The sequence below is a fragment of the Pungitius pungitius genome, chromosome 8 (genome assembly GCF_949316345.1).
Source record: "Pungitius pungitius chromosome 8, fPunPun2.1, whole genome shotgun sequence".
NCBI classification, from domain to species: Eukaryota; Metazoa; Chordata; class Actinopteri; order Perciformes; family Gasterosteidae; genus Pungitius; species Pungitius pungitius.
Genome location: NC_084907.1, coordinates 16,241,733 through 16,295,580, shown reverse-complemented (window position 1 = coordinate 16,295,580; position 53,848 = coordinate 16,241,733). Strand labels below are relative to the sequence as shown.

At 42.2% G+C, this 53,848-nt stretch overlaps 6 protein-coding genes and 3 non-coding genes across 13 annotated transcripts in view; 6 read left to right on the top strand and 3 right to left on the bottom strand.

Moving 5' to 3' along the window:
* Window positions 1-6,124: 6,124 nt before the first annotated feature.
* Window positions 6,125-13,855, bottom strand: ccdc3b (coiled-coil domain containing 3b). Of its 2 annotated transcripts, XM_037490685.2 has the most exons (4): window positions 13,620-13,855; window positions 13,012-13,345; window positions 9,956-10,130; window positions 6,125-7,334 (listed from the first exon to the last, which is right to left on the bottom strand). In XM_037490685.2, exons 1-4 carry the CDS (start codon window positions 13,654-13,656, stop codon window positions 7,029-7,031), a joined length of 852 nt encoding a protein of 283 aa, XP_037346582.1. In that variant the 5' UTR covers window positions 13,657-13,855; the 3' UTR covers window positions 6,125-7,028. The 2 variants fall into 2 exon arrangements, with proteins under 2 accessions (XP_037346582.1, XP_037346580.1); XM_037490683.2 differs by having other exon boundaries at window positions 6,126-7,334; window positions 13,012-13,854.
* Window positions 13,856-14,089: 234 nt separating this feature from the next.
* Window positions 14,090-14,162, top strand: trnar-acg (transfer RNA arginine (anticodon ACG)). Its single transcript has one exon. It is a non-coding gene; the product is annotated as a tRNA-Arg (tRNA).
* A 743-nt stretch (window positions 14,163-14,905) lies between these two features.
* On the top strand, window positions 14,906-14,978 carry trnar-acg (transfer RNA arginine (anticodon ACG)). Its single transcript has one exon. It is a non-coding gene; the product is annotated as a tRNA-Arg (tRNA).
* Window positions 14,979-18,024: 3,046 nt separating this feature from the next.
* vamp3 (vesicle-associated membrane protein 3 (cellubrevin)) lies at window positions 18,025-22,800 on the top strand. The gene is made up of 5 exons (XM_037490686.2): window positions 18,025-18,176; window positions 21,065-21,143; window positions 21,998-22,156; window positions 22,265-22,316; window positions 22,535-22,800. Coding segments are annotated over exons 1-5 (309 nt in total). The 5' UTR covers window positions 18,025-18,174; the 3' UTR covers window positions 22,552-22,800.
* Window positions 22,801-25,519: 2,719 nt separating this feature from the next.
* per3 (period circadian clock 3) lies at window positions 25,520-36,478 on the top strand. Of its 4 annotated transcripts, XM_037490849.2 has the most exons (22): window positions 25,520-25,690; window positions 27,734-28,121; window positions 29,084-29,244; window positions 29,396-29,514; window positions 29,734-29,932; window positions 30,231-30,282; window positions 30,532-30,680; window positions 30,825-30,903; window positions 31,002-31,108; window positions 31,231-31,387; window positions 31,564-31,672; window positions 32,309-32,431; window positions 32,537-32,630; window positions 32,732-32,825; window positions 32,940-33,082; window positions 33,205-33,348; window positions 33,542-33,793; window positions 33,902-34,749; window positions 34,822-34,996; window positions 35,113-35,293; window positions 35,630-35,774; window positions 35,879-36,478. In XM_037490849.2, exons 2-22 carry the CDS (start codon window positions 27,874-27,876, stop codon window positions 35,897-35,899), a joined length of 3,600 nt encoding a protein of 1,199 aa, XP_037346746.2. In that variant the 5' UTR covers window positions 25,520-25,690; window positions 27,734-27,873; the 3' UTR covers window positions 35,900-36,478. The 4 variants fall into 4 exon arrangements, with proteins under 4 accessions (XP_037346746.2, XP_062419839.1, XP_062419838.1 ...); XM_062563855.1 differs by having other exon boundaries at window positions 34,897-34,996; window positions 35,630-36,478; XM_062563854.1 differs by having other exon boundaries at window positions 35,630-36,478.
* Window positions 36,479-36,907: 429 nt separating this feature from the next.
* On the bottom strand, window positions 36,908-43,774 carry LOC119229968 (matrix remodeling-associated protein 8-like). The gene is made up of 11 exons (XM_037490855.2): window positions 43,459-43,774; window positions 43,028-43,054; window positions 42,640-42,942; window positions 42,249-42,350; window positions 42,009-42,142; window positions 41,725-41,904; window positions 40,933-41,074; window positions 37,882-38,040; window positions 37,748-37,789; window positions 37,603-37,674; window positions 36,908-37,515 (listed from the first exon to the last, which is right to left on the bottom strand). Exons 1-11 carry the CDS (start codon window positions 43,508-43,510, stop codon window positions 37,493-37,495), a joined length of 1,236 nt encoding a protein of 411 aa, XP_037346752.2. The 5' UTR covers window positions 43,511-43,774; the 3' UTR covers window positions 36,908-37,492.
* A 358-nt stretch (window positions 43,775-44,132) lies between these two features.
* On the bottom strand, window positions 44,133-44,204 carry trnae-uuc (transfer RNA glutamic acid (anticodon UUC)). Its single transcript has one exon. It is a non-coding gene; the product is annotated as a tRNA-Glu (tRNA).
* A 1,027-nt stretch (window positions 44,205-45,231) lies between these two features.
* On the top strand, window positions 45,232-48,425 carry psma5 (proteasome 20S subunit alpha 5). The gene is made up of 10 exons (XM_037490668.2): window positions 45,232-45,367; window positions 45,666-45,716; window positions 46,186-46,252; window positions 46,386-46,512; window positions 46,905-46,972; window positions 47,056-47,163; window positions 47,323-47,381; window positions 47,495-47,597; window positions 47,782-47,868; window positions 48,038-48,425. Exons 2-10 carry the CDS (start codon window positions 45,688-45,690, stop codon window positions 48,113-48,115), a joined length of 726 nt encoding a protein of 241 aa, XP_037346565.1. The 5' UTR covers window positions 45,232-45,367; window positions 45,666-45,687; the 3' UTR covers window positions 48,116-48,425.
* A 795-nt stretch (window positions 48,426-49,220) lies between these two features.
* LOC119229870 (sortilin-like) overlaps window positions 49,221-53,848 on the top strand; it is a 12,843-nt gene continuing 8,215 nt past the window's right edge. Inside the window, exons 1-4 of the mRNA XM_037490667.2 lie at window positions 49,221-49,571; window positions 53,271-53,333; window positions 53,452-53,525; window positions 53,615-53,717. Coding sequence (XP_037346564.2) covers window positions 49,263-49,571; window positions 53,271-53,333; window positions 53,452-53,525; window positions 53,615-53,717 — 549 coding nt within the window. The 5' untranslated portion in view covers window positions 49,221-49,262. The remainder of the gene's footprint in view (window positions 49,572-53,270; window positions 53,334-53,451; window positions 53,526-53,614; window positions 53,718-53,848) is intronic.

Genomic DNA, 53,848 nt, shown 5'->3' with positions numbered 1-53,848 from the left:
CACTGACTTTAACACTTTTACTGATCTGTATAAATACTTGTGGGCAGCCATTGTTGTAGAGTTCGCTGGTGGAGGTAACAGAGGGGCACTAGGGACGGTCAAAGGACTCACTGTGGCCTGTTGGTTCCAGAGACCAGCGGCTCCTCAGCTGAGATGTTCATTTTAGCACATCACCTTTTCCTTTGTTAAATACTTTTGATTTTAACTGTTCATTCCAAGATGCCTTCCGTCCGTATGGTGTTTCTTCATTTTTTGAACATAACACTCTCATGAAATAGTTTTGTGGCTCGTGAGGTTTGTCATGAATGCTCATTTCATAGTTTGCTGCATGAGGACCCTCTAGTCTCCCAGGAACACTGGGTAATTTGAGGCTAGTGGTTTGGCTCTCTGAAGCGTTTGCGATGGAGTAAACCAGAGAGCTGATGGCCAACCTCATTCAGGAGAAAGTAGACAGAGGAAAATTGATGCGGTCAAACCGGTAACATGGGATTGATTCAAAATAATGGGAGAGAAATTGTACGGATCACAATGTGCTGAAAAGATGCAGGCGCTGTTTTTATGTGCAATGTGGGGGGGGGGGGAAATGTTGGGAAACGTGGCAAGAGGGAAACTTGGCACCATGCAGAGACAAAATTAAAGATAGGACGAGAAAACATTTCTGAAACTAAAACACATATTCTTCATGTCTGGGTTTAATTTCCTTTGCAAGGCGAGTGGAGCAACATATTGATGAAGACTGTAGCTCCACCACATCCTCACCCATCATGGAGCGCTGTTGCCCATGCTCGCATGGAATGTGAAATAGAGACTCCAGAGAAACAAGCTGAAAGGGCCTATGACTTATTCACAGCATAATCATTTACATAGTTGATACATCTGAGGGGTGTCGGCACTTTGAACCTTCTGCTAACGAGCGCTGCGAGCAAATTCCTGTTTTTGGCTGCTAAAAATGAAAAAGTCACAAATTTCTTGCATAATGTAGGATGTTTCTGGTGGGTAAACAGGTAATGTCTTTTTCATTTTTGTATAATTAGACAACCTTTAGCTAGCAATTTAAACCTGAATAAACCACACTTAAAAACTAAATGCTAACATCAACATGCTAACATTTTAAGAAGGTCAATGCGAACATGCTGATGCTAAGCAGGTCACCCTCATCCAACATGACCAACTATGCTGATCATACTCTCTTTAAGGTTAAGCCGGCTTTACTCAACGTTACTTGTTTCACCTTAAGTGTGGACCTAAGGTTTGAAATGAAATGTGTTGTGTTCACAGTTAAAGAACGAGCGCACATTCTGCCCTCCTGTCGGTCACCAGGAACCATTTGTTAGGAGATGAGAGTTGTCATAGTTGTTCTTTTCCCGCTTTTCATGGTCAGAAGATATTTACTTAAATATATGGTAAACCAGTACTCCACTGGTCTTCTATGAGGACCAGTCTAAATAACCAAAATCCAATGAACTGTCATTTGGCCCATGACTTAACTCAAAAGCAACTACAAGTTAAAACAGAAACAAATGAAAATCTAACCTTCCTTGTGGAGGTAACAATAAATTCAATGACGCATCACGTCTATTCCGATGTACGGTTTATTTTCCTGTGCCATGCACAGTTTCACATTATGTAAACACTGTGCAGTGTACGCTGACATAGAGCCAAGACTGAGACTAATATGTGTGTTTTGATTCTAAACCAAAAAGTTGATGTAATGAAGGGTTAAACAATGATAATGTTAAAGTTTGATTGGCTCAAAATGTCTTTGGATATTTCTCACACACTGAAAATAATACACACATCATTCAGACTGTTTGTTGAGCAAGCCAACACACACACACACACACACACACAAAACACACCTACACAACCACCAACGCACATATTTTCTTCCATACCTAATCACTGAAATCTTTTCCTTTTATCAAATTTGTACATTTTCTTTGGATGCAGCGTCAGATAGCTCACAGCATCTGGGCCAAATATTTTCTTTGGACCAAAACACAAAAAAGAAGACAAATATCATTAATGTAAAAATAGTTTCCAGAACCATTTGTCCTCGGTCCTTTGGCCTTGCATTGTTTCGAAGTAGAAGCAGGCTGTTTTGAGTTTGAGAAAGACAGAGTCCCTGAGGTGCTGGAGCACAGCGGAGGGAAAGAGACTGAACTACACAGTGAGATCACCCTACCTCTTTTCACCCTGATGAGTGACGTGCAGTTTTGGAACAGTTCACATGCAGAATGACTAATTTTAGCCGATCTGAGTGGGAAAGATGATGTAAAAGTATTTCATAGGCCCGCTCTTCCACGTTTGTTCCAATCCAAAAAGATGTTCAGGGATCTCTGTCTTTAAAATGTGGACTGAACTTTTCAAGGAATCAACCCGAATGCAGCCGCTCCTGAAGCAAAAAGCCCAGAGGTTTATGAAAATTTGCAGAACCTCAAAGTCCTGCATCACTGTGCAAACCACAGCTGGTAATAAGAAAGAGGGTGGAGAGCAGAATGGAGGCGATCTGGCAGTATGTGGAGAGCCACTAATTTTCCACTTTTGGAAAATCCTGCCTGCAATTAGGGTCAAACATCGCCTGAAACTTGACATCCATCTTACTTGCATTAGTCATAGATTTGATACTGACCCGTGCTGAGAGTTAACCCCAACGCTGTCCATCAGATGACGCAGTCTCCAACCACAGCAGATGAAAAGGAAACACAACGTCGGAAAAGAAACATGAAAAGAGCAGGATGGATGGAAAGGAGAAATCATGAAATAGTGTTGTTTCCAAACCGTTGACCATCTAGAATGGGATTTGACTGATTTTGAGGGGGGCAAAAGATCAAAGCAAACATCATGCAGGATGCAGAGTGGAATTCTGAGTCATCTCAATTGGGGGCAACGTTGCTGAGGGCGTCAGGAAAGAATGGGTGCATTGTGCGTGTCCATGTCAACACATTTTTGATCATTTTGTTTTCATTTATTTGTTCATGCACTCCAATCCTGTCTCTAGTCCAACACAGCAGCCAATTTCTGTATCACATTTTTATTAAGCCTAAAATGACCACTTCTAAATGTCTTGGCCCCTAAACCCTCTATTTAAACTAAGATATTTTACCACTTAACAAATTCTGCTCCAGTATTGTCCTTCCCGAATATTTTGTATTTAAGTTGTATCTATCAATCCTTCACACGCAAAACACACAGCTCACACGCTGTGCATGTGCAGACTGCAGGACTGCGCTTTTAGAAACTTTACCTCAGGCTGTAATTTATGCTCAAATTAAATTGTACGAAGGTTCAAACATTGCTGTTGCTGTCGACCGACCTGCAAACAAAATCTGCTGTAACCTGCAGAGTGACTCATGTCGAATGGATCGATTTCAAATACCAACACGAAAAATATGAATAATACTTTCCACAGGATACTTGATACAGTCCAAAGTCGTGCAGGTGAGTTTCATTTAGGAGATCGTCTGCATGTGTGAACCCTTACTGCCCCCCAATACAGGATAGAACCCTTAATTGAAAAATGAGGAGAAGGCCTTATAAGGGAATCATTTAGGTGTCTTGTTTGTATTGAATGAATGGAAATTTTTTATTTTACTGGAAGCTTGAAAAATCTTTGTATCTATCTGGCTTTCCAATACGGGGTTTTCATTTTGTTTCCCTTTTTTTTCCTCAATCTGCTTCACATGCAGTATTTGCTTTGGCTTATGCGTCCACTGACAACTGAATCTGTAACTCAAAACAGCAAGAAGACTTTCTCTAAATGTTACAAATTGAATTTGACTAATACTCTGCCACACTTAAGTCTCCATAAGCGGTGGAGCTTTCTCAGATTTATTTGTCTGACTCCAACATGTCACACTAAAATCTTCCGATCTGAGGCTGTAGTCTTCTGGTTCCACCATCAGCTTTGACTCAGTTAATAATAATATTAATAAGAATAATAATGATCTGATTTGTGACACTGACACATGCAAAACTCAAATCTAGCACAATAACACAAAAACGGTGCAAACCTTCAGTGTGGAAAAACATCCCAGAGTCCAACCAGTAGATATAAAAACAGCTTGGCAGCACTAACAACAAACACATGAAGTGAATTCCTTCCGCTTGTCTTGTGGACTTTGTCAGCAACACAGACAAAGACAGGAATAATTGGGAGTGCAGGGAGAAATAAAGGGGGGGAGGGAGGTTAAGAGGTAGTAGGTTTGTAAAAACAGTGGTTTACCTTGATTATCAAATAATTCAACTAAACACACTTCGTGCAACTTGGAAAAAAGGTTGTACGTCAAGGCATTTATTCATGAACTATGGTCACGACACATTGTTTACTCAAATAATTCAAAAATCCAAATTCTCAGGTGTGAACCATTACTATTTTCTGCAGACCATGACTGGGCTGTGGAATTGAATCTGGTGTTATGGTCATTATTGTTGCCTTAAAGTCAACAGTGAGCTTAGTCCAATTTAGCTCTACAAGATGCTGCATTTCCCTCTTTGGGGTATAACGACCTTACAGTACGCGTCTGAGGCTAAAAGGAAATATAATTGTAGTTTGACTGGAACGGCAAAGGTTAAAGACACACACACACACACACATTGGTCATCCTTATTGATACCGACGTGGACAGGCAACAATGAAAAATCCCCTCTTCTCCAGCATGTAGCTGGTCGAGTTTGTAGAGATGCTGATGGAGTTTTTCCACTCAAATCAAAGACAGGCACTGAGGTGCGTGGTAACTTTGTGAAGCATCTGACGGAGCTTTGTGAAGGGTGCAAACTTTGCCCACCAGGGTGTGTCATGAAATTGAATTCATTTTTTTGAATGTGAATTGCAGGTTCTTGTGTTACTCCAGCCGTGTGTCCCCCCTGCTGACCTCTAGCAACATCACCAGATCAATAATTGGGGTCCCAAGTGCACTCCGAAAAAAGATTATGGGAAGAAAGATAGAAGCAAAAACCTTAGTATATCGCTCAAGCACTGTGCAGAGCCACTTGCATGGCTGTAATGTCTTGATCTGTGTTTTTTTAACAGGTAACAGGAATGACAAACTTCATGTGAAGTGAAGAGTAATGCAGTTTTATATTCAGAAACAATGGAAAGCTCTCTGGTGGATTTGTTCTGCAGTGTGATGAATTAATGTTTAATGTAACCGTTTGAGAAAACATGAATAGGAAATGGGGTTAAAATGGAAAGAGATATACTGTATTAACCAGTCATATGTTATGCCATTATCAATACAAAAATAAAATGAAACCAGATCGGCCAGGGAAAGTCACAGCATTTAAAAACCCGAAACATAGCTAAACAAATAAAGCATGTCCAGAGATAGCCAGGTCCTCTGGAAGGGACCACCGCTCGGCCGATGCTTGCCCGACATCTGTTTTGCAGCTTGGCTCTGCACGGTGGTTTATGTTGAGAAAGCAGTGTGTGTATATCATCATTGGCCCAGGTCCATGGGATTTTGACAGATGGCTGCAGGCAAGCTTGTGCGATGAAAAGTTTTCACCGGGAGAAGACGGAGCTAACGCGGAGACGGGACAAGAAGCTGTTCTCCGCTGCGCTCTTTGTCTCAAGAGGTCAAGTGATGCGCCCGAGGAACGCCTCTCAACGTTTGCTTTACAATCAACGAGAGATCCTGACGTAAAACGTGGTTTTGTTTCTCCTCCTGCCATTCCAGCCCCGCTTGTCCTCCCCTCTGCTTCATACAGCACCTCCATAAGGAAGAAATTTAGTTTGGCTTTTGTTGAACATTTCATCCACAAGGCTGATTGTACGTCTCAAATGGTCTTGTGTTTTCTATGAATGCGCTCCGGATGTAAAAAATGGACCAAAGCTTAAGAATGGGTCAAAAAAGGTCAAATTCATGTTCAGGATTTATTTTGCTTTTAAATCTTCAGCAGTTCTTTAAAAATTTGTCTTGGATGAAAAGAGAAAATAATCAGGTCTAGAAAAGTCATTGAGGGAAGTCTTTAATGCACCTGGTTGGCTAGATGGCAACAAATAGAACTGTGTTTTGACTGGATGGGGCTCCAATCTTCAAACTGGACTTCCAACTACGAAGACAAACTACGATCAACTGGGATGACTGAAAGCAACCACATGATACGTTTTGTAACAGCTAATTTATTCACAATTGAAAAATATACAGTAGCTGTTAAACAAAAAAGTATGCCATTGGCAGAGCAAACCATATGTAGCTCAGAGAAAGCAACAATTACAATTACAATAAAAGAAAACACATAACAAATGCAAACCTTTCATTTCTGACACAGAAAAAGTCAATCCTGCACCACGCCAGGTACACTGGCTCGACCTAATGAATGCTCAGCACTCTGTTCTCAAATACAAAAAACACACTTTCATTCAGTACCATGTGCTAAACATTTGTGCATAAAGGTAGAGAAAAAAGGCACTCTTGGAAAAATATTCCCTTATTTTAAAGAATAGTAGCTTTTGTGTATACACAAGTAAATGAAGAGGAGGCAAAACTAGAAAATGATTATTTGACATTAGGTTAAGTCTCATCGCTTTGTAAACTTTGGCTAATTTACACAGTATGAGCAACATGAGAAATTTTAATATCCCATCAATGCACACGCTGATTTTGAGAACTTTGATGATATTTCTGAAGAAAAAAAGAAGTTATAAGATTCACATAATGCACAATGTGTCCAGCACAAAAAAGAAACAAGATATTAAATGTTCAATGACATTGTCCAAATTGTTTTCCATAGTGCATCCATCTGCCAGCTGAGAGCTATTTCAAGGTTTGCAAAATGTCTGTTCTGCAACTGAATTACACTAATTAAAAACAAAGCTAAAAGGTATTCAGAGAAAGCATTATAGCAATCATAATATGAAGATGTGAAGAAGAGTGTGAAACCATTTAAATCCTTTATCTCCATTCATCTTTTGCTTTATTTCATCTGGAACAACTGTGTAAAATACATCCTAAACTTTGTCTTTGATTGGGTTGAAGACGTGGAGAATGCAGTTAAATTGTATTACTCTCAATTGAGCAGCCCTGTTATTTGTAGTCTAGTTTCTTAGCGTTCTGCAGAGGACCTTTTTTGGGGCGCTGGCTCCTCTGGTCCAGGGTAGTGTCCTGATCGGGGTGAGTTTGGGGCTTCCTTGACTCGTAAAGCTTTTTCAGGCTGAGGGTCTGCTGCTCCTTGGTGGTCTCTCGTTGGGCCTGGCGCAGCAGACGTTTCATGGTCTTCACCTTTTCCCTCAGGTGGTCGTTGGCCTTCTCCAAGGAACGCACCTTCTGGGAGAGAGTCCAGACCCTCTCCTCCTCTTCAAACAGAGCCTTCTGCACGGCGGAGCACATCAGCTGAATGATCAGGAGAAGCGAGAGGGGTAATTTAATTGAGAGCAGTGCGGACGGTGACCCATACGAACCTTGATCTGTCATTAATCATCAATCAATTACTTTCAGGTTACCTGCTCGAGGAAGGCCAGTATTAGATTATGTACCGTGAGACCTGCACCAGATTTTCGTCTCGCTCTGCCTTTTGAATTACATCATAAAGAGAGTTTTTTTTCCCCATAACCAAATAATAGTGTTAGATAAGGTATTTTTTTGTAACAAATCTATTGTATTTCATGCTGGATTTCCTTCAGAAGTTATATTAGAGAACACATGGCATGCTCTCAGGACTGAACACCACAGCGCCAACAGCTCGTAAATCTTCCAGCATATTTTGTTTGTGAGTATGTCTGAGCAAGTTAAATAGAATGTGTGGCTGCAAAGGAACAAAATGGGAAGGGCCACAGGACAGGAGATGAATTAATAAGTATGTTTGAAATCGTATATTTCTCGCTGTGGAGTAATCATTTGCAGTGTTAGCACACTTCATACGGAAATCTGTATGTTCCAGCCAGTTCACATGATCCAAAGACAACACACAACGGTTCTCTATGTAGGGACCCAGATGACTTTGAGGTGAAATGGTTTCCCCAACACGCTGCATCTGTTTCAGCAGCACACGACAGTGAGATGAAACCCAACGTGACTGCAAACCTGCGACAGAGGGCCTAAAGACTCCGACCTTTTCCTCGGCGACAAAATGAGCTCCAGCTGCCTCTGCCTGCATGCCTCTCTCTGCCCAAGTGTGGATTTCCTCCACAGATCTTAACGCTTCCACATGGGACCACCGTGAGACGCTGATTTATATTCCTTCACATCAGATAACAACCACAAAGGGTTTTGAGGAAATGTAAAAAATGTGCGGCTGGCTGCTGTAATATTAGCTATGGATTCCCTTGCTTGTATTATCCATAAGGGATATGAAGGGGGCGTGAAACTTTATGGAGCAAAAGATGAAGTTCAGGGGCAGAACAATCAAGTTATGCAAAGCAGGAGGAGTAAAATGGCACATCAGTGTCTTTCTCTGCACCCCGGTGCTGTGTCAAGGTTTACAGTGGTTTTATTGCATAAACCTAACTTCCTGAAGGATGTTTATTTGCGAAAAGTGCTGTGTGTGTTTCAAGAGGAAAATGACATGCCATACCTTACACGTCCCAAACTGATGCTTGTGGGTAGAGATTCACAGTTTAAAGCTTCGGACCAACGTCAGTATTTGACAGGTTTGGAGGGAAAAATTGTCACCGTTTGGGTTCTTGTCTTGTCTTATTTTGTAGTTTCATGTCTCTTGTGTTCCTGGGTAACTTCACTTCCTGCCGTGTCCTGTCGTCCCCTGTGATTGTCTGCCGTGCCTGATTGTTTCCACCTGTGTCCAATCACCTGCACCTCCCTTGTGTTTTTACGCCCTGTGAGTCTCTTGTCTTTTGTGGTGTCATTGCATGTTGATGTTACGTGTCACGGCAAGTAAGTCTTTTGTTGTTTTCATGTCCAGGTCCCTGTTTTTATCTGTATTGTTTTCTCCTCCTTCTCGCCCTTTTTTGGTTGGAGTGATTTTGAGTTTTGATTTTTGGCTATTAAAGTCCTTTTATTTTCATCAATACTCTGCGTCTGAGTCCTCCCTCCGTGCCCAAGACCCACCCGTACTGACAGAAATTTGTTGTTTCATCACCCAAACTCAACTGCAGTATCCGATTAACAAAAGTGGTATTATTGAAAGCAAGACTCGTCTGTGGCATGTAAAAGGAAGGAAAAGTTAGTCAAACCAAGATCACTGGAGAGAAGAGTAACAAAATAAAATGAGGTTTTTATTGCTGACCTTGGCTTTAACCCTCAAGAAGGCTCTCTGCAGTCCTTTGCTCTGTTCCGATGTGAGATTAGGTCAGTTGTATAAACATTGGTTGCACAGTTACAAAGTCTGTTTTTATTTTGTGTGGAGGAAATCTAATCATGAGAATGATGTAACAAAGCAGCAAGGATATCTAAATATTTATCTGAAAGTATAATCAAAGGCCTGATCCAAAAGTTTTAAGTCAGTGGAAATACAAAATGTTTTCATTCTCTTTAGCAGAGCAGATTTTCTGTTTTTATGAATCGTCAGCAAAAGATTGGAAACTTAGAGTCGACTGACCTACATCGGTTTGATTAAGCCAACGGTTTGGATTCATTAAAGAGGTTGAAGCTATGTTGAGTGACTTGAAACCATCTGTATGTACTGACACGTGGACTCCGGGGGTGAGATGCAAGATAACTCAAATCATGTACCCACTTTCTCTGGTTTTACTTCAGTTAGTGATTTTCTTCCATGAAATTATTTTCATGTTATTGTTGGATTGATTATGTACACGGAAGAAGTTGTTTTTTCCAGTCCGAAGATTCCTTTAAACATTTTGAGTTCATGGTGTAGCCAAAACTTTTACTTTTTTAATTTGTGTGTCCCCCACCGTACTTTGAGTCACAGTGTCTCACAACCCATTTTTCCCCAAACCATTTGTTTCAGCAGCTGAATCAAAGTAGATGCACTCTACTTATCACAATCTCAAGCAACGCTCGGAACTGGTCTGTGCTGGTGGTTCTGATGGACTACGTACCCGGCTGTCCTCCTGAGCCTCCCACTCCGGGGAGTAGCTGTGGACCTGGGTACCAGACGTGCAGTTGGCATACTGGAAAAGGCTGGCAAACGTGCGGTGGTTCTCTGCAGTGTCAGGAAAAATGGGGTCCTGAAAATTCACGCCATGAGGGATAATATTGTAGTTGTCATCCATCCTGCGTCCAAGAAAAAAAAAGAGGATTATGTTCATAGAGAATGAAAGCAATAATGGACATACGGTAGAGAGTTGTGCATGTGCAAAATCAGAAGCAGATGCACATAAAGATATGTCCGAAAGCAAGGAGTGCAATCTAAAACATAATACTTCATGTCATCAGGAGGTTTAAATGGAACGGTTTTACCTCTTTATCTGTAATGTTGACAGACATTTATCAATAATAAAATAAAGAGAGAAGTGAACCACATACAGACTTTTTTGCAGCCGGTTTTATTTTTATGTAAATCAAAGAATTATGTGTTTGAGCTAAGCCAGCTAACTACAGACCAAAGGGATTTACGGGACATGTTTCATTTCTTTTCCTACAACATGAAGTGTGGGAGGAGGTCCTCAAGCAGCGTGTTTCCATACATCTGGATTTTATCCTGCATCCCTTGAGGGACATCAAAAGTTTGGTTCTTCCTCAGAGACTGTGTGTGTGTGTGTGTGTGTGTGTGTGTGTGTGTGTGTGTGTGTGTGTGCGTGTGTGCGTGCGTGCGTGCGTGCGCGCGCGCGTGCGTGCGCGTGCGTGCGTGCGCGCATGTTGAGAGAGCACAAAGAAAGCTGATGTTTTGCTTAAACAGAAGAAGTCAAAGGTCAGGTGTGCACACAGTGACCAGGAGGTCAGAAGGAATTGTGGATGCAGAGGAACTCGTCTGGTTTCTGCAATGACGTAAAGGAAATAATGCAGTTGTTGCTCAATATGCAGCACATACACACCCAGGCATTTCTAAAAACTTGATTGTGACGGTTAATGAAAGGAGGGAGGTATAGGCACCAAGTTTTTACAGCGAACTCATGGCTGAAGGAGAACAGTCGATTCCACTGAAAGGTCCTGAGGGAGACCCCAAGCAGCATTTTCTCCATTCTGGCCTTGGATTTGTTCTGTCGTGGGAGTTCATGCTCATGAGTGATTGGCAAGACTATTCTGGTCTGAGATAAGTGTTTTGGGGCTTTTACAACAGGAAAGAGACGCTTACTGGAGACAGCGGTGAGAACTTTTCAGATTTGGCTTGTTCTTTCAGCGTCTGGGAATCCAGAGCGACCTCAATAACACTCCTATGAAACTCTACACTGATCCATTTTAGGTCTTTGACAGGGGATCTAACATTAGTGATAATGCCAGTGGGATATGTAAAGACAAATCTAATTTCTTTCAACTTTCATGAACGTTGACATCTTATCGGTGTAGCGAGACCTCTCTAAAGTGTCAATACCAGAAGCTTTATTAAAGGTTGAATGAATGTTGAGATATTCACGGTAATAATATTATTAGCTTTTTTCACAAGGCATAGATGATTGTACGTTAAGGAAAGGGTTGGACTGGACTATCGGGGTAGACCAATTAGAAGCCTAGAATGAATACGAAGCTATCAGATGGATGAACTTAATTTAGCAACAAGACTGAAAAGACAGCAAACAGCTATCATGGCTGCGCCCAAAAGTAACAAAACCTGCCTGCCATCATCTCTGAAGCTCACTGCTACAGTGCTGCAAGAATGAGTTAGAAAACATTTTTTTGCAAATGTTATATCCCCTTCGTTCAATCCAAACAGCCTAGAAGTTGGATACAAACTTTATTTATTACCCGTCTGAACCAGGTCTGGTTTCACACAGATCTCAGTTACGTGCTTTTGGGCTAAAGTCTACTTGAAAGGAAGCAATTAGCATAAGGGGGGGTTTGGAAATGCTCTCTGTTAACGACTAGCAAAAGACCACTGCTTTGGTTTAATGGAGTTATCTTTGCTTCCTAATCATCCTCGGGTCTCCACTTAAACATAACTGTGGGGGGACTTTAGCTTCGGGAAGTTTTCCGATGGTGGTCGCCCTGGCTGATTATGGGGATAACGACCAGATACCATCACAACACAGGACCGTTAGGCCATCCCCCGGAGGTGTACTTAACTGAAGCCAGTGATATGATCTTAAAAGCCAAAATCAGAAGATACACTGTTCATGTACGATGTATGCCACACGTTATTGAAGTTGGCCCTGGTGCAGACCCTCATGAGGGACAGCCCAAACATTTAACTTCAGGAATGCTTTTTCAGTGCCCCCCACTGAATATCTAACTCTTAATCTGTTTGAAAGAAAAGAGTGGAGAGAAATCTCAGTGAGGCCTGTCAGCACATGTTCCCCTCATAGAGCAGCAAACTGCTGTCTTTCCGCAAGACAAAAGGTGGTCCTATACCGACCAAGTTTACCTTTAAGCTATTGGGAAATGTCTGGCTCTATAATTATACTGGCTGGAATGCAACGTTTCCTGAGTAACAGTGTTGTTTCTGTCGAAATACAGACACTTAAGAATTAACCTGCCACATACTTCCTTTTAAGATCTGTGGTTAACGTTTGGCAGGTTATTAGATGTATTATTAAAAGAGAACACTTGGCTTTCATTAGCAGAATAGTCCAGTTGCCACAATGTTTTAGTCTCTTTTCTCCCTCCTGGTGGTATCTCTCCTTATATATATTTATATTTCTCCTTGTATATCTCCACCTCCTATATCTACTGTTCACTAATGAATAACAGAAAATTCTGTATAGAATTCTCTACCCATTCAAAACATGCATGATCAATCTGATTGAATGCAACCACTGGATGGCTGCAGGTACTGGGGGTGTGTGTGTGCATACATTGGTTTGCAAAATCATATTTTAGTTTTGCAAGGGACAACTTAAAATCCCATTGTTTACAGCAATTGAAATGTTGCATGTAGTACAAATAATTTACTTCATGGTAATGGTTAGGAAGGGGCAGTCCTGTCATCTTTTCTCAAACTCAAGGCCCCCGAGGCAATAAATAATTGACCAAACAAATAGACGATTCCTGTGATTCTCACCTTAGAAAGAAGTAGTAGTTGTTGTCTTTGGTGACGCTGTACGAGAAGCAGTTGAAGTAGCCCAAGCCGGTCACATTGAACCTGGAGCCGGCGGGGACCTCCAGCATGCTGCCCCACGCCTGGTCGCACAGCAGCTCAATCTCGGCGGAGAAAAGCAGCTCGGCGTCGGACGGCTGGACGGGCAGGTAGTTATCATACACATTGTAGAACTCCTTGTGCAGGGCTAACACCTTGGCAAATACGATGATCTGCGCCAACTCGGCCCGGCAGGCATCAGTCTGCTGTCTCCAGTCGCGGGGAAGATGACATCCTAAACTCCCATCAGCTCTCGCCGCTGCCAGGACAAAAGCCAAAATAATCCACATTATCTGACACAGATGGGGGGACTGTGGCCCAAAGAAGCGCATTTTGCTGCTGGAGGATAAAACCACGAACAAAGAATAAACGGCAGGGCTTTCACTCCGTGCACATTTTTTTTCCGATGCTGACTCCACTGATGTTCACAGAGAAGCGATTAAGACAAAGGAGATACGCAAGCAAATAGTCCGGACTGTGGGTATAAGTTATCTGCTCTCTGCGGCCCTTGCTCCCTCCTCCAGCAGTACTACCTGCGATCAATGCATCACCCCGTCCGCACACCAGCATCCCCTTCAGAAACCGGTCTCTATCCTTTGAAATGAGTCCAGAAGCAGCAAAGACAGAGTCGATTAATTACGAAAAGAAGATTCTCTAAAATAACAAATCCTCCAGCTCAATTTCTTTTAGATTATGTTGTTTTAATGATTCAAAGAAACGTTTTATAGGCTACAGCAAACAATACATTCACAATGAACCTGTAGCGCCCCCTAGTGACAACGTGGACCGCGGGTTTTTGGTACAGTATCCTTTCTTTGAGATGTTTTACCGTGATTTCGCCCAGTTAATTGTCTTCTGGAGGGACACTACCGGCTCCATGGAAATGTCCAATCGGGTTTATCAATATTCTCGGATAAACTACAACGAGCTGATACGTCCATCAACCCCTCCGATCCACTGCCAAGAGGAGAATTGATTAACGTATATATTGACTCCCTCTGTAGGGCCAGTGGCGCAATGGATAACGCGTCTGACTACGGATCAGAAGATTCTAGGTTCGACTCCTGGCTGGCTCGTCTTTTTCTATCACTTCTTCTTGAGTATAGTTTCTAGAGGTTCACAGTATATAAGAAATTCCAGCATCTCCCACAGTCACAAAAGAATTCTGTCCTCCCCAGCTACAACAATCGTATCTAAGCAATAATCCATCATTACATGTTGTTTAGCTGACGCTTTTATAGCGACTTACAAAAAGTGCATTTCAACCATAAGACAACAACAACAAGTATTTGTAAGGCACAGTTTTCTGCCATGCTTTTTAGGGGGCCCAGCAATGAGAGTTGCAGCAGTCCAGCTGACCTATCCTCACCCTCAGTGTCACACAGAAGTGTATATAAAACTGAAAAGCGGTTCGTTTTTTGTTCTTATTTGTTTTCTGTAGTTTTTATTTTCATTTAGTTCATGCTTTTTACCAATTGGCGCCTTCGAGCTCACAAGAACAGACGAAATTAGTTTTTTTAACCTTCTTGCGGCGAAAGTAAACCAATCATTTTCGATTGCTATCAAAACAAATGATAAAACTGAGCGAAACAGGATAAAACGAGTTTGAGACGTTCACCTTACCAATAGCACTTTCAAAGTCGACCATTAGGAACTGGTATGGAACAACCAATAATGAACTAACTAGTGAGTCTACGCTTTATCTTTTAATTAACTACGACTTTTACATTTTTTCAATATTTGACAAAAAAGTTTGGGTTTTTAATCACAGTACTTTTGGTAGTAATTTAAAGACGGAAGCCTACCCTACCACTCCATCGGGCTAGTGGCGCAATGGATAACGCGTCTGACTACGGATCAGAAGATTCTAGGTTCGACTCCTGGCTAGCTCGTACTTTTACTTTCACAAAAAAGAAATTCACTTAAATGTTTTAGTGATGTTCAAACACTTTGCATAACGAATTTGATTAATTCAATGGGATTTAGTAACACGGAGCAGGATCTAACACCGTCTTTAACAGCAATCAAACGCTAGTGAACAAAAGTGCCTCTTCTTTTCTTTCGTAATCTCGAATTACATAATTTGTGCCTTGTACGAATTACCTGATCGAGTTGTGTTACGGACTTTCTAAATGAACAGGAATCGGCCATTCGTCATGTAAGTTTGCATGTTTGCAATGTCATAGTAGCTACATTGTGAATGTTCAAAATCTGCTCCTATGCAGTCGCAGTACATTTAAAATGAGACAAGTGCACCTCTAGGTGGCAGCATCTCCACGCATATTGCCGTGAAATTGATCAACCTTCAGATACATTCTTGCCAATCCTTTCAAATGTGCTTAACTATAAATCACTTGTTTGTCTTCATTTCGTTGAAAAATCTCCTACAGGGTATGATTTTGCTGAACGCCCAAAGCAACTGATTATATCTTCTGATAATTATTCCATCACTCTCACAAGGTCTTCAAAACACACTAGTTATGTGTTCTGCACACACATTGTTCCCTCCGGGCCCCCACTGCTCAGGACAAATCCCTTGGCTCGTATCCCTTCCGGAATGATGCTGGTGGGCGTGGGATTTATCAAGCGACAAACAGTCTCCATCAGCCGCATGTGGGCTTTACACTCAAGTGTGTGAGAGATGAAGAGTCTGCATGCAGACATGGCTGCGACACTGCTGACTGTGATGCTCACCATCCCATACATCTGCGAGGGAGGTTAGAGGTTTTTGTGACACAGCGTGACCTGGTAGCAGGAGATAATGCAGCCTCTCGGGCTATCATTTGGGGAATTAATGCATCTGTGTCATCTGTTTATTTGACAGCGCTGTTGAGAAAATCAACAGCAATGGACTTCCTTCAAAAAAACAGAGAGAAGCGTGAATCAGAGTGTTTTCCTGGAGGCTGCAGCAGAGAGGTCAGCGAGGCTGGAGAACTGATGGAAGCAGACCATGCAGAATATGTAAGTTCCCAGCATTTTGCTTTAGCTTTTATTCTAATAGAGCATTGCATATATGTACCTGAAATCACACTGATTTGATTTGATAAAACACACGTTGACACGTACGCTCTTATAATCAAACTTACTGCATTCTATTTTTTCTCAAAATTAAACTGATTAAAGTCCAGCTTTAAAGCCTAAAAGTATTTCAAATCACAAGTTTTGTTTTTTGAATATGCATCCAGACTACAATTCTTCACAGAAAAAGAAAAAAAAGTATCTTCTTTCAACGAGGTTTCGATTACAAATGGGCCACCACTCTCTGCAGGGATGGATATTCAATCCACATGGAATTTGTAATAAAGATCATGTCCAAAACCTTGACTCTATGCTGGAGAAACACTCCTCTGTTCGACCAGTATATACGGTGTAACTTAATCAAGCTCTTCACTGAGGCGTTTAGCATCACTGTGTTCTTACATACCAGCCTTGCGATGAGAAGACCAAGTAAAAGCAGGCACCTTTCAATTAACTGTTACTTAGTGCACCTGCTGCAGATATCAGATGACCAGTATGAAAGTCAGCAGAGAGGTGAATGTCACTGGGATTTGTATATTTATATAAATGTTGTTTCTCTGGTGCCGTGAATGCAGCCACTGCCTGTTATTCTTGTGTAAACTACGTTTGGAGTCAACAATACATCCTATTTATAGGAGGAGAGTTCCATCCTGCTGTTTGATGGCGCTAAAGCACAGACAGAAATAAACAATGTAAGTTAACATTTGTAGTTTGGTTTTGAATCTAAATATGATGTTTTTCATAATGAATAAAAGGCATATGAGACACAAAGTTACAAAGCTATTAAAGACCAGCCTAAAACACTTTTGTCTTGAAGGAGAGCCCTGGAGGAGAAGCTGCAGTGGATGAGGGCTCTGGGATGTAGCCAAGATGGAGAACGGAGGAAGACTCCGCGTTCCCAAAAGCATCCTGGTACCATGGGAAACCATCCACTATAAATGCAAAGAATAATCACATAAATTAATTAAATTGATTTGTTTTAAGGGTAATTTGCATGTTTTGTTTTTTTGCATTAAAATAGTAAGAACAGTGTTAACAACTGACATCGTTACAGGCACGTGGATGAAAACAGGCACATTTCTTTTTTTTTTTACTTCAAATTAAAGGTGTTGTTCTGGACTCTGGAGATCAATGATGAAAGTCTTGTATTTAATATTAACAAGATGAATAATTGATTCATCAAAAAAAATAGTGTGAGTCAATAATGAAAACGTTTTAAAAGAACATATTGTTTATTTTCTTTTCAAAAGAAAAGGGTAGTTTGGTTCTGGTAACTGTGATATAGGTCTAGACATGGCTCAGACCCTGAAAGAAGACGCAGACATGACAACGGTCTGTGGACAAAAGCTTTGTTTGAATTATTTTAATCACAGGACACAGCACAAACGCTTTTCTAAAGAAAAGGTACACGGACCACGGACCACGGACCGAAGGCGTTCCTCTTCTTGTTTTATGGCTTATCTTTCATTTCTCCATATGTTTAAAGTACAAGTTCGCTTTTATGTGTTAATCCAATGTCATGTGGAAATAATTGTAGCTATGCACCGAGAGCTTCAGGCCGCTGCCTCTTTAATGCTGCCTTCATGTTCTCATCGTGAGATCACACTTTATTTGTGTAGAAGTAAGTTATGTATCTGTTAACGAAATATACCTGAATGGTGTATAGTGCATTACCATCAGTCAGTTATTGGATGGTATTTTATTTTGTGTACCACATAATTACTTTGTACATGATATTACAGTGAAGTAATTCTTAAGATATAGGAATTGACTTTGCAAATGTAGTTTTCATACATCAATTGTCCTAAAAGTTATTCTATGGACAGTACAGTATTCAAATACAAATCATCGATACATTTTGGTACAGCAATATAAGATAAATGAAAATGACGATTCCCACCTTAATGTTTTATTACATTATCAGTGCTTTTCCACACATGTATTTTTTCCGATAGCACTCGAAGGCGACATAACAACCGTCGACAGTAAGTTAACGTTAGCTGTCACGGCAACATTAGCTTTAGCTCGGATACAGCGTCTCAGTGTCGTTTGAAGAAATACCATTTCACAATGTAAGTACATCATTCTTCAAACAAAACTTGTTAAACAAATGCAATTTGGCTTTGTGAAACCTGTCGAACATACGGCCTTCCAGGTAGTTTAGTATAACAGGATAAGTGTAAAAGAGCAACGCCCTAAACTTTTCAACTAACGATAGCACGCAACAAGTGCTAGGACGGTATCTTGGTTTGCGATGAGGCTAAGCTAACGAACGCGGCGATGCGTTAAAGCCTTGTTACTCTACCCGACACAAACAAATACCAACCACCTTTCGCTAGTTTAGTCGAAAATTAAAGGAAACGATGTCATGCTTTTTTAACGTCCACAACTGCTTAACGTGACTCATAACTTTGGGCAATGAGATGTATGCTAGCCTAGCCTTTCTTCGGGGTTTTTTGGGGTTGACCGGACGTTGCCCGCTAACCTGCGCAGCACAGTTAACGTCACGTCTAACGTTAGTTAACCCTACAGTTAAATCCAAGCTCGAGACCTCTGTCCCGTGACCCGTTTTTAAATATTCCAGCAGCCTTAGTTTTAAACACCTCAACGAACTTTGTAATAGTTTAATGTTCGTTAGAACAGCGTGGTGCGTCATTGTTATCATTCACTGTTTTTAGAACTGTGTTCATGCTACTATTCGCGCAAGCCAAAACGAACTCCAGTTATTACCTATTTCCATTAACCTCTCCCCATCCCGTGGGCCATTCCCACCGCCACAGAAAATTAATGTGACTCAAGGTTTCAGAGTTGATGGGAAGTTACATGCAACATTTTCATTAGGAAATAAACGGGGAAACATCAACGTAAGAAGTCTTGACTTTGGTCAGTTGTATTCCTATGAACACGTCTTGCACCTCCTAGGGTTATAAGCAATGATATACTCCTTAGTCACAAGAATCGGCTTACAGTAAATAACCATTCACACATTGTGGAAAGTATAGGCGTCTTTGTAATTTCATCACAAGGGCCTTATTGTGTAAACTAGCTCATCTTAAGTGGAATATAGTCATCATTCATTTTACATACACCAGAGCCATTCATGGTATGACAGGTCTGAACGTCTGCTGTGTAAAATGAAATTCATAACGATTAGAGAAACAGACCCTTGGTTTGTTTGATATGAATCAGCATCATTGTATCATCATATGAATAGTAGGTATTTATGTATTGAGTTTTTTTTAGATTAACTTCAGGGTCCACTGCCCCACACATACAATCCAAGATGTGCAGTTCCAATCTGACCTTTACTTCACCAAACTTGTGTTGCCTTATTGGTATTTGGGTGTCTCCCGGGGGAACCTGCTCAATTCGATTTCCCATTGTTGACTTTTGTGTGTGTGCGGAGTTACGTCCTGAGTTGTTTTTCTGCAGGAAATGTAATGGTTCCAGCATAATAAGCGCAATTTCCATCAACTTAACTGATGTGTGCCTGTGCCATTCAAACCTGGACGATTGTAATTTAAGTGAGCTGTTGTCCATCACTACTACACGCTATATTTAGAGCTGTAGATGCCAACAATTCCTCAAATGCAATCATGACTATCTCCTGCTTGCCCGTGGAGAAAAATTAAGCTCTTCCTTGAGTTTATTTACTGATGTACTGTTAGAAAATAACCATTTCGGTGATGCAAATCAGCCTTTGAGGAACCAAGATATTGGGTTAATTTAAGCTGCCTAATAGGACATTTGATCAACTTAGTTGAACAACACACAAGGATTTGGGCCCAGGTTGTAGAATCACTGGCTGTTCCTTAAATAGGTTTGTTTTCCGACTTATTTTTTATGTGGCATTGTTCAGCAGAAGTGATCACATATTGATACTAATCTATCGCGCATGCTGATGCCCAAGTAAGGCCTGGGCTTATGAATGAACTGCTAGTTTGGAGGGACAAGTATTTGTCTAGAATATATGGAAATACATCCCCTCTTACTGCTGCCCCACTCTTTTTCCTCCTCAAATACATTTAAACATGAAACTAATAAGGTTCCTCTTTCTGTAATACCTGTAGAAAAAAGACTAGAGGACTGGTTCATGTTTTTGAATGTGGTCAGAAGTGGGGGGTGGCATTTGGTTTGTCAGCCTCATTTTAGATTTGGTGTTTTGTGCGTTGCTGTTCCCTGCCCAACGGTGGCAGTAGGTAACCACTTACTAACTAATCTCCAAAAGAAGGAAGGGTCATGACGTCACATGACAGCATTCTCATTTTGCATTGGTGCCAGATATCTTTGCCGCTTACATTGAATTTAATCAGCGTGGAAAGTCCCACCATAAGCCATAATATCAGTGTTTTTTACCTTTTGACTTTAAAATGACAATACATCAATACAATGCAATAAGTTTATTTTTTGATACAAGATAGCGACATGAGACTGGAATTTATAACCAGATTAATTTATGATGGTCTCTAATTATGACTGGCAGGCTGTAATCAATAATCTGCTAAATTATAAACATCAATAACGCCGACTTGATCGAAAGATTCAATGCACTGCAGCACCGTGTCTTTCTTTTACACTATACAAGGATTGTTTCTTTCTCATGCTTAAGTGTTTCTTCCAAAAAAATAATGTATGTTGTCTTAACAGATGTATAAATTTGTAGAAAGTGTTTAATGATTGCTATTATTAGTATCAACTTAATATATGTAACTTTTTACAATTTTTGGATCTAATTATCTGTTTCATATTTTAGCACGGCGCCAACCCCCTCAGTTGTATTTTAAATATTCCTTTACTTATAGCTGGGATTTTTGCCATTGTGGTTGGGTTTTTTCCACAGACCTATATTATTCCTGTGTGTCTTAACAGTTGAGGTTCAGATTGACTGACATGATATGCACAATATTTTTTGTGCAATCTCACAAAATGCTAATATCTACATTTATCATAATTTCACCAGGTCAGCAAGCGGTCCAGAAGGTTCTGGCGCAGCGTCCGGAAACAAGCGCTTGCAGCAGACCCAGGCCCAGGTGGATGAGGTATGATATGTCAATTACAACATGCGTCATTTTCTTCTGGGTCGCTCTTATTATTGAAACCCCTTCTCTTCTTCAGCCACTCATTAATGTCTGTCTGGAGCAGAGACATGCGTAACCCTTGGCAGAGATCACATCCATGTGGAATGAGTAACTCTCTAATGCTCTTTCGCCACATGTCATTACACACGCCAAGGATGTGTAAAGTCAAAACCTAGTCAGTCATGCTGAATCTACCCTCCCTGTGTTTTTTTTCCTAATTGTTCTTACTGTTTTGTTCCTTAGTTGCAGCTTGATGATACGAGCCCCTCATACACAGAACTTTTAACTAGCATTTTAAACAAAGCCTCTGATTGGCTGGTAGATGCTTATGTAATCATTACCTTCATGGTTATGTAAGAACTGCATGGCTCTTCACACTTCTCTTCACCCTGCTGCTCTCTGTGTGTGTGTGTGTGTGTGTGTGTGTGTGTGTGTGTGTGTGTGTGTGTGTGTGTGTGTGTGTGTGTGTGTGTGTGTGTGTGTGTGTGTGTGTGTGTGTGTGTGTGTGTGTGTGTGTGTGTGTGTGTGTGTGTGTGTGTGCCTTCGTACCTGCCTGTTTTTAGCTGATCCCTTGTCCAGAAAGCTGTAGGTGTTGGTGGTTACTCAACACTTTCAGCATTGACGTTGGCATTCTGAATGGTGTATAGTGCATTTCCATTTGATTATTTTTCTAGTCAAATAACTAATGTGAATGCTTGTTTAAATCTTCCATGAGCACTGGTCAGGATTACCCAACATTCAAAGCCACCAAGATACAGTACTTTTAAAGGTACTGACAAGAACAAAACACTTAATTTTTGTTTGTGTGTTATTAGGTGGTAGATATTATGCGTGTTAATGTGGACAAAGTGCTGGAACGTGACTCGAAGCTTTCTGAACTGGACGACAGAGCTGATGCACTGCAGGCTGGAGCCTCACAGTTCGAGACCAGTGCTGCTAAGCTGAAACGGAAATACTGGTGGAAGAACTGCAAGGTGCCTAAAATCGATAATCTTTCAAAGACATAAATATAGCTAAAAGTAAAGGTTTTGCTCAATCCAATTGATATGACACTGAATTGTCCTTACTGTTCCTTCTTTCAGATGTGGGCCATCCTGATTGCTGTCATCGTGATCATCATCATCATCATTATTAGTGAGTATCAAGAAGGTGGTTCCAAAAACAATGGCAAAATTGATATGACTGTAAATGTGTCACTGCTTATAGCCAATAATATAAAGAGTATCTGTTTGATCTTCGCTGTTGATATTGACGTGTTTAAATCAGAGATACTTTTGATAATTATTACATTTTTAGATTCTTAGAGAAACGAAAGTATTTCATATGAATAATTCCAAATCCTTCATTTACAGTTTGGAATTACTCCTAAAGTCACAACAACATGCGGAGGAAACAATGAAGAAGAAGAGGAGAGGGGCAACGTACATAATTAAGTCTCGGAGCAAGACGTCACATGATAACTAGCTACTGAGCTCCACAACATTTTTCTCCCCGAATGGAGTTTTCTTTCTATGACCCGGTTTGCTTTTTGTGTGTGTGTGTGGGTGCGGATACACACACACACACACACACACACACACACACACACACACACACACACACACACACACACACACACTTTTAAACTTATATTAGATTCACTTGCCAAAGAAAACAGAAACATATATTAAGAAACAGAATTAAACTCAACTAAAACCTATTGGGTAAAATTAAGTGAATTATCTTATATGACAAATCACACACTCACTTTCTACCACCTCAGGACTAGAAGTGAAGAATGTTGTTCACTCTTCACAACTTATATTTACTGGCCTTTGATTTTGTGTGCCGAGCTTTGGGAAGTGCCTTTCAGTATGTGCTGTAATTGTACCTGTGCATATTATTGAAGAGATCCCCTCTTCTAATACATACACATTTGTACTTCTCAATATTTACATATTTCTTCTCATAAAAAGAAAATGTGGTTTTATGAACTATGGTAGTGGCCTCTACTTGGCCTCTTTGTATCTTTCCCCCAAACACTCCCCCAAATGTCACTCTTCCCACTGGTCTCCCTCAGGTCCTCAGCAATACACCTGCCATGACAAAGTTGTATCTCCTTGAAATACTGGGGGTGCAACTTAGAGGAATACACATAGTTTGGCTGCAAAAGCTCATTCAAGCATACTGAGAGCAAACTTTACCCAACATGGATTTTGGCACTGTAACCGATTAGTCTCAATGCACTACACAGTGTTAACTAACACACTCAGTGTCCATAGATCTCCAAAGCTCACAATCGACCCTGCAAGGCCTAGACAAAACACCAGCCAAGTGTGAATTCGATGCGGTGAACGGGTGTCATTAGATTAATGGTGACTGGGTAATGGTGAGATCTGGTGCCTCATCTTTATACTGTTTTGTTCTAATTCATTTCTTTGTCTTGTTTTATTTTGGATTGAATAAAGAGGAACTTCATTGGTCACCTCACAACAAATAGGCTAACCATTACCGCACTTTTGAACCACCTGATCACACCTGTCCTTGTCCATGCAGGACTTGATTTCAAAATAGTTGTGTTTAGGAAAGTGCCTACAAGTTAAGACCCACAGCCGCAAAGTTAGAGAAACTGTTTTAAAAAGTGCCAGACTGGGTTAAAGGGGGCCAATCATCAGGTGCACTCAATGTGCCAGAAAGTTGATCTCAATATATTCAAACCTGAAAATAAAATGTAGTGTTTGACGGGTGCCTTTATAGGCTTATTTATCATATAAACAAGCCAATAAAAGATAAGTGCCTTCTGAACTGTTCAAACAATTCTTGTGCTTATTTAGCTGAGCTTATTAACTTTAAATTATTTGGTTACGTCACACTGGCTTTATCCCAACTGATCAAAACAAAGTACATGTGTGTGTTTTAATATTTCTCTAACAAAAGTTTTGTGTGTTGTATTTTTGTCTCACTGCTGGTGAGCATCATATGTTTGCATATAGAGAAAGACTTTGGGTGTTTGACAGTGTAACATACCACACTGGATGATCACATCTCCTGCTGTTGTCCCCATCCAATTGAAATAAATGTATTTTAAGAATATGAAACTATTTGGAATTTATTTGTACATTAATTATGTTTGCCTGGATTTTCATTGATGAAATTACACCTGTTGATGTTGCATTTTTCAGTTGTCTTTAGGGCATTGGCCCTAGTGTATGTATGAAACTGATAATAAAAATGCACACTATACAACAAAACATGTTTAGGTGAAGGAATATAGCTAAACTGTAGCCATTGAGGAAATCAACATTATCAAAGAAGGTTTTTTAATCACAGTTGTGTAGATTGTCACCATTCTCTCATGTCTACTTCAAAAAATTGAGACCCAGTAACTTCCAACCAGTTTCTTGTGTGGTGAGCTCATATTTAGAAATAAGTGCAATTGTGCTTTTGTGCCCTAAATGTCTTTTGCTTGAATAAAACATGTGATTTAATTCACAAAGGCTTGTCATTTGTTTCTGATCCGTGACCGAATGAATATCTTCATTGATTCCTCTTTAGGAGTTGTAAAAGCAACACTTACTTACTCAATAACAAAGATCTAGTTTGTGAGCTGATCAGCAGTGTTAATGACAAAGTGCCACATAACTGTCACTGACACCAGACTTCAACTAAGAAGACATTAAAATGTAAATTCATTACTTTGCCAAGTTAATGATATTACTTGCTTTATTACCATGTATGTCAATACATTCATCACTTTATGATACCAGATATTTCTATTGGGATCAGAATTTAAAACTTAATAAAACCAAATTTGGTCTGAAATAAATTCTTTTTAGGCAATAAAGCAGCTAAATTTGGTCTAAAAATCTTTTCAAAGGCTGATACCAAATTCTGAGAACCTAAAGTGACCCAATTACCTTTTTGTCTATCAAACATATTAACTATATCAGGCCATGGCTAATGAGCAAACATTTGCTAATCATAATCTAAAGCAATTCATTGTGTTCATCTTCTCGTTATTCATGACATTTGACTCAACAAAACTATGGTGTTAATGTGTCAAATTATTGCAAATGATTTAGTAAATAAAGAGTTTCTAAAGTAATCATTTATTCTCTAACTACACATAAAGATATATAGCCGTTTTGTTCATGAATTTAGCAGTGGAGACTGGTTAAGCGGGCTAGTTGTCCCTCTGTTGTGTAACATTAGATCCACGTGAACCACCAAGCCCTGAGCGCATGCTGCATTAGACGCGCCCACTCTCAGGAGTGACGTCCAATCACACGACAGACGCAGTTCTTGTCTTTCCAATCATCGTGGAGTGGGCGGGGTTTATAATGCGCCGGCCTCACGTTGCACAAATGTGCCAAGCAGTTCAGGATAACGTTAGATGATGATTGTTCTGACGTATCTGACGTTAACTGAAACATAATAGAACAAAATACTTATAAGGTGGACCACCGATCCATTTGAAAGACTTATTGGATATTGAAGCAGAAGCAGAAACCCACGTGGAGTTTGTACAGGTAAAAAAGCTACCAGAAGATTGAATAATTCATTGAGTTGACTAAAGTTAAGTTAAACAGGCTAAACTAACGTTAGCTACCTCGCCCACCAAGCGGAGAGAACAGGGTGTAAACAAATGACATTACGTCCTTTAGTGTAGTCTTGTGTGATATACTTAATATCGCCAAACAGTAGTGTACGACTACTATGTCAGCAAAGATGTGTTTAACTTGATAACGTCAAAGTCTCTCCCACAAGTCAAGGGCTGCAGTTAATAACAAACAGTGACGTATGCTGCGTTCATTACGTGAATCATCACGTTATCATTTTAGCGAATGTACCAGCAGATGACGGTATACAATAATAACTAAAACCTTGGTTTAAGTGTCTTAAGAAGACTTTAGTGGTCTTCATGGGAGTCCGGGGTAGTGAACAGTTTGTCTGTTTTGGGTGGGGAAAGGTTGTGGTTTGCGTTCATGTCATGATGTGAAATGACGTGTGCTTGTGCATGTTCACTAAACTGTTGCAAAACGATGTTAGTGTGATGTGATCTATTTGTAGATGCCTTTACAGGCTCACTGTACTACTTTTGGCTGCAGTTGACAGCATCACAGAGGATACTTTGGGGTATGAAACAATAGCTCTGGAGTAAAACTATTTCAGTTGAGTTTAGTTGGTGCTCTTGAACTTTTGTTTACATCTGGGTGACAACTTGCTTCCATGTTTCCTCGCTTAGAACTGTGGGAGAAAAGTAATAAGGACTACTTTTCTTTTCTTTGTGTGTGGTAAAATAGGCAAGGCCATTATCCCTAAGCCATAGTAATCATGGGTTCTCATTGTCAATTGTGTTTTGCTACACAGTTGTACATTATTATTAATTTTTAAATGTTAGAAAGATTTAAACAGTAAGGGAAATTATAGATCTGATTAAAAAAATATCTTATGGCAATAACATAACGTATAACACAAGCATTAGTTTACATATTAACAGCACCATAGCAAATGAAAAAGAACATCGGCTGTGATTATTAACAACGAACATACTGAATGTGGGCGACAGTGTAACCAGACTGACCTGGTCTGTTTTCTTTTGGGGTTTTTTAGTGCCGTAGAAAAGCAAATGTTCACTCTATTAGAAGTGTAATTTCTGATACAGTGGTACTTCACCACTGACTCACAACATACACATAGCACTCAGACAAGATAAGTGCACACAGACAAAGAAGGAGACACGCATTAAGAGATAAAAACAGGAGCCAGGGAAAATATCTTGCGAGGGTGGGGGTACGTAATCATCTTGCTCAACGCGGAACCTATAAGCCACCCTCTTATTAGGCAGTGTATCTGTACATGGTCGTAGCTGGAGTATTTGATTTTTGTTTTGTTTAGTAACTGCTTATGATGGCTGTAAAAAAAACTCTTGAGTTGAGAAGGCTTTATTCAACAATTCGACAATATTGATGGAGGAAATGTGCCCATAAGTGTGAATTGCGGATGATGGGAATGAGTCAGAAAGCAAAGAGCCAATTTGATAATGAGAAAGTCCAACAGCATTAGATAACAATGTTGATTGGGTTTGTTGCCATTTGAGAAATGAAAAACAGGATCTTGTTGCACAGCTTGTCTGATTGTATTTGGTTACTTAGTTTTATATTTTGGTGCGTCACAAGTTATCAGTACTAGGAAAAGCACATCACTGGTAGCTAATTTCAATATTGATATCTGTTTCATTCAACGACCCAGTTAATGCAGTGCTTAAATAGAATGCAGCAATCATCAATATTACTAATTACACCTGTGCTTTTCCCTGCCTCTTACATAATGGCTGCGTTCCAGTTTACGTCACACTGCATCAAAGAGGATTAGAGTTTTAAATAAGTTCACACTAGAAACATTAAGTATATTCAACACGCAGACTCGGTTTTCTTTATATTCAGGGTCATTCAGCTCAGTCAAACAGCTAAGACATTTCTAAGAAATTGTCCACGTCTTCTCTGTAAATTAGGTCCTGCACACTTGGTTACTGTTTCTTATCCTTTAGCATTTTTTTCTTTATCTCGCAGTGCTTACGGCAGACCCTCACATCCTTCATTCAGCATCGATTGAATGAGCACTTATTTATTGTCACCACATGCCACTCATTCCCCAATGTTGAACATATGAAGAACCCCACTGATCACCGCAATGGGACAAAATACTTCTGATGTGTGACCAACGCACGGAGATGCAGGAGCCAGCATTACCGTCACCCACGGGAGGAACGGCAGCTGAGGGGAGGTCGTCGTCAGGGCAACAGAACGGACATGCTCAGTCAGAATCCCTCGGGGGGGAGGAGAGACGAGCTTCAGATGAAGAAGCGGGGCGGGAAGACGAGGAGCTGACTGTTGGATCATATGAACTCGCTTCCTTGACCAACAGCCGCCCTGAATGCGTCTCGGCTTCAACCGAGAGGTATTTGCCTGTTTTGTTCTGCCTTGACTACTTGTTGTTTACATGATACCACAGTAACCCCAAATGCCACTTTCTTTGCTTATCTCAGAACCAGTTTTTAAAAAGGACAGTATAACAAAAACTTTTATCGTTGGTTTTATCCAGCTCTCAGTTAAGTGTTCTGAACAGAAAATAGCACAGAACCATCCTCAACGAAAGAAATTCTTAGTTGACTAGCACACGTAATATTTTTTTGACTAATTTCATTAACTGGTCCATACAAGTTGTACCAAAGATATGCTCTTATTAAGTGTCTTGGTCAATAAGTAATTGACCATTAAAAATAAAAAAGAGCATAAAAAAAACTTTTTGACTATAGCAATCTTTGACCGAGAGGGTGCTACAGGCAGAGAAAAGTTTGTCTGTGAAGGATATTCGGACAAACAGTATTTACTGTATTTAAAACGCTGCTGTTGCTTACTGCTCAAAGAGAAGAGGTCCTCCGACTGTCCGCAGAATTTAAACTATAATAGACAATAGGGATGGCCAATATATTAATTTTAAATCAAGACCATGATATGACAAAGATTCTGGAAACTTTGATATGTTGTATTTCCTGCTCAAAGCTGCATTAGAGAAAAATGATTTTTAGGAGCGTATCAGCCTGCTTTGGCTGCTTATTTCAATCCATTATTTTTATATTCCCAATCATTTTAATTATTGTCAATGTGTAAATATTTGGGGAAAGCAACAATATTCATCTCTTCAATATGGTCATAATATGGATATGGGGGATATTAGAGCATATAATGATAGTCATTTTCTATCCATATTGCCTGGCCCAGACGTAAAAGCAGCATTGGATTTTCATGCAGCACACATGAGAAAACTTCTCCTCCCACCTTCATTTAAAAAAAAGAATATCAGGGCTTAAAACTACGTTTGCCACTGCATCTTATTACATTCTCTGAATGTGTGAGTAGCAGTGAAAATACAGATGGTAGCAGGGGGCAGGTGCACAGAGAGGTGATGGTCACCGTGGCTGAGATGAAGAAGAGGATTCCATCAGACAAAAGCAGTCGCAGCAAAGCCAGCACTGTGGAGGCCTTGCATTACGCACTGCGCTGTGTCAAACAAGTGCAAGGTAAACGGGAAACCTTTGTTACACTTAGAAGATGTTCTTTTTTCATCTTTGAAATCAGTGTAGTTTTTTTTTCTTTTTTTTCTCTCCAACAACACTGATATCAGTTGGTCTTGTTTAAAAGCAGAATGTGTATCTGTGTTGTTCTCTGTAGCTAACAGCGATTACTACAGACTGCTGATGCAAAATGGCCACGATGAGAGGAGAGATGCCACTGTTTGCACCCTGGAAGAGTTGGAGAGAATCACGTGTGAACACACCCTTAAAAACACGGTAGAAACACGCTCGCATTTACACCTGCATACATACGTGCACATGTCTATGTCTTGAGAACATGTGTGTGACTCTGCACCCTTCTCTCTCTGTGTGTGTGTGTGTGTGTGTGTGTGTGTGTGTGTGTGTGTGTGTGTGTGTGTGTGTGTGTGTGTGTGTGTGTGTGTGTGTGTGTGTGTGTGTGTGTGTGTGTGTGTGTGTGTGTGTGTGTGTGTGTAGAATTCCTTTGTGGTGGTTTTCTCCCTGACAAGTGGCCGTGTGCTGAATGCTTCGGAGCAGGCTCCCAGCATCCTTTGCTGCAAAAGGAAGTTCCTGGAGTCCGCCAAGTTTGTGGAGCTGCTCTTCCACCAAGATGTTGATGTCTTTTACTCGCACACGGCTCAGCCACATCTGCCAGCCTGGAGCAACTTGCCTACACGTTTGTTTGGACCACATTGATTATATTTTTCATTGGCTTTCATTACTTCTTCTCTTTTCATTTGAATAGATTTTCTTATAGAAGCAGTAATTTTTTTTGATATTCAGCACCTGTGTTATCCTAAAGAATTATAAACACATTTTCTTCCAGGTTATATTTACATTAACTGTGCCATTTAATTAACAACACAGTATTTTCTAATATATATTTTATGTAATGCATCTTGTGTCTGTACATAACTGAAAGAAACTAAAGAGCTGGTGGATAATTGTCTTTTCTCTGCTGTTTGTCTCTGCAGTGGGAGGTCTGTTTGACTGTGCCCAGGTCAAGTCTTTCTTTTGCAGAATCAGGTCAGTATCTTCATTCTGTTGGTCATATGCGTTACTAGGCCTCCCAAATGTATGTGATTGCACAAGAGCCAAATATTAGCAAAATGCCATACTGTACGAAATATGGGAAGAAAGCTACTGTGTCAGTAGTCTTTATTTATTTGACTCACTTCACGTAATTTGTTTTGTGTTTAAATATTAGTCGACAAAACCGGCCTGTGTTCATTTTATAAACATTACTAGAAATAAACATTTGAATTCACGTTTTAGGGGCGGGAAGGACCGTGAGGGTGAGATGCGCTATAAGCCGTTCCGGATAACACCCTACCTGCTTCCGCTGCAGGGAACAGGAAGAAGTGGGGAAGAGGAGGAGCCGTGCTGTTTGGCGCTGGCTGAACGTTTCCTCTCTGCATATGAGGGTACAATTATAGACCCCCCAAACTGCCTTTCCCAATGAATAGTTAACCATAAGTTGTTTATTTACTTCTATTTACTTCTTCTTTGGCTGGGGTTTTGGCCTCATACCTTTGTCTAACATGACAAGATCTCATTGGCTCATGCAGCACCTCGGATCCCAATGGACAAGCGCATCTTCACCACCACACACTCACCCGGCTGCGTGTTCCTGGAGGTGGATGACAGGTCGGCACACACACCTACATGTGCACAATTGGAGTTTACGTTGAGCCGTTAAAATTTCAGTGTATCGATGAAGCTGATTTGATGGTCATGATCTGCAGGGCTGTGCCGTTACTGGGATACCTTCCCCAGGATCTGATTGGCAAGTCGTTGCTGAGTTGCATTCACCCAGATGACCGCCTCCTCATGCTGTCTATGCACCGGAAAGGTAAGTGCTTATTTAGAAGATAATATTTCATCAGTTTTGCAATGGAACAAACAAAAAAAGACTTGTTCTCTCCGCTCTCCTCCGCATCATTGTGGTTTTTTAAATCTCAATGTCAAACGTAGTGTTGAAGTACGCCGGCCAGCCTCCGATCGAGCACTCTCCTGTGCGCCTGCGCTGTCACAACGGAGACCACATCACCTTGGAAACCAGCTGGTCCAGCTTCATTAACCCTTGGAGCCGCAAGGTGGCCTTCATCATCGGACGGCACAAAGTCAGGACGTAAGTAACAACAGCACATAACTATACGCTTTTTTCCTCACATTTGCCGTATAATAATAATCAAACTGTTTAATGGGAAAGTTCAGTAGTGGCGCAGTTGTTGATAAGAGTAATATTTAAATGAAATAGCATCACGGTAAGGATGACATCATTGGGCTGTCGTTCTTTGTCACCAGGATTCCACTGAATAAGGATGTGTTTGCCGCACCGACAAAGGAAAATGTCACAGTCGCCAATGAGGAAGTAAAAGATCTACAAGCCAAGATCTATAAGCTTTTCCTGCAGGTTAGTATTTAAGTGCCGTTCATTCAGATATTCATCATTATTAATGGTTTTCTTTGTCACACCTAGTAGTTTGGCTAATGAAAATAAACAATATTCAATTCCAGTTCCTACTCGCACTAACTTTTTTATAAAATAACTTGAAGGGTAAATAATTCATAATGAGAGGTAAGTCATTAATTGGATAGTTTTTGCGATTGTCCTACGAAATTAAAGACCCACGAGGTCGAATTAAAAAACTGACCTTTGACCTTTTTATTAAGGGAATATATCTGCAATGACTGATGTGCTTATATACGTGCCCCTTAATACAGATCAATTATAAGATTGCTACCTGAAAAGATTTCACATTCATCAGATGGATCTCTAAGGAATCCTATGCGTTTGTTTGTTTGCAGTCCCAACCGGTTGTTTTGTTTGAGTGAGCTCTCTCCACAAGACAGAATAAACAGTTTCAAAAGGAGCAAACAGAAAGTAGTTTGTTTTAACTAAAGTAAGGGGTTATGTGTGAGAGCGCCCTCTATTTGATTGTAATATGAATCGAGTTTTTGACATTGTCAGTCCACACAAATGTCCTGCCATATCTTGTGTGTGTTTGTTTCTCCAGTACCTTCACTTCTCTGTATCTTTCCTCCACAGCCGATACATAACAATGGGTCCAGTGGTTATGGCAGTTTGGGAAGTAATGGCTCTCATGAGCACTACATCAGCGTAGCTTCTTCAAGTGACAGCAACCTGTGGGAGGACGCGCACCGCAAACCGGTGAGGCGTCACAGTGGCATCACAAGCCGGGAAGCCAGTGATCTTGCCACTGCCAAATGAATCATGCTGATGCATAGTACTTGTGTTACTGCGGTGACTTTGCAGCAGATCTGTGCTGATGTGAACCGAGTCAAGAGTTGGTGCCAGCGGGCTAATCGGGTCTCCAACCACACAACTATTTTTGGTAAACCAGCCACAGGTAATGCTGCCCCAAGCCCCGAATGCAAAACCATAAAAATACACCATTTAATTGTATGCCTTTTTCAACATAAGGTAAAATGATCTTTTGTTCCCTTGCAGTCTCCAACCCTAAGGTTTTAGATCATGAAGACGGCAGGGAGCAAACGCATGTTGCCTCCTATCAGCAGATCAACTGTGTAGACAGTATCATCAGGTGTGTGTGTGTAGTGGGAGCATCATCAACCGCCCTGGGATCGTTTCAGTTTATGAAACGCTCCCTCACATGCATAATGCATCACGTTCACTGGTGTGCGTTTGTTTGTTCCAGATACTTGGACAGTTATACCGACCCAGCCCTCAAACGGAAGAGTCACTCTCACTCCCTGGCCTCATCGTCCTCCTCTTCATCTTTGACCTCGGAAGACGACACGCCTGCGGCAGCCACTGAGCCGGCTCACGCCAGCCTAGATGGTACGAGCATCGCCATTTACACCACTACATTTACTGCTGCCGCTTAGCATTTGGGAACTATTTTATAATTCTCTCTCCATAAGCCACCTTAAGCGTGATACTGGTTTCTCCTCACTTACCAGCGGTGTTAGACAGCGCAGCGTCAGCGGCCCCGACAGCAGCGGCCGTTGTTGGAGCGCCTCTGACAGACACCACAATGTCCACTACGGCGACCAGCCAGTGTTCGTACAGCAGCACTATCGTCCATGTGCCACAGCCGGGATCAGGTATCATTCCTTACCGATCAGTGTTTTAGATGATGGGGGTGGCTTTTTTGCAACTCTTATAGAGCTGTAACATTTTAATTAACTAAATAATGAAAAGTTAAGTATTTCCAAAAGAAATTTGCATTTGTTTTTGTGGAACAAATGCTTGTAAACTGTCTATTTAATCTGTTCTTTCTGCAATGTTCTCCCTCAGAGGCCATGGCATTGGAGGACACCCCGATGGGCAACGAGCCCGCCGATGCTGCTCTGACCTCTCTCCGTCGTGCCCCGAACCTCAACACAGAGGAACAAAAGTTTATAGGTCTCACCAAGGAGGTGCTGACAGCTCACACCGAGAAGGAGGAGCAGGAGTATGTGGATGGGTTCCGCCATCGCGTCCTCCAAAGCCCTTACAACTCCTTTCTGCAGCTCGACAACAGCTCTGTGGCCCATTCTCACCACCCAGGTATGAAATAGGGAAAAACATGTGTGGATTTGGTGACTACTGAGTATGAAATAGACACTGTCACCACCAAACAAACTTATTCTGCTGCCTGTGTCCATCCCTCCACAGGCGATAACCTACGTCCAGTGAGCGCTGGCAGGTTGAACCGCTCTCGGAGAGGAAAGCCCAGACACAAGCGCCCCAAATCCCAGGGTTCCTCCGACAGTTACTCTTCCCCAGCTGGCCCCCCTCGCCTCGTTCCAGACACCTACAGGCCTTCCTCGGAATCCTCCCAGCCCCAGAAGGCAACACCCTACAGCCAAACATCCCCTCTGCAGGTGCCATTCTTCCCCATGATGGAAAACCAGCCTGGTCTAGAGCAACCGCCCAGGCTGCAACAGCTGTGTGGAGCAACCCCTGTTGTGTTGCAGTCTCCTAACTTCAACATCATGCAGTCTGCTCAGAGCCAGCAGGGCATGCAACCATTTCAAATCGATCCCTTTCAGAATCTGCAGAATATCCAGAACTTTCACAACCTGCAGCCCATTGTTCCCACCCAGGAAATCAACCCTTACATGAGTCCCGTCATGACTGTCATCCTGCCCAGCTACCCAACATTTACTCCAGCTTACCCATCCATTTACCCACCATGCACTCCATCCATACTGCCCCAGGCACCCATCACCATGACGGGCTTTGCCCCTAGCTGTGTCCCCTTCTCCGAGCCCCAGTTCCAAGCCCAGTCTGGCCTCAACACTCAGGCCTGCAACACGGGCCCCTCGTTTTTCTCACCCACCGCCTCCTCTGTCGGGGAAGAGGAGGAGGCATCTGAGCCTCAGGGTTTATTCTCCAGCTCTCGCTCGAGTTCTCCACTGCAGCTGAACTTGCTGCAGGAGGAGCTTCCAAAGCTGAGTGAAGGGCTGCGGAGCAACGGAGACAACCATGCAGAGAGCCTCCTTGAACTCCGTTCCAACCAGGTCAGTCCGACACAAATACCCATTACATGTTGCCACAGTATATGGCGTTAGTTAAACCTTGGCCTTGCACAGTGTGAAAACCCCAGTGAGTCTGGGAACCATGATGCCCAGTGTACATCCCGTGAGCTGCTTGACGTGCTGCTACAGGAGGATGCCAGGTCGGGGACCGGCTCCAACGCCTCAGGGTCAGGAGAGTCTGGGGGATCCCTGGGATCTGGTTCTGGCTCCAGAGGGACCTCACACACTGGTAAGAGGGGGAACGTGGAACACGTACAGTCCTCATGGCAAAATTTGTGAAACCATCTGCATAAAATGTATTTTGATACATTAACTGACGGATGCAGAGCATTCCCTGTAATACAGGCAGCAGCGACAGTAGCAAGTACTTTGCCAGCAATGACTCGTCAGACGGATCCCGCGAAGCCCGTAAGAGCCGGGCGGCCCGTACAGAGCACCAACACGGCTTAGACACTCGGGACTCACTTTGGGACAGGATCCAGCACATGCATGAGCATGTCATGATGACGTACCAGATCCACACCAGGTACACACGCAACACCACTCCTGCTGTTTCCATTCCGCTCATGAAGAACAAAAATAAAATATTATTTGAGGTGTCATTGCAAATCAAATCATTTTAGTGACATTCTGTGAAATGAAGCTTGACCGTTCTTTGTCTCTGCTTCTGTGATTCCCAGGATCTTATCTTACTCAGTTTGTCTTCAGTGTAGTTGTCCTCCTGTGAGGAAAGATGCTGAGGATAACTAAAACGTAGTCTTTTAACAACATTGTCTAATCAATCAAAGTCTATTATCTTCTGTGCGTAAGTTGTCATTTCTCCATCATCCTGGGTATGCATGTTGTATTTTCTCTCCTCCAGGGACCAGAATGAGGTGCTGGCAGAGGACCGGGAGAAGCTTCGGGTGCTTCACCCCCTCCAGCCCTGGTTCAGCCAGGAGCAGAGGGAGGAGCTAGCTGAGGTCCATCCCTGGATCCAACAGCACACTGTCCCAGAGGAGACACAGGTGGAGGTCTCCGATCACATGCACTCATGACAAACGCATGAATCTTTCTGCACGCCTGGACACTGGAGCACGCCTGTGTTAAATGTGTCTTTTTTGTCACGCAGTTGTTGTTGTGGGAGTTGTAACTCGGGCCCATTGGTAGTCCACTCGCCTCGCCCTACTGCCCTCTATAACGTGGGGCCTATAGTGGACACCTGAGGAACCTGGACCTCAAAACATCCGTTAAGGCCGTGCCTTAAACAACCCCCGCCAAGCATCTCCTCCGAGAACTCTAGAGGGTTAGCTCCCTACGCTTTAGTTTTTCACATACTTTGTAAAAGTATCAGAGGCTGCACCGGCTCTGAGGAACGGAGGCGGAAAAAGAGACGGCCATTTTCTCTCAGCCAGCTTTATGAGCCTGCCTCTATGTGTACCTCTCTTTTTGATGTGTTCATTGACACCTGTAGGGATTTAGTTTGTATTTAAGACCGACTAGTAGATTGCAAAATGGACCACATGACCACATTTAGGAAGATGCTCCCGTGAACACGAGCACTGTGTACACACATTCGATCAGTTTGGATCAGTGTGACTGGCCGACAAAGACGTATCAGTATCATGGAGTGCAGGTTGTAGCACCACGTAGTGACTTCCTGTGGCTTTCTGTTTAGAACATTCATATTCTAGCCCTGTAAGTTCATTGTTATTGGAGTGTTGTCTCTTAATACATAGGTTGGTTTTCTTCTTAAAGTTGATATCGGTTTTGTAGTTACTCAAAGCAGCAATTATGATGCTCATTTTAATTGTAATTTGGTGCTAAATGACAAGTCCCCCTAAATGTCCAAAAATGTCCTGATCATCAACCTACTGCTACTATCTGTAGCTTATCTTCTTAAATTGTAAAAAATGCCATCCGATCTTGTGTTTCTGGATTTGATCCTGGGTTTACTTAATGTAAGAATTTGTGTGTGTGTGAGAGACAGACGGCTTTGTAAGTGTTTAAAAAGCCATTTGTCTTGAATTCAGGGACCAGTTGTTTGTGACACAAAGGAAATTAACTATGTATGTAAGTGTACTAAAGTGTGGTTCGGGTTAGGGTGCACTCACTGAACCAGTAATAATGTTTAATTAATATAATTTCCTCAAGCCAATCATGAAGTTTCAATCATTGAATTTTAATACATGTAAAATGGAACAAACCACATAAAATATATAGTCTGAGCATCGTAATGATACATTTTTACATACACTGTGTCATTTGTCAGTTAGCATTTAGTTAATCAAAGCCTGTAGGAAGTAGTCCACACTGATCAGAGGTTTAGTCGAGATTTATATGTGAGTATGAAAAAAGTAAAAAACTATTTGGAGGTACTATGACCAAATGCTCCAATAACCCATTATTCATATTCACTCAATCACAACTCACTTCAATTCATGCTCCTTCAGTCGAGGTGACTGCTTTAGATTTTGGATTCTCCTCTGGGTGGCGTTATAATCCTGTGCACATTGGTCTGAGTTTTTTTTTTCTTTTTTTTTCTGATCAAGCACAATTTCAACAAAATCAGCTTGTCTTCGTTACTAATACGGACAGTTTGAAGAAAGAAAAAAACAATGCGTCAGTGTCGGCTATATATAGTGTTTTCTCAAACATTTTGTCTTGCCTGTCTCTCCTGTCCGGACAGAGGGTGTTAAGTCTGTGCAGCCTCTGGACCGGCCAGAGACTCCAGTTCCACTTCTCCTCACTTAGAAAATGTCTGCATCTCTGCAAAGAAGCCCAGACAAAATGAAGGTTGAAAATGAGATCCCAAGTCACAATGGCTGCCTCGTGGTTTGGGTGGGTGTGTTTTACCGTTGTCAAGATCAATGACTTTAGCCGGAGTCTTCATTTGGACCTTCTCTTGCAGCAGGTTGTTCTTAAAGTCTAAAATCACACCGGAGCTCATTTAAAACAGGCAATGCAAGATGCAACTTTTACTCTCATTCATCCGACTCACCAAACCTTCTCTGCTCTCGACTGCACGCGCGCACTTCAAACTCTGGAAAAAAAACAAACAGGAAAACTGGATGAGATTCAGAACGGTACATTAAATGTGAATCCACAGTCGGACTGAGGTGCTGCATGTCAGACCTTTGTCCCGCTGTCTTCGTGTGACGAGGATGATGATGAGGACAATGAAGGCCAGGAGCAGCAAGGAGGTGAGGACGTAGCCCAGCGGCATGAGGAAGTGGTGCTTCTGCTCGGGCAGAATCACGTTGATGAGCCGCGGTGATTCGGCCTTCTTGGTGTCTGTGAATCACGGCAGTCAACATTGGATCTTTTTTCTTTTACATTTACAGGCAGACTGTCATGGTGAAACGACAACAAGCGTCGCATTGAATAGACGCCACATACCTGGTGAACAACACAGAACTCCATTCGACCATTTACTTGTGGAGAAGTTACCTTCCAAATTCTCTTTCTCGGTCATATTGTGTTTAACCGCACTAGCAGTGCTGGTTAATTCTTCAGCTAAAATCCAGACTGAGAAGCAATTTTGGCACATACATTCATGTTGTCGAGGGAATCAATGGTGTTGAATTTGGTGATACTCTTACTTTATAAGGAAAGAATTATCTGAGAGATGTTGCATGCTGTTGCTGTAAAACACAATGTTTTTGGATTGGCAAAAACTTTGGTCCAGACCTTCATGGTTACCTGAGTACACATGATCTGACTGTCTGTCAATTTGTAGGTTTTACTCATGAAACATTGGAAACATTAGATTGGATCACATTAGTTTCCCCCTTCATATGACTTTGGTTGACCGTAATTCTAACAGACTCACAAAGTCGATCTTCATGAATTTCAATATATGAATAATATATCTGATTAACTATCACTTTCTCATTCAGAATTAACTTTTTTGAGTACATTAAATAAGTCTAGTCTTTTTTCCCAGTGCATTCTGGGATGTCCCTTTTACTTCTCTAGTGCTGCCAGACTCCATTCCTAATAAAGACCATTTTGATTCCGTGCATGATGTTGCATATTATGCGTGTGCATTTGTTGTTGCATGTGTGCAAGTGTGATGTAAACTCTGACACCTTGCAAAGTGTTTCATTTCACATGTAATGACATTTTCTTGCTAACCCTGTAGAGAAATACTTCCAGAGGCATTGAGAAATAATTAAGCATGAGGTGATATGTGCACGAGGTGATATGTGCATGAGGTGATATGTGCATGGGGTGATTTGTGCATGAGGTGATTTGTGCATGAGGTGATATGTGCACGAGGTGATATGTGCATGAGGTGATTTGTGCATGAGGTGATATGTGCATGAGGTGATATGTGCGGCCTCGCAGAGAAGCAGAGGGTTGAGGGAAAACCTGGTTTCACTTTTCATCGTTAAAAAAAGTGCAAGGCAAGAAGCAGCTGTGGACCTCAGACTCAACATATTTGAGCCAGAATGAGATCCAGACAGAAAGTCATGCTGTGATTTACTTTTACTGGCAGTAAAACGCAGAGAAGTGAGGACTATGGGAAGGAAGGACAGAGGAGGAGAGCCAAGGGGCCGATGAGATGTTTCTCTCATAGAGAAGACATTTACCCTAATACAAACTAAACGTGCACACACAGCTGGAGAGGACATGGAAACATGTTCATCAACATTACAAATCCACTGATCCTTTTATTTAGTTCAAGTACATGTTCTGCTGACTCGTGCCCAGATGGGAACATGTGCTTGTGTTTAGTCTGGTTGACTTACATCTCCTTTGCGATTTCCTCAATCTCTTCATGTGTCCCTAACCCTTTCCTTATAAAAGGAAGGTAAAGAGAAGGTGAGAAAAGTGATGGCAAAGAGCGAGTGACCACAGCTTGATGGAAACAAACCAACCTGAGGGGAAATCAAAGAGAAGGCTGGACAGACGGAAGAGAGAAACGTCTCCAGGATGTCGGCACAGAGCCAAAGTCAACAGGGCAGCAGACAGCCAGAGAGGACAAGACAGGAGCAGATAAGATAAATGACTACGCGGGGCCTCTTCTGTCTGAGAGCACAGGGGAAGAAACTGTACCCTTGTTATGGAAGACAAATCATTTCTGCATCTTGTTTCTAACGAGCAAAGCTGAAGCTCCCATTCGGCAATCCTACTGCTTCATAACAGCTCGCGAAGGAATAATTGTGCCCAAAGACTGTATCCGAAAGATTCCACAGAGATGAGATCAGACTTGGTATGCTCCTACACACAAACACACACACACACACACACACAGATGGACTTGACCACAGGCATTTTGGATTTCCAAAACTCTCTTAATGAGTTCACCATATTGATACATCTGCCATTAAGGGCTTTGCTTCAGTTACCTTCTGGTAACACCAACACACGTACCAAGTAAAAGCTCTCATTTTACAATCATCTGAGGACCCGATGCTTGCTCTCTCTCTCTCTCTCTCTCTCTTCTTTTCCCCCTCTTTCCCCTCTTTCGTATGCACAAATAATTTCTTAGGCATATCAAAGCCCTTTGCAATGTGAACTCACATTACATTACTACACATAACTTTATTTTGGTTTCTTTGTATGTATGAATTGTTACCAACCTCTGGTGAAAATGTCAGGTCAATAGCTCCTTTAGAAATAAATTTACTGAGAGAAATGGTGACGTGTTCAATACTCGTTTCACCTGGTGTTCTTGTCAAACTGACAAGACAGATCAATAAAACTAAAGTATGTTGAGTAGCGCGATAGCAACAAAACGGTGAAGAATGAGTAGAAAGGCTACAGGGTTGAGGTTTGGAGGACTGGGCTGAGAGGCAGTAAATGTGGTTTTAGGCATCTCGACAATCTAAATAAATATCTCACGAAACCAAACAAAAGTTAAGGAATAAAAGCTTTTCTCCCCCTCCTCTCTCCTGTCTGTCTACACTGTTACTTTGACCTATGAGTGTGAGGCAGAGAAGAGTCCTGGCCCTACGACAAAAGGAGAAGGCACGGAGGGAAGCAGTGAAGGAAAGAACAGATGTGTGTCTTTTTTTTCTTTCTCAATGATCATATGATGTGATTTTTAAATCCACGTCCATCTAAGTCATAAAAAAAGTCTCTGTGCTAAAGCACTTACGCTGACTCACTGTAACTAGAGCAGCAGCAGCAGCAGCAGGAGGAGGTGTGTGTGTGTGTGTGTGTGTGTGTGTGTGTTACCTTGGTCTTCACTGGGCAGGGGTTTGGCTGGCAGTGTGGTCTGAATCACTGGTGCTTCCACTGTTAACTGAAACTCTCTCCTCTCATGGAGACCACAGTAATGGTGGTGCAGGTGGCAGGAATACATCCCCTGGTCTGTGAACTGTGTGTTAAATGTCGACAGACAAATATACACACACACACACACACACACACAGATTAAATAATAATGGCGGATTCTGATGTTGTTCAAGGTCCCTTTAAATCGATGAAGGGTTCTCCCTCGTTCTCCTAGGACATGATAGTCCAACTAGACTGCAGCTGCCAGCAGTCACTGGAAGCCCGAAAACCCTCCTTGTGTTCGATTAGAGCTAATTGGCTCTTCTTTTACATTTTCAAACATAAATGATGGACAGAAGTGGTGTGACAGTGGGGCTGAGTGTTGCCTCCAGCTAACAGGAAACGTGGCCCTGTCCCATCGTGTTGTCTTTGATCCCCGGAGCCCGGCTCAGGGTACATTGAGATTCCTATCTGACCGTTGAGCTTTGTCTGCTTGCTCTCACTACAAATGGCACCATGGGGGGGGGGGCAGTAGGAAGATATTTTAAAGTCTGTTACTGTTGTTATCCAAGACATGTAGCTCAACTTACTTTCTCTGCTTAACAATTGTTCCCAACAGAGCGGATAAAGGGCCGCATTACTAAGGAGGTTTCCATGTGTTTGGGGAGAATCCCGTGGTTTAGCTCTCATGTTTTGCTAAAGCTTTAAGGGGTTTCCTGTTCAGTTTCTCCCCTTTTACACGCTCACACAAACCTGCAGATCAGATATGGAAAGAGAGAAGTCTCCCTCGGAGAAGGCCTGATTGCTGAGCTTCATCTTCCTCTGGAGGAACAGCGGCCCGTAGCTTCGCTGCTCCCCCGAGGCGTACAGGTCCACCAGCCGGTCGGCTCGGTCGCGGCGGACTCCCGGGGACTGACGGTCCCAGTGGACCACCTGGAGGCCCCCCCGAGTTGGGGGCGGGAATGACGTATTTCAGTAAATATCACATGACCCTTTTGGATCGAAACAGGTAATCTCGACCCAGAACGTCCGCGCACCTGCTGGTCGTCCTCCTCGCCGCTCCAGTCCGTCCACACGTTGCGCCGGTTGACGCACGGCAGCACCACAGTGCTGCCGAGCAGCACCACGTACACCGCCTTCTGGCCGTCCCAGAAGCGCTGCGCTTTACGACCTTTTGTGTTTGCGAGGGACAAAAAAACGGGGGGGGGGGGGGGGGTCAGGCCTTGAAGCCGCGACGTGTTGGAAGAAGCTGAGGGTCCGAGCGGTGTGATACGCACGTGACTTAGTGACGTTGAGCTGCACTCGGACCGTCTCGTACAGGTGGCAGTAGAGGTGGTGGAGGTTACAGGAGTACAGGCCTCTGTCATTCATCGTCACGTCTGTGATCACACGCGGGATACGCAGACATGCTGAAAATGTCACTTAAAAAGAACCCTAGCACTTTGCTGTAGTATGAGCTGTAAATTGTTTGCTTCACATTCCTTCCACCTGGTCATTCTGGAATAAAACATGTTTTTTTTCTTTAGTGGTCAACTCTCAATTGTAATTTCTCTGAATGTTGCAAGTTTCCCACAATGCACTTTTCGAAACAACAGTTTTTACGAGATAGGTTGCATGCGTTGCTTGAAAGAAACACCATGTCAACCACACAAAGACATTGAGTGGGACCTTTGATGACGAGGGAGAAGTTTCCATCGCTGAAGGCGCTTGGGCTGAGGCCAACCCTGCCCTGGTTGTAGGAGTTGTAGATCCTCTTGTCCCCTGTGGAGAACATGTCCAGCACCCTCTCCATTGCGTAGTCTGGACTGGCCCGAAACATGTCCCAGTGGACCACCCTCTGCCTGTCCCTCACCCTGTCCCTGGTCCACACCATGCGGCCACTCACACACTGCAGCACCACCCTCGACCCAGCGGGGGCGCTCACATTGTACCCTGCCACCACCACGCTGCTGCTGTCAGACTGAGCAGACACTGAAGGGCAGAGAGGGTGTTGAGTGAACACACTGGGACAATCAGAAAGGGGTATGACTGCACACGCACATACACAGAGGCATACCTGCAGTGAAGAGGCAGGCGACAGGGACTGAAAGAAAAAAAAAGGACATGTCATGTGCAGTTGAGCAAACGTTGATGCTTTTGACACAGAGTCAGTGAAACCCATCTGGCAGGAATGTGTGTGTCTTTGGAAGCGTGAGGTGGACAGGAGGAATTATTTAAATATAATGTGTGTCCCTTTAGCTGTCAGCGAATGAACTGAAATGTTGTCTTAAAACATTTAAATAAGGTTAGTAATGTCAAGGTCTTAAAATGTGGAGCTTGAGCAAAGTCATCAAGACTACTCAACTAATCCTGATTTATGCCAGTTCTTATGCAGATGCTTGGCCTCAAAGAGTTAAATGCGGTTATAAACCGCATATAACGACACGTTATTGTTTTTGCATGCTAAAGCTCGTTTTGGCAGAACAATGCTACACAAATCAAACTTACTGTGGATCAAGAGGAGAGCCTGAAAAATGATGTCGTCCCTCTCGGACTTCATGTTTACTGATGTAACGGCTCTGCGACTTGTCGAGTCTGTGCACCTGGACGACGGCCCCGAGGGTAAGAAAACACTTAAAATATCTTCGGATCCATCCGTAGCAGGATTCGAATCTGTCAAATGTCTAAGTTTAATAAGCAAAATGCATCGCCTCACTAGGACTTAAACACTGAATCAAAACAGGACCGAAGTGAACTGAACCCACCCGGAAAATGATACTTGACACCACTTGAACGTGCCCTCTCCTCCCTGAACTGAAACAGTACAACAACACATCAAAGTACTGTTCGTTATACATTCGTATGAATTACTCTACTCGATAGTGTAATGCAATTGTTCAGAAGTTTAATGACGCTTTATTAGAGCATCAATAATGATCATAATAATAACAATAATGCTTTGTATTTTTCTTATTTACTTGGTTCATCTTTTTATTCAGCTCAAAGGCGACCCTTAGTGGCTGATTATGTGCCAATTTACATTAAAAGTTTCCCTGAAAGATAACTGGTTTTATTAATACATCGGTCCTATTCACCCATGACTGTTGGCGCGAGATACTTGCGGAAATGTCTCCTAAAGCAGGTGCAAACTCACCTTAAAGCCTGCAAAAGATAAAAGTTAGTTCCCATACCGGGAGTCGAACCCGGGCCGCCTGGGTGAAAACCAGGAATCCTAACCGCTAGACCATATGGGAAGGGACGATGAATCGGTCAGTACTTTGCTTCATAAAGTTAGGTTATGTAATCGTTTGATTAGAAGGAAACAATAACAAAACAATAATTGAGATTACGTATACAGAAATATTATTATTAATATAGACATATATTATATATATACAAAGTAATAACTATTATAACAGCTATTGCACAATGTTGATGTGGCACAGGTTGAAGGTGTTTTGTGGCGTGTACTTGTAGCTTAGTTGGCTGTGTGGGTGCATTATTCAGCGATAATGTACAGTTGCAGTTCACGTTGACCCGAGCGTAACACTCAAAGTAACACGTTAGATTGGGCGCGACCGTTAGTCGAGCTTTTAGCTCGGTGGCGATTGAGCGAAAAACACCCGGAAATCCCACAAATAATCGGTTCAAACAATGCGAGCTTTCGCAACCGGACAATTAAGGTGGACCTCATGAGCGATGTGAATGAACAAGATGATGCGGGACTCAATGCTGTTTACATGCACGTGCGTAAACTATGTTTTCTCTAGACTACTGAAATGAGACACACAGCGTTTGGTGGCTACAACTATTTTGTGCTGAGGCAGCCATTTACTTACTATTCATTATTTCACGGGTTACGGTATTATGAAAGCAATAAGGTACTTGAGGCACTACTTCATCTTCAATAAAGTAACAGTTGTTAGGGTGTTGTTAGGCCGAATACGCAGCGGACGATAAAGTACAGCCTCTCGTACCTTATTGCTTGATTGAATAGCCTATTCCGATTGTCCTTTGTGATGATTATAATCTCATTGGCATGATTGGTATGCATTTCCGATCTAGAACAATAAAATTGTCGTTCGAGGGACAAAACATGATTATTGATATTAAACCTACATTAAACCTACATGCAAGGTTTAACCATTCCCAGTTGATTTGTTAATCTGTATTAACCAATTATATTATTTAACCTGCCCACGGTAATGTTAAAAGTGAAGATTCCTCACATTTAATTTCCTGTCAGTGTCCAAGTTATTTGTACAGCAACACTTTTAGGATTGCTTTAATGTTCAACGGCAGCTTTGTGCACGCGGAACCTTCGCGCCACATGTGTTGACCACGGACGCGTTTTGATGTTACACCTCAGACGCTTCCTCTCAAACAAGCGAACTCATTCAAGTGTTTGTGATTGGAGGTAATTTACTCTAACAATCACAATTATTCACAATGCTATCGCGGGATGTCGATATGTGTTCTTTTGACTGTAACAATGGTATCCGAATATCGACGATAGACTTCTGTGAGCGTTTTCTGTTCAGTTTCAGCGATTGGCTGCGTCAGTTAGCTAGCATGCTGCTCTGTATCGCAGCTAACTTTAGCTAGCTAATGTCCTGGTGTCACGGCAAACTCGAAGCGAGGATTCGCCCAGAGTTTTGTAGTAATTTTTTTTTGATCGTGCAACAGCCTCGTGTAACCACTGCTCTCTTTTGCAGGTCCTGAGTAAAACCGGTAAAGATGTTTTTGACAAGATCGGAATATGACCGGTAAGTGTACCACAAACTGCTTTGTCATTTATTGAGCGCTCCTACTGTGGGAACGAGAGAAACAATCTGGACACAATTATGTGGAATAAGTTGTTTCAACAGGCATTTGTTGGTTTTGACTACTTTAGGAATTCTGAAAGTTGCTTACTTTCATCCCTTGTTGTAACCTTGTAGCTGTGTGTGTGTATTGTAGGTATTTAGCAAGCAGCTAGCTACTCACATTTCAATAAGTTAGCCTGCTTTCACTTTCGATACCACTATTCAGAAGAAAGCCTTTTATTTGAACAGCAAAACCCAGTGTCAATTAAAAAGTTGTATTCCACTCTAGCCTGCGAAAATACAGGTTCAACCGGTGACTCTAACTTTTAACATAAACACAACATATTGCTGCAACATCTTTTATTTGTAGCAGTTGTTGTTTTCCTGATAACTATTATTAATAATCATGGTTTTCACATTCATCTTTTAGAGGTGTGAACACATTTTCTCCTGAAGGGAGATTGTTCCAGGTTGAATATGCCATAGAGGCCATCAAAGTAAGTACTTCGGACTGAATCACACAGGTTGACCAATGGTCCTCTTTAGTGTGATATTGGATATGAAATTCTCAAGAGAAATGTAATGGCCATTGCTATGCTCACACATTTTTTTTTCTGATTGGCTTCCCAGTTGGGCTCCACAGCCATCGGTATCCAGACATCAGAAGGAGTTTGTCTGGCTGTGGAGAAGAGGATCACCTCCCCGCTGATGGAGCCAAACAGCATTGAAAAGATTGTAGAGATTGACACTCACATCGGTGAGTAGCAGGATACAAGCTGATCAAACTCAAACTTGGATGCAGACAGAGTTAACTTGAGAATGGCATTTGTCATCCTCTGTCATTTGAAGAAGATAACCATACAGGTTGAGAAAGTCATTTACTGTCATTGTACTTTTATGCAGCAGTGTGTGTTTGTGTCTGTGTGTAGGGGGGGGAATGAAATGATGCCTAAAGGTGAACCTTGAGTCGGTGCACCTTTGTCATATTGTTTAGTTGATGAGATGCTTTTCCTTACATATGTGATTCATAATATTTTTTTTATTATGTTCATTCTGATAACATTGTATGACACATTTCTCCCAGTTTGACCATGTGGATTGTTGCTTAACGCTTATAGCATGTGCTTATTCTTTTCTTCTGCCTCAAAGGTTGTGCCATGAGTGGCTTGATAGCCGATGCCAAGACTCTAATTGACAAGGCAAGAGTGGAAACTCAGGTATGAATTCTGGCGTTGATATTTGCAGTTTGTTAATCACCTGGTGTTATACCTGTGTCTAATCTGTACACATTGTTCTTCAGAACCACTGGTTCACGTACAACGAGACCATGACCGTGGAGAGTGTGACTCAGGCTGTGTCCAACCTGGCGCTGCAGTTTGGAGAGGAGGACGCTGATCCCGGTGCCATGGTCAGTCACTTGGCACATGTCCATACTGAAATAATCATCTCTTCCACCCTCAAGCTAATGTTGTTAGTTGTCAAACGCACAATGTTTGATGGTGTTCAAGTAAACTACCATTGCCTGTAGACTTCATTCTACTTTGTTCCTTATCTATCATCTATACAGAGTCGACCATTCGGCGTAGCACTTCTATTTGGGGGAGTGGATGAAAAAGGCCCCCAGCTGTAAGTAAAGATTACTATTTGAAATCATTAAAATAAAACATGACATTGTCAACAGAGGCATATTCTTGGATCCTTAAAAGACTGTACTGTAAAAAAAAAAAAATGTTATGCAGGTACCACATGGACCCATCAGGAACGTTTGTGCAGTGTGATGCTCGGGCCATTGGCTCAGCTTCTGAGGGAGCACAGAGCTCTCTGCAAGAAGTCTACCACAAGGTACTAACGACTGCATTTTTAGATTGAACTTGAATATCAACAAGTTGTGATTTTAATAAGCTTTAACCTGTGTCAATGGGAATTTTTTAGAATGTTATTAATCTCTATAGTCTAAAGGGAATTAATGAAAATGCCTAGGACTAAAGAACTGTATTTTCTGTTCTTCTCCCTGTTAAACTTGCAGTCTATGACATTAAAAGATGCCATCAAGTCGTCTCTCACCATTCTGAAGCAGGTGATGGAGGAGAAGCTAAATGCCACCAACATCGAGGTTAGTTATTAGTTTTCATACATTTTGGGAATACTTACGGAAAGCTGCAGAAAGATTGACTAATACCCAGTGCGATTATATTTTGTTGTATTTACTGTCAGTTTGCACATTACTTCCAGAGCTCCTGTGGTTTCATGTAGGTTTTCTTAAATCTGTGTCTCTTTTGTAGCTTGCAACGGTAGAGCCCGGGAAGACCTTCCACATGTATTCCAAAGAGGAGCTGGAGGATGTAATCAAGGATATCTAAAGCAGCAAAGACCTGAGAGTTTTGAGCAGGAGACGAGAGGACATGGGAAAACACCTGGGTTCAATGTCACAATACAACCACATCTTTTCATCAGATGAGCACATTCTACCTGCTGCTTTCAGATTTTTGTTTGATTGCATAAGAGGTTTCTATTTTTAATGTGCTAATTTGCTTCTTTACTCAGTATCTGTACAACTCTGCAGGAGTCTGACCAACGCTTACAACTAAGTCGCAGGAAAACAGTGGGAGGGGGGGAAGGGCGGGATTTTTGTTATGAATCAATACTACAATTAAATTGTTGTATTCAGAAGGTCGTCTTCCTTTATTTCTTGTTTCAAATGTCCACTATTGATTTAAAAAGGAAATAATTTCTTATAAACAAAACAATAGTGTCATAAGTGATGACAATTTGCTTTTTTTGGTCTTTTTCCACTAGCCTCCTGGGAAGGCACAAATGTTGCACAATAATGATTTTTAAAATCATACACTGTCTTACATCACCACTGGGCTTTCTATATTGGTTGTTTTAATTTCACTAAGTTATTTGACTACTTTACCAACTCCTTAATCCTCCTAAATTTGTATTTGTATCTTTTCTAATATTGATTGTTAATCAAAATATCCTAATTTTCACAACACAATTTAGATTTAATTTTCAATACAAAAGTAAACTATGTGATATGATCCCAAGGAAATTATTTCGTCCAGAGATTAATTCAAAGATTACAACATAAGTAAAAATGGTAACAATATAAACGTACATATTAACTAACAATGACATCAGTTCAAATTAAAATAGTGATTGTTTTATTCCACTTAGATCACCTCATCAGTATTATCACGTTTAAGGCTTTATTATCAGGCAACGCATTTCCTTTTCGGATAATAAACTAATTCTATTCATGGAAAAAGCATCGGCCAAACTGTTTGTTCTACTTTGCTTTCTTGGAATTGAGATTTGAAGAATAAACTATCCAATAAAACGCGTCCTTGCCTTTGCGCTGGCTCTCCACCAGGGGGCAGCGTAACGCCAGAAAAAAACCTGCACCGCGGTAGTGGAGGAATCCTGGCGTCCAATCAGAGCGCAGGTTATTCTGGCCAATCTTCTTCCACGATGGATGGGCCGTTATCGAAGATGCATTAAGTGATGAGGGGGAGCCGACTGCTGGGACGGAAAATCACTTCGCGGAGTCCGAAGTTGGGCATCCTTCTAGTAAACATGACGTCCACCTCTTGCATTTTGGTGCTCGCTCTGTGTTCGTCCGCGCTGTGCACAAACCTCCACGAGGGAGACAACTTGTCAGGTTTGAGGAGGCTGCAGCGGGAGCTTGTCGGTGATGAGGAGCGACGCAGTTCAGAGAAGTCCGAGCTCTCGGACCGCAGCGCAGGAGTCCGTGAGCAGACATGTGCAGCCATGGCGGGAGTGGATTCAATCCTGCACAACAACACGCACTCTGTAAGTGACTCCCTCGGGCTTCTTCCAAGTCACCGGTACACAATGAAACTCCGTGAGGGGAAACGTTATTTGTGTTCCTGGTTGTTGGGCTGCAGTTAAAGTGAACTTACGTGTGGTGGTCGCTCGGCACGTGGAGCTGCTCGTGATGTCCGCGGTGTAAACAACGTCACACTCGGACAGATGATCGCGTAATAGACGACTTAGCACGAGCTTCTACGAACTAGATGCGAGGGACTGTACAGTGTAATGGTACTTTGCACCCGGCTCTTCCTTCAATCAGCTTGTTTGGTCCGAACCACATCTCAAAACATGAAGATATTCTGTTACTGTAATATGTGATAAAGAAAAACAGAGCGTTTTGTGATTTGCTGAAATTATTTTAAATGTTTATTGTCACTTGTACGCAGTTGTGCTCTTTCAATCTGTCGTCTGTGGAGAATTGACTGCACATCCACATTGTTTGGCCTTCTAAACATGAACTATTTTGCATCTTAACCCTGATCCCACACAATAATAGACCAAAGTGCACCTTCTGTTATCGTAGTACTGAACATGTTGTAATAGGAAGCATAACAAGAACAACCCAGATGTCCAGAGGAATGTGCAAGAATAACAGCGTGGTCCAAAGCTTCAGAGCTCCACAGGACCGTCTTCCTGTTGTGTGTGTGTGTGTGTGGGGGGGGGGGAGTGGGAGAGATGGACGAAGTTGACATAACATCATTTCTGTGGCTCAAGACACCTGGCTCAGCTTTTGAGCATGAAAAAGATTAGTCGTGCTTCCTGAGACTCCTCCGGTTCCTCTGGGCCGGTCTCCCTCACAAACATTCCCACGTTGTTTTCTGATGGTTTTAATCTGAGTGCCCATGTAGGTTTAGATTTGCTATCAAAGCTGCAGGCCTTGATTCATCAGGAGTGTACACTATCATATTGCTGTATAAATTGCCAGATCCGACAGGTCTAAGTACATTTCATTGCTATTTCTGGAGCTGATAAAGGACGCAGGATGTTGCTCGTCAGCCGGCCCGAGCTTTGTCTCATGTTATTTTGTATGTTTGTGCAAGGTTCATTCAGCTGACTCTTTAGCGTGCTGTTCTCTTTTTTCTTTTTCTCTACCACTCCGTCCCGTCTTTGATCCCCTCTGGCCGAAGGAGCGTAGAGGGGAAAAAAAAAACATGTTCTGTTTTCAGGGTGAGAATGTAACTGGGAGACAGCCAGCTGCTGCAGGACCAAGAAAAGCAGCTCAGTTGATGTTACACAATGAAGAGAGAAAGGGTGTATTATGGAAAGTACGATTTTGTTAGTGGACGGCGAGAGACATCCAATGAGATCCCCAAACCGGTGAAAATAGAGAAGCACTAGTTCAAGAGTGTTAATCTATGTTTTGCATTCATTTGCACGCATCAGGACTCGCTCAGGGAAGCTGAAGTATTTACTCAAAGTAAAAAGTATGGGAGTTGGAATGCGCTGCCAGCAAGGCTAGAAACAAGCTATACAATTCATCAAAAAAACTCTCTGTTGAGTGACTAATCGATGAAGCAACTTAGCGATGTTAACATTGTTTGACTTTTTATAGAGGACAGAGATTGAACGGTCATTTGGCAAATCCGAAAGTAATCGTCACGGTGTATCCTCGTCTTTCTATGACAATAATAATCTAATAGACATGAGTACTACTCCGCTCTCGTCGTTGGCCGGCATCAGAGGAGTCGTTGACACAGCTTCATGTGTTCAGAGAGCTTGACCTTCTCTTCTGAAGGTTTATGTGTGTAAACACGGCTCAAGCAGAAAGGCCAAAAACCCGGAGCAGACGGGACAAGGAGCTCATTGTGTTTGTGTCTGACCTCTGGGAGAGGACTTTGCTGTGCTCCCAGCCAACAGTGCATGGATATGTGTATATATATGTGTGTATATATGTGTGTGTGTGTGTGTGTACGTCCAGGGGCATGTGTGAAACGCACGTTTGTGTTCTTGCTGTTCCCCCCTCTAACGCACTGACACTCCCCGAGAGCAGATGTGAACCCTTTAATTCCACGTGATACAGCATGAGGTCATGTCTGGTTTGTGAGGTCACATCCAGCCCAGTCTGACATTTATCTCTAGATTTGTTTTTTTCTCCCCGCTGACTAATAAGTGTCTTCTTCCTCTTTTCCCCGTCCCCTTCTGTTCAGCTTTACACGGACTCCTTCTGCTCTATTCTTGTCCAGTTTAAAGAAAAAGAGGATTTCATTTTCTGGGTTTTTTTTTCACAGCTTTCTCAGAGTTTGCTTAAGCCGACCAGCTTTTTAACGCAACTGTTGATTGTCTGGGTTTCGGTCTCAGTGGACTGAAGCCGGTCCGCCCAGTCAGGGGAACATGGAAAACACCCCGCTGGTCATGTTTAACACAAAGTGGCAGAAACATTGAATAGATCCTGAGACAATAGACGACATGACACCGGTTGACCTGCAGTGTCGTGGGCAGTAACCGTCATTGCCCCCACATATCAGGCCATGTTTCTTTAGTGCCTTAGATACCCTGAACCCCGCATGCATCTCGTGCAGGTGTGCTCCCTCAGTCAGTAGACACAATGTGTTTTGCACCCAGACAGTAGGGCGGCCATGACACTAAACATTCAATTCACACACACATGCTGCTTGCCAACGGATCCTTTCACGTCGACCGAAGGGAGAAGAGCAGGAAAACGGACGTGTACGTTGACAGATCTGAAGCCAGAAACTTTAGCTCGTTTGATGGTCCAGACTGTCGGGAGGACAGGATGCGCTCTGCTTTGCATCTTCTAACTGATCAACAAAGTGAAGGGGTGACTGCGGAGGAAGCTCAAGCGGATTGAGAGATAAAAGATGCAGGAGGGCCGTGATGAAATGATTTATGCACAGCAGAGATGGAAAGTTGTCTTCACACACTCGGAAAAGCCGAAGCGCGGCCAGTTTCCACTGGACCTGTTTACAAGGAGTTTCCAGCAGGCAGACCTGGCCGTCCTGTGGCTTCAGTGAGCTTCATGCAGACTGGGCTCACCTTGTAAACATCTCTGCCTTGCCAGCAGCGAGAGGAGGTGGAGAAACGTCCGGTGGCTTGATTACGTCGCTGAATTGACCGAACGCTTGAAAGCTGCTGTGGATGAATAGACGGCAATGTGCAGTCAGAGTGAAAATGAGAGTTTAGGTCTCAGCTCTTCCTACCCATCCCTCGGACATCATGGAACAATGAGGCATTTTTAGATTTCAGTTCAAATTTAAATCCTGTATAGCTTTGCAAATGTTAGAATATACCTTTTTCGTTACCATCAGTCTCCATTAACTGTACAGTGTGCGATTGAGTGTCTTGCTGTGCTCGGGACATTTCTAATTGTTTTGTTCTCTGGCCCGGCTTTGTCATTGAGGCCAGAATGTAGGTCACACACGCAGTGTGCATTCAAATGGCCGAGTTACTTTGGATAATAAGAACAATCCATTCTGTCCACTCAATCAGCAAGTGGCTGAAACACACTCACAAAGTCTTTGTGTTTTTTTACATTTCAGACTAAACTCCTGGATTCTGTGTGTGTGTGTGTGTGTGTGTGTCAAATTTCCTGACACAGTGTTACGCAAACAAATACCAAACGAGTCTCAAAGATGTAAATATAAATAGCCTTTAGCCTGAATATATCATTGATGTATTTTTTAAATATGTCCACTGTTTTTTTTCCTCCTTCCGTGACAGTTTACCTTCAAAATGAGGACCATGGGTTCACTGTCACTGGCCTGGGTGGGAGACGGATCCGGGGTGAGTTTGTTTACATGAGTGACAATAAATGACTTTAGTCAAAATAATAGAAAACAACGGAGCGCTCGCAGTGATGGCTGCGTAACCGCCGCTCTCTCCCCCCCCCCCCCCCCCCGAGGTCCTGCTGGTGTTGACGACGTTCCAGGTGCCGTTGTTCATGATGCGCTTCGGCCAGTCCAACCTCTACAGGAGGTGAGAAATGCCCACAGGCGGATGAGCGGCGCTGTAGATCATTTCTGTCCTAGTCGGAGGTTCTAATGGCAGCTTTGTCACCGCGGCAGTGAAGACTATGGGACGACGTTCAAAGACGTGACTCACCTGATCAACCACACCTTCATCCAGAGCGAGTTCGGCATCGCCATCAGTCCCGACCACTCTGGCAAGGTGGGTGTTGTTTTTTTTTTAAATTTTTGTACGCGATGAAGAGGTGGAATGTTTCTCATACAGACCCCTGCATGTGACTCACGCAGGAATTTGTGTTCTGTTGTGTTTGGCCCGTAAGAAAATACATACGT

What these genes read in the sequence shown, in the direction of transcription:
- LOC119229968 (XM_037490855.2), bottom strand. Translation starts at nt 43,510, where the DNA reads ATGAAGTCCGAGAGGGACGACATCATTTTTCAGGCTCTCCTCTTGATC. An exon ending in GGCTCTCCTCTTGATCCACA is followed by an intron (nt 43,055 to 43,458) that starts GTAAGTTTGATT and finishes TTTTTCTTTCAG; the next exon opens with TCCCTGTCGCCTGCCTCTTC. An exon ending in GCGAGGAGGACGACCAGCAG is followed by an intron (nt 41,905 to 42,008) that starts GTGCGCGGACGT and finishes GGGGGCCTCCAG; the next exon opens with GTGGTCCACTGGGACCGTCA.
- per3 (XM_062563854.1), top strand. Translation starts at nt 27,874, where the DNA reads ATGTGTGACCAACGCACGGAGATGCAGGAGCCAGCATTACCGTCACCC. An exon ending in TCTTTCTTTTGCAGAATCAG is followed by an intron (nt 30,283 to 30,531) that starts GTCAGTATCTTC and finishes TTCACGTTTTAG; the next exon opens with GGGCGGGAAGGACCGTGAGG. An exon ending in AGGACGCGCACCGCAAACCG is followed by an intron (nt 32,432 to 32,536) that starts GTGAGGCGTCAC and finishes GTGACTTTGCAG; the next exon opens with CAGATCTGTGCTGATGTGAA.
- ccdc3b (XM_037490683.2), bottom strand. Translation starts at nt 13,418, where the DNA reads ATGCGCTTCTTTGGGCCACAGTCCCCCCATCTGTGTCAGATAATGTGG. An exon ending in AACTACTACTTCTTTCTAAG is followed by an intron (nt 10,131 to 13,011) that starts GTGAGAATCACA and finishes TCTTGGACGCAG; the next exon opens with GATGGATGACAACTACAATA. An exon ending in AGGCTCAGGAGGACAGCCGG is followed by an intron (nt 7,335 to 9,955) that starts GTACGTAGTCCA and finishes CTGATCATTCAG; the next exon opens with CTGATGTGCTCCGCCGTGCA.
- psma5 (XM_037490668.2), top strand. Translation starts at nt 45,688, where the DNA reads ATGTTTTTGACAAGATCGGAATATGACCG. An exon ending in AGGCAAGAGTGGAAACTCAG is followed by an intron (nt 46,973 to 47,055) that starts GTATGAATTCTG and finishes ATTGTTCTTCAG; the next exon opens with AACCACTGGTTCACGTACAA. An exon ending in TGCAAGAAGTCTACCACAAG is followed by an intron (nt 47,598 to 47,781) that starts GTACTAACGACT and finishes TTAAACTTGCAG; the next exon opens with TCTATGACATTAAAAGATGC.
- vamp3 (XM_037490686.2), top strand. An exon ending in CCCAGGCCCAGGTGGATGAG is followed by an intron (nt 21,144 to 21,997) that starts GTATGATATGTC and finishes GTGTGTTATTAG; the next exon opens with GTGGTAGATATTATGCGTGT. An exon ending in ACTGGTGGAAGAACTGCAAG is followed by an intron (nt 22,157 to 22,264) that starts GTGCCTAAAATC and finishes TCCTTCTTTCAG; the next exon opens with ATGTGGGCCATCCTGATTGC.